Source organism: Vanellus vanellus (assembly GCF_965231255.1).
Source record: "Vanellus vanellus genome assembly, chromosome: 1".
Taxonomy (NCBI): domain Eukaryota; kingdom Metazoa; phylum Chordata; class Aves; order Charadriiformes; family Charadriidae; genus Vanellus; species Vanellus vanellus.
Window position 1 is genome coordinate 173,143,438 of NC_138905.1, and position 72,089 is coordinate 173,215,526.

The 72,089-nt window shown below is 42.0% G+C and overlaps 1 protein-coding gene across 2 annotated transcripts; it reads left to right on the forward strand.

Annotated features, from left to right (window-relative positions):
• Positions 1 to 32,732: 32,732 nt before the first annotated feature.
• On the forward strand, positions 32,733 to 39,187 carry SPRY2 (sprouty RTK signaling antagonist 2). Of its 2 annotated transcripts, XM_082498256.1 has the most exons (3): positions 32,733 to 33,039; positions 33,208 to 33,283; positions 37,374 to 39,187. In XM_082498256.1, the coding sequence occupies exon 3, from the start codon at positions 37,425 to 37,427 to the stop codon at positions 38,364 to 38,366; it is 942 nt and encodes a 313-aa protein (XP_082354382.1). In that variant the 5' UTR covers positions 32,733 to 33,039; positions 33,208 to 33,283; positions 37,374 to 37,424; the 3' UTR covers positions 38,367 to 39,187. The 2 variants fall into 2 exon arrangements, with proteins under 2 accessions (XP_082354382.1, XP_082354383.1); XM_082498257.1 differs by lacking the exons at positions 32,733 to 33,039; positions 33,208 to 33,283 and adding an exon at positions 37,030 to 37,135.
• Positions 39,188 to 72,089: the final 32,902 nt, after the last annotated feature.

Here is a 72,089-nt window from a genome sequence, read left to right on the forward strand (position 1 = left end):
TCAAAAATGAACAATTACAGACTATGTACAGATCAGAATCATATTCCGTTTTCTCAGAACAAGGTTTCTAATTGCTGTCTAAGCTACAGAAAGGAATATACCACTGACAATTTTGGTAGTTAGGTAAGTTCCAGACAAACTTATGAACTCTGGGATACACAATTAAAAATCAATAAATTTAACTTGATCTTTTCCAAGTTTTCAGAGAGTTTTTGCCTCTGCTTCAGTTTTAAAATTAAAGAAAAAGACTTATAAGGTTAACATATCTTTTACTTAATTGCATTCATTCATCTCTGTTATTAAGATATCTAAAATTTTTGTTGAAGCTTATAACAAGAGGAAAATATTAACATCACTTAAAAACATCCAAAGAGCTGGAACTTTCCTGTCTCAGAGTCTAAAGCCCTAATTTCCACTCTCTGCATCTGAGGCTTAATGTGGCTTGGGCACATCAACTAATCTTTGGTGTCTCTATTTTCCACGTGTTTAATATTATGCACTTCTAAACTCCTTTGAGACTTACAAACAAGAGAAGATGTGGTATGTATGTATGTTAAATAATATTAATCTCATTTAAATTCAATTACCAAATGAGAAATTTGTCTGCTATTTTTTCTTGTCAGTGCTTGCATTCCTACCCCCCAAAAAATATCCAGGGGCACATTCATCCAAGATGCGACCTCACATTTTGCAAATGGAAATGACTCCATGCTGATAGGACAGCAGATATTTTTCATTCCCCAAATGTGAAGAACTACATATATCTAACTTTCTCTGCCCTTGGTTTCAAGCGTGGGCATAACAAAGACTATATAAACTTAGCACATAGTTCAGGAATTAATTGTTTGGAAACAATTCATTGTAAATACTTTCGTATTTATAGCCACTACGAAACAATGAAGATAACATCTGAGAAGGCTCCAAGTGAAGCAGGAAGACGCTGCAAAGGATGTGCCATTGTCATTATTAATAAAGCTTCTGTCTGAGTGCAGCACAAGGTACAGAGATTAATATCAGCTGCGTCCCTGGAGGGAAGAGACAATGCAGAGCTGTAGCGAGAAGAGTGGCACACCCTTCTGTGATAGTGTACGTGGAAGATGAAGCATCCTTCATGGTTTGCTCAGTTCCATTTCCTCAAATGTCATGGCAAAAAAATACTTTTCCTATTCATTTACAAAAACTTTGCACAGCATGTCTGTAATTCTGTATGGACTCCAGGCACAGACCTTTTGGCCAAAACGTATTTACCCAGTTCAGAATAAACGCTTTCGTTCCTTGGGGGCTAACACCACAGGCTCGCATTGTGACTTTGTTAATGAAGGTAAAAACGCTCTTCCACAGAGACACAGAGTACAATAAATTTTGAGTAACTTGCAAACCCTTCAGAAAACATCTACAACTGTATTAAAGAATGCTGTTATAGAACAAAACAACTACAATAAATAAACCAAAAATAGCAAGCCTAATGAGTATCTCTTCCTAATTTTCCAAAAAGGGAAGATTCAGTGAAACTAAACCAGATGACAAAACTATTACTATTTCTGAGAATAAACTGTAATACAGTCCCAATAGGTAGAAGCGGAAATTGCTGTTACTGTGAGTATACATTTTTTTTACCCTCCATATAAACAACCCTTAGAGAGGAACAGGATGTGAGAACACTCATCCTCTGGTGAATATGTTAAATCAGCATGCTATTTTTTTTTTTTTTCTCTAGATCGATAAATCTCAAATTGTCTAGACAAATAAATGCTATAGGGAGGCTAGGAAAGAGCTCTTAGTGGTGGCATTTTCCTAATCCAACACAGTGCAGCCAGAATAGAACAACTCACTGTTCTTCAAGGTCACCCACGGTCTGCCTATGGTGTCAAAATGAGAGACAAGGACTGGTCTCTGGCCTTAGTGGCACTGACTGGCTCATACCCACATTGCTTGGGCGTCATCCTTTCTATACCGCATATGTCTTGTAAAAAGTTAGTTGGCATAGTCCAGAACAGAGCCAGAGAATGAGTGTAGACAATCATTAGTTAATTTAGGATATTATTGTCAAGGACTAACTGCTCCGAATATGTAATAATAATGATTACAAACAAGTAGGAACTAATCATTCGCAGTGTGTCTTGTTTATGAATATCAATCCAACAAAGCCATGTTTTGAAGACTAAAACTGGACTGATTTATCATTCCGTTTTCTAAACAATCCTATCACAGTAACCTCTAATTCTCTGAAATATAAACATTTATACATAAATACCTACACACATATATTGAGTTGCAACAAAGAGTTCAGTGGTTTAACTTTCTCTTTGGCCATCCTTTGTTTAGCTGCATAGACGTAATGTTTGTTCTTGTGAGAATGCATGCAAAAGATAAGGTATGATACAAAAAATGACAATACCTAAATGGCAAAAAGCTTTGAAAGGAGAATAAAAAAAAAAAAATAAATAAAAGGGCCTATAGAAATACACTCTATATGCCTCATTCCACACATTAAAACATGTATTATACTGTACATCTTATTCCAGTTTTTCCACTGCAAGGTTCCTTCCCTCACCATTTGACATGCTTAACTTCTTATAATTTACAGAAAACATACATATCAACAGCTTACATGACATTCAAGCAAGAATTACGACAGTGAAATACTTGAGTAGCGTGACAGGGACTATATCTCGCAGGACAGGATCTAGGAAAATCCTAGTACCTTGTCTTATTCCGTTCTCCTACCCCAGTATCTCCTTCCCCTTAAATTATCAGTTATTATCATCAATTATCTTGCTTTCTCTATCCTTCCAAAGCACCCATTCCTGTGGTTCCTCCTCCCTACTGCATCCTCCGCTCCTCCTGTGGCCAGATCCTCTCCCCGCTCCTCTCCTGTAATTCTCCAAGTCTCCTTCAGCTCCCTGCTCCCTATACACCACCCCAACCCAGCCAGCTCTTTAATCCTTTCTTTCCCCGCTCTCAGCCTTTAATTGACCTTCCTAAAGAAACCACTGCCAGCCACCACTTCCCCTTCCCTCTCCTCCTCCACCTCTTTTGCCGGTCAATCCGGGTGGGAGAGGAGGAGCGGGAGATGAGAGTGGGAGACAGCCTGTCTCCCTCCCAGGTGGCTGCGCAGAGGCAGAGGGGCGTGCAGCACTCGTGGCAGGGGCTGAAAATCTGCTGAACACATGAGAAGCTGGCAACACCCGAGGAAGGAGCCCATCCAGAAGGGAGACCGAATGCGGACGTCATCAGCGCACACCATTTGGCTAACGCAATATAGGCTAAACACTGAAAAGCAGGGGGAGAAGGCACAGGCCTGAGCTTCTGCTAAGTTGTCTTGCACAAAATATGTGTAAATCCCTACCTGATCTGAACAGTAGCACCTTGTAGCTGCTTTGCATTCGGTCCTCCCGACTCCGGGAGAACCCAGGCTCATTAAATAAGCATATGTATGCTGTAATATGTTGTGGTTAACTTTTTTTTCAAGTTTTTACCTACCTGTCACAGAAAATGACAATATGTCATTTTTCTGTAACTGAAACATAAGGTGCCTAAGAGGATTGAGAGTCTGTACTGAGGTTTATTTATTATTCTTTCTGATGGGAGGTGTTTTGAGACTAAATAACTTCCGACAAGCTCTCTTTTCTTTTGATTTGTTCTTATTTGGCAAAGGGGTGGGCGGTAAAATCTGCATCAGCAGATTTTGTTTTGACAGTAAAAAACTCTCTCCCCAAATGAGAAAGAAGGATGTTGGAAATTAAGATTAGCCCCTCATGTGTGGACAGACCATACAGATATCAAGAATTACTCCGTACACAAAAGTATCATATCAATGACCTAATTTGTTAGCTGGCAGCCAGTCAAACCTCAGAGCCACCCAAGGTAGAAAAAAATATAACCAACTTGCTGATTCTTAGCCAATCTTGCTTTGTTCTTCTTTCATTCAGAGGAAAGGCCTTTCAAAAACACTTCATTTCTCTGCTACATGTATTCATATTCTCTTTTTATATTCATTTGGTTGGATAACAAAGAATGTTATGCTCAGCCATAGCAAAACATTTGTATAGACAAGCTCAGCAGGAGCTTTCATGTTGTGCTGTCAACACTGCACAATGGCAGCCCTTTTTTAAAAAAATGAATCTAAGGCAGAAAAAAAGTTCAGACTTTCAGGGCAATTAATATCTAGTGATATCAACTGAAGTGGAGGCTTTACATTACATTGTAACGTTAACGGTTTGTAAAAACACTGATTCTGGGATTGGAGGTACCTTCTGTGAATGGATACACATGCACACAAATGTGCGGAACACAAGAATTTCTATTAATCCCAGTGCTATGTTTTTGAGATCTTCTTATATACTTTAAAGAAATATTCCTGAGCATGTCGCATCCCTCCACATATTTCTCCCTAGGTAAGTAGTTGTTTGACACAGAAGATGAATTCAGTAAAATAAAGATATGAAAAAATTTCTGAAGTGTGAAATCCTGAAGACTATGACTCGCTGTGTAACACCTTTTTCAAGCAAAGACTTTATTTGTCAGTATGTCCTACATATTTTCTGAAATTAAGACATTCAAAACCAAGAAAGTATATAACGTACACAGAAAGAAAGTTTGACTAACGTGCTACTTTTTCCCATGCAAGAATAGATTGGTCCTTCCACTTATACAGAAAGTTAGAGATTTGCCATTGACTTCAAAGGAGTTTTAATGGATTGTGTGTCTGAATATAACTCTACCTGCTTGTTACTGAACAGCATTTGCGGCACCAAAAAATTCTTTGTATTTACTGTTCGGCACTTAGTGATGTCAGTATGAAACTTTTTTTCTGCCTTCACAGATAGAAATTAATTTCTGATTACATCTACATACAAAAATGAAAATTAACTATGCATGTTAGATAACTTAACATCTGAAAAGCTCAGCAGAAAACAGGAGGAAGGACGAACTGTTCAGAAAAGCAGCTGAGCTTTAGACTAGACATAAATGCAAGAGACAGGTGAAGTCCTACAGGTATAGGGTTCCAAAAATAAACAGATGCAGTTCAAAGAACAGTTTGAATGGACAGAGAAGTATTATCCTTTCTGTAGTAGATGAACATCCCTTCCTCTCTGAAGGAAAACATTCCTAATTTCAAACACAGAAATCCTAAAATTCTAAAGAGAGGTGTTTTCCTAAAACATCACAAGGGTGGTAATACCTGTGAATACTTTCCACTGTATGTGCCAGTGCCATGAATGAGTACACTAATAGGAAGTTGTTGAGGGCAGGTATTGCTACCACGTACATTTTCCCCTTCCCTAATTAACTATGGAAACCATTCTCTTCATTACTGGGCCCCCGCTCATCAAGACATCAATATTTATGTTTCCCACATCAATATATAGTTTTCTTATGCCAAAGCATAGCTTTTATTCCTTCAATTATAAGCTCATTGATTGCAAGAGCTTACTCAGCTGCCTGCCAGGCCTTCACAAAGCACATGTTTTTCAACTTTCTTAAAAAAAAACAAAACAAAACAAAACCCCCGCCTCTTAGCGTTTGAGATATATGTTCTCCCTCTAAATCAAATTTCCTTGATTAAAAACACAATTGGATACTGTCAAATTGCTAAGTCTATATTGAAGACTTAAGTTATTGTATTTTATGTTTCTAATGGAAATTATTAACATGTAATGGATTGATAGATGATCTAATTTTCAAACAAAACAAAAATCAATACCTCGGTAATAATTAAAAAACCCCAAACCACAATGATGTTCATTTGTATAAAACAGTACATCATGGACATTTGGAACTTTGGATGTGTTGGCTGGAGGAAATAAACTGTAGTGCAGATGGGGATTTGGACAGGCTGGGTTTTGAAGCTGACATTTGATGAGGTGAAGTCACTGAGAAACAGAATCACTATGAAAGGTTTTGTAGACTTTACTAGAAAAGCTTAATAAGACTGCAGGCCAACACAAACCCAATGCCTATGTCTGTGCTGGTAAATAAGAGGGCCAGAGAATGAAACAAAATGTGACACTGTTTTTGGAGGTGGTCCCTGGAACAAATTATCCCCAGAACTGTGCCACATATTGACTCAGAAACAGTTGTTTGGAGAGATCCTCCCAGAACCTAAGACTGAGCCAGCAATTAAGCAGTGCCTATAACGAAGGATCCAAAACTCTACGTCTCTCCCTTGTCTTCTTTTATTTAGCACACAATGACAGTTTGTGCCTTCGACCTAAATATTGCCAATGGTGGGAACTGATTATAATATCATATCATCACCAGGATAGATATAGTACAGTCAAATTAAGGATTTCTTGGAGCTTTCAGAGCCTAGAAGTCAAGGCTATGTTGTAGACAGCTTTAGCTGTCATTTATTTTGGCCACTGTGACACAGCAAATGATGTGGTATGGCTCCACACTTAAAGCCAAGCTTTCCTGAAGCTTTCTAGCCAAGCCTGATGAGTGTAAATTGCCCACTTCAACTGGACAAGCAAGCTCCACATTTGCCTATTTTGGTTTTGAAAAAGTTCCCCCACCACATTAGCAAAGTATTTGAGGACATTTATAGCAGCATAATTAGACAGACACTCATTTCCTTCCTCTTCTCCTGCTTCTCTTGTTGCCTACCCCAGCGAAACAAAAAAAGTATTTTTACAATTATTTTGGACTGGCAACAGACAGAACCAAAGACTTTTCCCTAATTCTCTCCATATATAGGCCCTAAAACAAAACTTGCTTATTCCTGTTGATTTCAAGACCTTTTCATCCCGGGATCTTAACCTTGCATCGCTGGCATGACACCCTGGTGTATGGATCCAGAACCCCATATAGGACGTAGGTTTTATGTTAGATAGAACAGCTTTCCTAAAGTGAGGATTTAAGGTGGAGGCTTTGCCATGTCACAGAGAGCTCCATCTTGTGCAACGCAAAGCCACTAGTTTTGAGACGATGCCATACGAATAGCATCCTGTGCCAGATACTACATTTATTCAGGGTTACTTAAGCAGAAGTAATGAGAAGCATTAAAGCAATGTTTACATAATGAAATATAATATCAATCATGCTACATACATTAGTGATAAGAATAAGGATTGAGTTGTTTCGGACAAAACTGAGCTTCCTTCTTGAGAATGGAAAATTACTAGCAGACTGCAAATTTAACCCCCTTTTTTTTAATGTTACTCAGCCACCTCATCTAAGTGACCTGTAAAATTTACATGGCCACTTAATAGGATGAGGGAAAAATATGAGGGAGTAAAAATGCAAGTCATCCACAGAGCAGAGTATCAACAGCAGTCAACCATCCAAAGATAACAAAATTAAATAGTGCTTTTAGAAAACTATTCTGAATAACACCCTATATAGAGAACCAGGCTGAACACCTTTGCCTCCTTAGGGAACCTGCTCTGCAAGAAAAAGGGCTCAGATGTCCCTTGAACAAAGTGATCTTAATCCACATCATGACTTCTGGTGAGGAATTCCTGTCTGAAGGAAGTCACCATCAGCAAATTCACATCAAACCAGCTAGAGGGCAAAAGGAGGAGTTCAGAGCCCCTGTGACCTACATGCAACTTCTATGAACGGCCCCATATCCCACCTACGTAAAAAGCTACATCAGGGGCCTCAAACCTGCTTCCTGTAAAACTTGCACTGAGGCTAATCAGCCTTGAACCAGAGAGAAGTTCCTTATTTCCACCATCCTCTGTTATATCTGACCATAGCTTGACCATATGGAAAATAAAAGCCAGGTAATTTACACATGGGCATAAGAAGGAAGACAGTCAATTCAGAGAAGACTGGACCTTTCCAAGAGGGAGTCAGGCAACAGCTTGTCCCCCTCCCCTGGTCACCTCCAGGGGAACAAAGCAGCTGAGGTTGCTCTCAGGGCACTGATAAGGAGAAGGCATCTGCTGGCCCTGGAATAATGACTGTTTTTTTTCCTGCTTAAGCATCTTACTTTTCCTTTTACTGACCCAAGAAAACCTGATGGTTCCTCACAGGTGCAGAGGGGAACAATGCCAATTGCAGGGGGGTTGGACTAGATGACTTTTAAAGGTCCCTTCCAGGCCAAAGCATTCTATGGGTCTGTGACCCTATGACATTGCATCGGGTGATCTGTCCTAAAACCGGATGTTTATACCTCTTCCACAAGACTGTATACCCTATTCAGTAAAATTATTTGAAAGCAAGGTACTATGATGCGGCACAGAGTCTAGTTGGAGGCCTGTAACCAGTGGTGTCCCCCAGGGGTCAATACTTGGTCCAATTTTGTTTAATATATTCATTAATGACCTCGATGAGGGGACAGAGTGTATCCTCAGCAAGTTTGCTGATGATACCAAACTGGGTGGGGTGGCTGACACCCCAGAGGGCTGTGCCACCATCTAGCATGACCTGGACAGGCTGGAGAGCTGGGCAGAGAAGAACCTAATGAGGTTCAACAAAAGCAAGTGCAAGGTCCTGCACCTGGGGAGGAAGAATGCTAGGCACCAGTATAGGTTAGGGGTGGACCTGCTGGGAAGTAGCTTGGAGGAGAAGGATCTGGGGGTTGTGGTAGACAGTAAATTATCCATGGCCCAGCAATGTGCCCTTGTCGCCAAAAAGGCCAATGGAATCCTGGGCTGCATAGGGAAGAGTGTGGCCAGTAGGTCAAGGGAGGTCATTCTCCCCCTCTACTCGGCACTGGTGAGGCCACAACTGGAATACTGTGTCCAGTTTTGGGCTCCCCAGTTCAAGAGGGACAGGGAACTGCTGGAGCGAGTCCAGCGAAGGGCAACTAAGATGATTAAGGGCTTGGAGCATCTGCCTTATGAGGAAAGGCTGAGAGAGCTGGGACTCTTTAGCCTGGAGAAGAGAAGGCTGAGGGGAGACCTTATTATGGCGTACAAGTATCTAAAGGGTGGGTTGAAGGAGGATGGAGCCAGGCTCTTTTCAATGGTTGCCAGTGACAGGACGAGGGGCAATGGGCACAAGTTAGAACACAGGAAGTTCCGTTCAAATACACAGAAACACTTCTTTACGGTGAGGGTGACAGAGCACTGGAACAGGCTGCCCAGGGAGGTTGTGGAGTCCCCTTCCCTGGAGATTTTCAAGACCCGCCTGGATGTAGTCGTGAGTAATGTGCTCTAGGCAATCCTGCTTTAGCAGGGGAGTTGGACTAGATGATCTCTGGAGGTCCCTTCCAACTCTGATAATTCTGTGATTCTGTGATTCTGTGATGATGACTGTTATATGGATTACACACGCCCAGCTAAGCATGTTTATATTTTCCTTTATTTTGACTGCCCATGGCTATAAGGAATCTCCCAGCATTTGGCAGCAAAATCTGCCCAAGCTAATGGAAAGCTGTGACCAACCTTTCTGCAAGCTGAAGCAGGAACGTGGGTCCCACAGTATACTGTTTCCTCAGCAAAATACGGGACTACTTTTCCTCCAGCTTTCCCACTTTCATATTTTTGGTCATATGTGCTAGCTAGAACCACCTCGGGCACGTGGTAGTGCACGGCAAACCAGGGCAGAAAACGGGGCAGTGATGGGAAGCATTAGCTACAGGAGAGACCCAAACAATGCAGCAGCTCTTAAAACGGGATGCAAAGGGCTGTGACACTGCAAAACGGCCTGAAGAGCAGGAAGAAACAGCTGCTCAAAAATATGTCCGTGACCTTTCCATGATAAACCCAGTGGGGAATAGATGTATTCTACGAATGATAAAGGAACAGCCAAATGAAGTGCAAACTGTAGAGGCAGACCAAAACAGGGACTGGACAAAGACCAAGAGGAGAAATTACCAAAAAGGGACGAGGCAACTGAGACCCCACATATAGAAGAGGAGAAAAATAAAGCTTTGCGCCAAGGCAGAATCCTAAAAAAGCCCACAGGAAAAGCAGATGGGAAATATGTATGGAAACAGTGCTAATACCTTAAACAGGTGTGTTATTCTTTTGATATGAAGCAAACGGTTCCAACCACCTATGACCACAGCGCAAGCACTGAAAGAAACCTGTCAGGAAGGCAGAAAGGATGAGCAGTCCCAGCCAATTACTTTGCATACAAGGAAAGCAGTTCAAAATATTACATAAGGAAAACACGATAGAGAGCCAGGACGAAAAGGACTGTCATAACAAAGGTGTTGCTAGATTTATTGAGTAATGTTCCGGAATTTCTAATCATCATATTCCCTATAGGAACAAATGACACCAATGAAGTACATTTATATGATATATAAGCAACTGCTTCTTCAGACAGTAAGAAAAGAAAAAAAAAAAAAAAAAAAAAAAGAAAAAGAAGATAATTGGAACTGTGGAGATAAGTAACTCGCAGAAGTTTTCCCCGTGCCAAGCATGGGTGAAGAAAGTAAAATGCTGATACTGGAAACCAACCAAGGGAAGATCTGATAGGGTAGGTTGGAGGGTTTTGAATGCACAGATCACTGGAATGCCTCCTGCAGCCGGAGCCAACTGTTTGGATTACACCGTCTCCACTTATGCAGACAGGTTGCCAGCCTCCTGGGCTCAGAACTGGCAGGGCCTGTTAGGCAGGCTGTAAACCTTCAGGAGAAGGAGGGAAAGGGAAAGCTTTAGTTTAATTTGAATAATCCGGCTTGTACTTCCAACATACAAATTAAGCGAGAAACTAAAATTGTTCTGAAGCAAAAGATGAAGGATAACAAGAATATAATGCCTGACGCAAATGTGTGGGGAAACAAGCAACAACTGGAAGGTGCTGTACTAAATAAAGGAGATTACGATCTGGAAAGACTAACTGAAATTTAGTGGGATAATTCCTGTGTGTTGAAAAGACAGGATGCAGTATGCATGGGAAAGGCAGAGTGGAGAAAATCGATAGGTGTAAAAAATGTTATATAACGCTTTCAAAGTATATATGCTATAATTTTGACAGTGACAAGTGGTAAAAAGCTTGGGTAAGTGTACAAGAAATTTTAAAAAAAGAAAAAAAAAAAGGGGGGGGGGGGGGGGAAGAAAAACTATAGTATTAATAGCATGCATTTCCTGCAGGCTATCACCCTGGAACAGAGCCAGGAAAGGCACAAACCTCTGAGTGGATTTTAGTTGATCAAGCCTGTGGATAGTGCACACAGATGCAAAGATATCAGTTTTATACAATGAATTCCAAAGACCAAAGATGATGACTTGGGTCAAAGCTTCATCTCTTGAGAAAAGGGCACTGAAAATATGGAAGCAGAGCACGTGAATCCACTACAGCAAGAAAATAATTTGCAGAGCAAAATGGTGGAAGGGGATGCATTCCACTTTCAGAAAGATTTTAGAGAACATAAACAATTGAATATGGGATGAGAATAAATATTTAAAGTTTACTTTTATGAAAGAAAATTGGAGACTTCTGGAGAAAATGCAACAGGATTAAAACTCCTCTGTGGGGAAAAACAAACAAACAAACAAACAAAAAAAAAAAACCCAAACCAGGAGATAAAAAGGCAAAGCAATGGTCAGAGTGTCTTCACAAGGGCTGTTCAGAGTTCAAAGTACATATACAGGAAGGAGCAGCAGGAAAGAATCCAAAGAGTCTTAAGTCTGAATAAGCCAAAAAGGGAAAAGGAGAATAACAGGACTTTTATAACTACAGAAAGGGAAAAGAAGTAGAGAGGTAAAAAGAGACTATACTAATGAAAGAAAAAGGAAATAAGTTGAAATTTAAGGTGGAACAATAAAAAAAGATACCAACCTGAACTGCGTATGTCACTTAATATATATAAAAAAAAAAAAAAAGAAAAAAAAAAAGAATTATAGGCGATTACAGCTAGTGCCTCCAATATTGCCCTCAACTGTTGGGAACAGGTCCAGAAAAGGACCACTTTGAGACATATAATGTATTTTTGAGGTACTCAGGAATCAAGAGTAATCAAGAGACCTGTCCTTGGCATAGGCTGTAGGAAATTTAGGGTGTGGTTCATGTGATTTATCTTAGGCAATGAAGACTCCAATATCTTTGAGCCAGTCCCTCTAGGTTTTTCATGATCAACAAATGAAAACAGGAAATTAACCTCTACATAATGATGTTGGCTTCTGGTCAGACACATCATCTCCAGAGATACCTACTTTTCTCCTGTAAGTATAAAAAATGGCCTAATTTAGATTTAAACATCTAACTTGTACATGCTTCAAGTCAGATGAGACAAATCCCACCCTTGTTTTTCTAATATTAGGAAATCTAGGAGGCTGAATTAATGTGTGCAGATGATTTACAAAGTTGATTCCAAAATGAAAGAAACTTCAGAACTTCAGACAACCAGTTTTAAGGTCTGCTTTTTGTGAATGGTAGAAATAGCATATCTTCTTTATGATAAGAATATTTGCATTAGGCCTGGATAGTGTAGCTTTTTCATTTGTTATTCTAACTTGTGCTGAGTTCCGCTCTAATCCTACTCTCCCAAAACTCTATGGTAAGCATTGAATATATGGCTTCCTCACCCAGAAAAATACAAGTACACCTTGATAAACACAAGTGTGAAATCCTACTCTCTTTGAAGTTGATGCCAAAATTCCCATGAACTTCAGTGTGACTAAAATTTCACCAGAAAACTGCACAGAATTATGTAGCACTGTTTAAGAGAGCAAACTGAAGAAAGAGGACAATATTAACAAAGATGAATGTTAGGGTCAACATTAGGAAAACATTCAGTAGTGAATTTTAATAACCTCTGAAATGTCTTACAAGACATGCCTGATGTTGACTGGTTAAGCCAACAGAAAAAATAAAAACACGGGTAGAAAAAGTTGACATTGGCAAGGAAAGGGAAAAAAAGACCTAGGAGGTATTGTCAATGCCTAATCTCTTCAATCAAAGGGGATGAAATGGAAAAATGTAATCCTAATTGCTTTCAGAAGTTTTAGATTGTACATGTTACGGAGATGTGAGCTATCAAACGAGTGCATTTGGAGGAGTATTTTATAGTAGGAAGAAAGGAAATAATTTAGAGAGCCTTAACACCTTTAACCGTGCTGAGGACACGAGGAAGCCATCAACGTGAATGAAAATGCAGTGTATATTCATTGGAAAACGTAACTTCTACCAACAAACTATCACCCTGGTGGGCCCTGCCATCTCCAAAATGGAGCACAAGTAAAGCCTATGGGCCGGAAGCTGCATGCAGAAATGTGCAGTAGACCTGTGCCTCGGGTTGACTGAGACTGTGTTGTATGTGTGCGTGTCATACTCTTTCCTGATGCCAAACAAAATTGCTTTATCTTCCTGATAATCTTTCTTTTCTAATGAAAAGGACAGCATAACCCGTCTGTCAGCAGATCTGACAGGAAAACTGGAATAACTGAATTGTTTGGAAACCCAGTCTAAAACTACCAATTTTAATTTAATGCATTTTGCTCAATTGAAATTATCTTATTAAAGTACTCTGCATTATTCAGTACAATAACTGTTTAAAAAAAAAATCTGAGGTTTGTAAATTCTGGTTTTTAAGTAAAAGACTGTCTTGTTACATAAACAATATAGTATTCACCTTGCAACTAAGGTAGCACGGGTATGATGAACGCTGTTCACTAGTAACCAGTAATCTAGAATTAACCATTCCACTATGGATGTAGAAAAATGATGAGAGTTCATGTCTATTTACCATTGTTGATTAAAATACAACTGTGACAATTGTATATTTCATCAGCAATTCAAACCCATGGGAAACAGAAAAATAAAAATGAACTACCATTATGAGAATACATATACTTTTATATCTGTGATTCCAAATATGAGTAGAACATTCACATCTTTCCTAATACACAGGAAATTATTTTCTTATTACTTATTCCTTTGCTTCTTTATTTTTGCAGACAGTAACCACAAAAGACTACTTAAGGCAATCACTTTCTCAGTGCTACAGCCATATCAGCGAGAGGAAAGACCACTTAAAATACTGGAAAGAAAAAAAAAAAGAGATATTTTCCCACTCACACATATCTACTGAACTTCTTTATAGTCATGGAAGACCTTAACCTCTACAGCTATGGCACCTACAACTGCCACTGATGTCAGCAAGAGACACAAACATCAAGACAAAGATGTCTGAACTATAATACATTTGTAAACAACTCATAATCAGCAGTATAAAAATAACGCCTATGAAACACCAAGTAAGAAGAAAATCAATGAACACAATCTGTGCTGTACACTAAATGAGGTAGAAGCCCAAAGCAAAAAAAAAAAAAGTATGTAATCATATGATTAAAAGTTGTAACATAAAGGGAGCGTTACAGTTGTCAAGAAAGGTGCTTAAGGTGCTTAACTTCTGCAGGCTTAATTTTTTGCTCCTTGCAAATTTCACCACTTGTTGGGTTTGGTTTGTTGGTTGGTTTTTTTGGGGTTTTTTTTTTGTTGTTGTTGTTATTGTTTTGGGGGGGCTGAGTCTTTTCTTTTTTCTTTTTTTTTTTTTTTTTTCTAACATAGACTTTTGGACTACTGTAACTGTTCCAGTTCTTGGAGGTCCACAGCGTATGACTTCACTGGCAGTGACCCTGCAGTACAATGTACTCTGCAGTGAAGTTGTTCTTGGAGACGAAGCGACAGGATGTTCTCATGTAGGCAGTATGCAATTATACATTGTTATCCAGTGACAGCTGATCCAGCAGCCAGCACGCTGCAACACAAGTCAATATTGTTTCTCATACAGAGAGGATGAACCTCTCTACAGAACAGAGGTTAAATCTAGCAAGGGTAGCCAAGGGAATAATCAGTTTCTCTATTTGCAGGTGTAACGAAGAGGTTGATGACCACAGTTGTATTATTATTCCCTCTAATATTATCCTAGATTACATTAATTGCTCCAGTATGTATCTCTGGTATAGAACTAACTTAGACAAATACCTCATCTTTTCTGTCTTATACATACAGGATATTGCTCTCACAGCAGTCCAATGTATTTATATGAAAAAACAGTTTATCACCAGTGCTCTCCCAATCCAAGACTGGGAAGGAACCTACAGCTAGGAGTTGAATTATAATGGTTTTCATCTGACCTAATAAAGATATCCATGGTGAAACTAACATAGCGCTTAAAGACGTCTAGCTCCAAATTAGTCATCCTGCTTTCCTTTGTAGCTACTGGAGAGCAACGGGCTCTTGCATGATGTCTGTAGCAGACATCTGAAAGAGGGCTGGTGAATTGTACTCTAAAAGTGCCTGTTTCTCTCCATTAACCATACTCCATTAACCATAACCATAAGTTTCTGAAGATAAATTCCACCTTTCCCTTGTAGCTGAAGATAAGGTTCAGTGGCTGGGAGATGATACATGCTATTAAAAGTGGAGAAAAAGGAAAAGGACAAAAAAAAGAACAAAACCACCCCAAAAAATGAGAAGACAGACAAATTCTTTGCAGTATGCAGAATTTTGAATATTCATTTAACCCTTTAGCCTTTCTCTGATTCCTTCGTCATCACTTATATTAATGTTTGCTCCTTACTCTTGAGAACAAGAATGGGCTTGGTCAGCTGGCACAGCCCACCCGCTTTAGCACAGCCCTTATTTCTTTCGTACCAGTGCAAGCATTTAAGTTTCATTTTTGGACATAACACTGCGTGAATCCAGCACTTGGGTAAACGTTTGTATAAGGGCTCTCACAGCTGTAGGTAGGGGGCAATTTTGAGTAGGATTTGATTCATCCTTCATCCATTCTCCCCATGATAACCCAGTTATTTTCCCCACTGTGCATGTGTTGCATATTACATGAGCTGTTCAGACTCCCAATGCTGATTTAACTTCGGGCTGCACAACTTCTTGACTACTGCAGACTGGGTTATACTACAGATGTTTTCTCAGGGCAAATAAGTTTTATCTGATGTTGTAGTTGTCCCGAGGACTAGAACTGTCCTATGGGCCACAACATCCCGTAGGCTACCAGTTGGATGGCTTTGTTCTAAATTAACCAAGGAGTGAGTGGTACTAATGAGCATACAAGAATAATGCTAAATTAAGTATCAACAAAATAATGTATTGTCCGTAAAATCCTTTTTCATGACCCTCTGGGCTAGATGAATGCAAAACATTTTTTGTGAGGTTATGCCTGAGCAGCTACTGCAAACTGTAACACCACTCCAAAATTCAGCTACCAGTAGAGCAAGATTTGCCTCCTGAGCGTGCATGTATAAAGAGAAAGACCTTTTTTTTTTTGTTTTACTTTTGTGAGATGTAATACTATCTGACTTCGCAACCTGTGCCTGATCATGTTTCCTTCCAAAAGCTGGCACAAACCTTTGAGCCAGACTGACATTTGATCCAACAAAATGGTACCTGTGGCAGTTGTACAACTGCACAGCCTGCTAAACAAAAATAGAGGGATTAATAATTTTAGGAACTGTGTTTGTGATTTTGTCAATGAGATGAAGCTACTGTACCACCATCATCAATTATGAGAATTTTCTGAATTACTTTAGGAAAGGTAGTAAAACCTATTAAAAAAACATACCAGAGAAAGCACCTCTACGCACACTGGAAAACCAGGGAGCAAGCAATGTGTGTTAATGATTCTGTCTCTAATGAGCTGCTGTAAGGTTTATTTAAAACCAAGGAGCCTAGGGGGAAAGAAAGAATATGAATTGGAAAGCACTTGCTGGTTGATAACGAAAGTCATATTGTTAAAGCTAGACAGGAATGGGGAGGGGAGCTTTCTCCTATCAGAAAATCTTTTGCGGGATTGTAACATTTCTGATCAAATTATTGTTAAGGAATTCTCTCAGGTCTAAACAAAAACTACTTCCATTTAAATCAGAGAAATAAACATCATCTGCATCATCCCCAGAGAGGCCAACAGCCTCCCAGTTTGAACAGTACATGGGAAAGTAAATTACAAATACCCATTCACCTCACTTAACTTGAACCATTATCGGGAACAGTTATCTATCACATCCCAACTCATTATACCAGAAGCCAAACTACAGTCTGCTCTGAGACTGCGTGACAGGGTTTATCAACAGAGCACTCTCACATAGTTTTTCCTTTTGCTTTTTGGATTCAGAACATGGCGCTCTTAGCAGACTCCTTTAAAACTGCGTTTATTAGAGGAAATCATGCATTTTGGTCCTTTATCTGGGTTAATTTCAGAGAAATTTTATTCCGCCCTACTTCAGGATTCCTCATTAGCCTGCCTCCTCCAAATTAAACAGAAGCTCATACCATGAGGTTTTGCTTTAGGTTATACAATCTACCAGCCTCAAGCTGAGTGGAGACTGCACTTTTCTTCATTTTACTATTCTTTGTCTGACTGCTTAACTTCAAAACAGGTCTTCCACCCACGTCCTCTTCCCTCGGCTTCCTCTTCTTAACTGACGCACTTCTTCCCTTCAGTCTTTCTAGGTCCTAACTCATCTCCTGAGCAGATGGCAATGGGGAAGCTGCCAGGGCAATGCTCAGGCTCACTCAATACTGGCTACTGGAGCAGCATTTTAAAGAATCCCAGCAGTGTATGGTTGCCTATTGAAAATATTTTACTTGGTATAAATGACTACATATTCTATTAAGTGTGAAATCACATTTGTAGTAGATGCCTGATCATTTGGTTTTATTTATTCAGCAATAGTCTTTGGGGAGGGGGGGGGGTATTTTTGTGTGTTTTGTGTATATAAGTTTAAAAGCCTTGTCCCACCGTGGAACAGGAAAAACATTTCCCATCCTGCTGCAGTTACTTGTCAGAAGCTGTCTAAGGAAATATGCTAACAGAAACACAGAGAGGGAGAGAAAAGTGCATGGAGAGTGCTGAAGTTTGTTAGGCCCTCCCAGATTTAGAGAGAGATAAGCCTCAGGGGAAAGCTAGATATGCATACATTTCTTTAATTGGTTTCAAATCTGTTTTCTTTGAAGTGTCTCTGTACTAAATAAAGATTCTGTTTTAAGAAGTTTGTTTGGTCATGGCATCAACCACTGTCATTGATTTTGGAGAGAAGGGAATGCATGGCCTAGGAAGAAGTCAAACCTTCAAAATTAATCATAGCATTCTGGGACTGTAGCCAAGGATGTTGCATGAAGGTGAGAGTGTCACCTGATTTGTCCAAGAATTATGTGATTTGTACTGTATGTGCACGTTGATATTTCAACCTCGGCCAACCTTGAGGCTGGCTTCAGCTAGTCTACATAAGATGTACCTTCCCCACCTGCATTACACGGAAATCTTTATGTTATACCAAAGTAGTCCCAACCACAACTTTTCTTCCTGCAGCGAAGCTTTTAAAAAATCTGACCTCTGACAATCTGGGTCTCCTTCCAGGTATGTCCTTCTCTGAAGGAAGCAAAGAGGGGAAGTGGATAAAGAAGGGGCAGAAGACAGGAACAATGAACTGCTCGTTGTAGCAAGCGCAAAGGGTACCGAGTCAGTATGGAGCCAAGGTCTGCACTCAGCTACATGACCGTCTCTGCCACTTCTGCTCCATTCCTCAGAGGAAGCTTTGCACTTCTTCCTGAAGAGATACCCAACCCACAATGGTTCAGTGATTCAACCAAAGGTTTTGCACTGTTTCTTAGCTAAAGCTAGAAAAAAAAACATAGTGGAAGGAAGGAAGGAAAGAACCTCACTCTACAAGTCTTTCTTGTTCATTTTCACCAACTCTTCCACTGCAAACAAAAGCATATCCAGATAAGAGAAATACTAAATAAAATAATAGCATGTTGCCATTATTTTTAATTCAGCATCACCAAGAAGTATTGCATAACAAAATTAATTGTAAAATACTTCTTCTCTTCTGTTTGACAGTTAAAAGTAGATAAATATAATTTCAGAAATGAGAGACTTTAAAAGTCAGGATAGTTAAAAGACATAAATTATATGGGATAAATCACGGCTCATGAAACCAGTGAAAATGGTCATTTGCTAAAGGAAAATATTACCATTTATTAGCATTTGTTAAAGGAGAAGCAAAGAAAAAGGCCTTACTTAATAGTCATGAAAAGATATAAATAAATAGGTTAGCTATATTAATAACCTAAGAGCCTCCAAAACACCTAGAATGAAGAGCGGAAGTCACAGAATAGCAACGCTCAGCCTAGATGTGGTTCTCATGCAAAAAAAAAAAAAAAAAAGGAAATAAGAATAATAACATGCTGTTGTTTTGTTCACTATGAATGACGCCCTAAATCTGTCTTTTCCCCTTTTGGCCATAGATCATGTTACAAGAACCAGTAAATTCAGGCTAGACATAAGTATAAATGTAGAATCACGCAGCCTGCTTCTTTCTCAACACCTTGTCTCTGGAAAACAGAATGAGGCAAAGAAAATGATTTTAAGAAGCTTATTTTGCTGACACCACACCTATATATATATATATATATATAAAAAAAAACAGTGCCATTAAATGTATGATTTTTTCATTTAATGCTGAAATAGTATGCGTGCCTTGGTGTGCTCGTCCACCTCCGAGAGGAAGTCCCGGCGCTTCGCTGCTGCCTCGGAACCAGCAGAGGGAGCATAGAGCATTGGTTTTTGTGGGCTTCAAACCTGAAAGTGGAGGTTTGTCCCTTTCTGCTCCAATTTTACCCCCAATAAAAGGCTTTTAAAACTTTACGAATGCACCTTCACTGCTAAAAGCACCTTTCCGTGCGTCGTGAAGACAGACGTAAGATAGCCTAGGTGTCAGCTTGCTGGACTGTAAGTAACTTTCAGCGCCTGCCGCACCAAGGCTGACACAGGTAGGGAATTTCACTGAGATGAGACGCAAGATATCCCAGGGCACAGTGTGGCTAGGCTGCATCCCGAAAACGTACCTTCAAATCAGCCTCGCTTAATGGCACGACACGTGGTTCTGCACGGCAGCCACTGCAGAAAAAGGAGAGGCTGTTTCCCAAAGGGCATGTTTGTACACGTACGCGTGCCCGACACACCTGTGCCCAACCGACTACCAAAGGGGTGTGACCCGGGTGTTGTGCGAATTAATTAGCTAATGAGCCTGATCTTCCTGTCATTACTCAGGTAACACTTCCATGTGTCTGAGGCCCAATAGCTGCAAAATTCTTGAGGGTGAAACGGGTGATATTTGCGCTGCGTGCGCAGCTGACAACAGCAGGGACTGTTTGCCGCCCGACTCCGGCTCTTCCACGCACTAGAAAATCCATACAAAGGACTCCAGAAAACTTAAAGACAGAGTCAATTAAGACCTTTTCTTTTCCTCGCGATTCTCATTATCGGATTGTCACAGAATTGGATCCTACTCTACCATGCCTTCAAAGGGACTCTTGTTTAAGGAAACAGCAGCGTTCGACATCTTACAGGTTTTACTCCCAAGTAAAAAGCTCATTGCAAAATCTAGCAGACAGACACATCCCTCGGCTCCCTGACTCTCCCTAAAAGAGTCTGGAACCGTAAAGCTTCCGGGATCAGATTTTCATAAGCTGAGGCCTAAGGTTGTAGAGGATCTTCTCATGCACAGTTACTGCAATTGCATATGTATATCTGGCTTTTGTAGACACAAATGGAGCCTGTCTGCTACTGCACGGCTCAAAGGAATCTGAACAGCTATACAAAACTACGCACAGGCCTCAGTTTTTATTTTATGATGCGAATAAAGTAAAGGGGGAAGAAGGAGGTGATAGGAAAAAGATGAAATTCAGATCTCATCAAAGTCAGGGGCAGTTTTCCTATAGACTTCAAAAGTTTCAGAACTTTGTCTGTTACGTTTATGTGCTACTGAACCCAGAGATATGTTCAGAAACAGGTTTCACCCTCAATTCATTTGGCAGCCCAGCTTCTTCCTGGTTGAATGGTGGAAGCACTGACAAGAATCTCTAAAGAAAATTCTACCGTGATCCAAATCAGTAGTCCCCATTATTTTTTATTTTTTTTTTCCAGCTGTCTGGGCAGCACAGCTCCTTCTAAGAGCCAGTATCCCAGCCCCTACCACACTCACGTAGCCCTAGGTAGAGTGTTTGTGGAGGTCCATTGGGCTGGCATGCAAAGCAGCGCAACGTTTCCCAGAAACCATGAATATATTATGCAGTTCATTCCCAAGCCGCCCCTGCAGAAGAGGACTGCTGAGAGTAGGCTACAGGCCGGATCACTTGAGCTTGCAGGCTGTTTGGCCCATACCTTGCCGAATAGGTGTTTCTCCTCCAAGTTCTCACCGCTTACACAGAGCTGACTAATGACCATTAACCGTCCTTCAACAGCCTTTTACATCTTTCTTTTGGGAAGGAGGGAGTGGGGGGAAATGTGGGAAATGTTCCCTTCCTGTGGCCAAATTTAGCCTCGGTCTATGTAAGTGCAACACTGCTGACGCTGCCGGAGTTATGTATTGAGTAAAATCCTGGCCATACTAAACATGATGGCAAAATTCCCGGGGACTTTAATAGAGTCTAGATTTCACAACAAATGTTAAGGGAGCGTGACTGCAAGACTGAGGCAAAGGCAAAGTAAAAGCAAGAACGCTTTCCTCACTGCAATCCAAGGACAGGGCACGGCTCTCCAGGGCTTTGAGGCAAGAAATAAAAAGATAAATAAATAAATAAATAAATAGACAAATAAACAAATAAATAAATAAAATGGATCCTCCTGTTCAGGCAGTTACCAGTTCTTGGCCTTTTTTTCTCCCATCTTCTCACCTACACCCACCCGAACAGCTGCCTTTTCTTCACACTTGACTGTCCAGCTAAGCTTCTCTGTCAGCCTTGCTGTCACCCCTCTTTCAGCACATGATGTCAACCCTCCTGCCATCTTGCTGTCACTCTTTTCAGATGGCAGGATTCACAGCCTTAGCTCACCAACCTGTTTGTATATCGGAAGACAAATATTTGTCATACTTGCTTCTTGTCACCCATTAAAAATGAGCTTAGCTAAGAAGGAAAAGCCTGTCAGGAAAATGCTGACACTGGATTTATCTGCCAATGGTGTTCCAAAACACTGTTTTCTTCTTCTGCCTCTCCAAAAAGCTGAGAAGAATCGAGAAGTGAAGGATTCAGCTCTGCTGGGGAATAAGCATATATATGCTATAATGGCTTTTCAAGTGCTTTGCTACATGTAGGTCAATGAACAGCAGAGGGTTTTGTCATTATTATTGTTATTGTGGAGTTTTGTGGTCTTTTTCCCCACTGATCTAATGGTGTCCAGGCAGACACTTTGCACCGCTGGGCAAAGGCAAGAGCAAACTTGCTAACTGTGCATTTTTATACCATTCCCCAGCACAAAAGACACACCTGAAAGCACTCAAGTTGGCAGGTTCTAAAATGCTACTCGATTTAACAGCAAAATATTGCCATACGCACCGTGTGAACAGACCTCAGAATAGTATGAGTTGGTATAAAGTGACAGATAAGCACGTGTAATTCTTGATCACAGCAAAGAAGAGTAAGCGAAACAGATCCACACAGTGAACTCTTCCCATCGTGGATTCCCGATGTATGAAACCTTTGCAGGATATGGATAACCCCTGGCTTCCACGTGGAGCTGGAACCTCAGAGGACGGAAGTTAGCAATGGTAAAGCACCCCAGCTGAGTATCTCCTCCTCAATATAATAAGCTGTTTATTTATCCTGCTGCAAAAATGTTCTAGGAAGTTGCCAAACAGGAAGGAGATCCTTGCCTGAAGTAATTTGCAATCTAAAGACTGGATCCTACCAGAGCATCTGGTCTGAGGTTTTGAACAGCTTTTACTCCCATAAGATTTCCAAAGGTATTCAGGAAGGCCATGTCTTACAGCGTGCTGTAAGGTTTGGTTAAAATTGCCCGTAAACTTGTCTCAGGCACTTTCCAAGCCCGTGTTACCCTCGTCTTTAAAATACGGCAGAAATGTGCTATGGATAGGTGAACTGGAACTAGACGCACAGGAAGATGAAATTTTATTAACAGCTGTATAAATGTATTGCAAATGAGAGAAATAACAATATTTCAAAAATGAAAAAAAAAAAAAAATATGCAAATCTTCCTTCTCGTGGCCTGACCCATGAGGGCAGAGCTGCCAGAATGGATGGGTTAGTGCAACAGAGTAAACTGCGCTGCGTCTATAGATGACAGACTTAAACCTGCTGCCACACACACCCTTTCTCATGACAATTTATTTCACCCTGGCCACCCCTAAGCTATCAGTGATGTTCTTTATGTCTTGTTAATAGGTTGCGTGGTAAAGAAATAAGAACATATACCCTGTGTTATGTAAGGAGAATTAAATGCTGCTGGAGATTAGCTAGCTCTTTTCTTTTTTTAGCTTGATCTTCACAGAGCCCAAACCTCCAGAAAATTTTTGTTTTCTCCTTAATTCAGTATCAGGTTTTACTGTCAGGTTTTTTTTAAGAGTTACATTTCTGGCTGGAATACAATGTTTCAGTCACAGCGCACAGACATTGCAGAATATTGCAAAGACTACTTGACCCCTGCCTTTTATTTCCTAAGCGTATCATCAGTGCCAAGCGCTGAATAAATTAGCCAAATTGGGCCTCGCTAAATGACAACGCTAAGTCTAACAGATCCGGATTTTAGTTAGTTAGCATACACTAACTACCTCATGTGATGGCAGGAAACGACAGCTCCGAGGCTGAAATCAGATCCAGGCAGGTGGGCTCCTAAAGGGGCTCGGTGCAAGCACAAATGTTGGCCCGTGTGGATCCAGCTGCGGCAACAGAGCCTAAGGTTGCAGAGGCCTTTGGAGAAAAGCCTGTAATTGTATTTAAAATGTAGTGCAACCTTCGTATCATTAGGCACGCACATCGTATATGATGTGTCATGTGTGATGATACATCAACACTGCCTCCGTCAGATAGATAAGGGCAATGAGTGCTGCATGTATAAAACACTACGTATGGCATAGACGTCCAGGCTTGCCGATGCCAAGACATTTCAGTAATTCTCAGGTGCGAGGGTTTTGTTCCTAAATAAACAGATCGACTAAGCCCAAGACATCTTTTTGAACTCCGGGATACGGAGTTCCTGGGAGAGAGGAGAACTGGGGCGAACGGCTTCTCTTTGCAAAGGACGCAGATTGCTCTCCTCGCTGTGTGGAAGACAAGGGACAAGTTATCCCAGCCATCAGAGCAGACGCAGAAACCAGTGGAAACAAGAAGATAAAACGTCAAAAGCCCAAAGACTGTCTAATAGAGAAAGAAGTGTTGTAACTGCTAAATCACCCCGACTGCTTTGCCAAACTTTGACATGCTTGATTTCCTGTGCTTAAATAATTTTTAGGCTTAAAAAAAAAAAAAAAAAAAAAAAAAAAGATGGGGCAGGGGCGGGAAGTGAGGAAAAATAACCAGCTGTTCCTTGTATAGTCCAGGAAACATGTTTGATTTATTGCTTTAAGGTTATTTTTGAAGGGGCTGCCTGCGGCAGCCAGAGTGCCGGAGAAGTCACTGAGGCCTGTCCACTTGAAGGGCTCAAACTGTTTCCTGAACAGCCCTTCTTCACTCGTCACCTCCGACAGCTCTTATTGACAACGTGTGACTGGGGCCCCGGAGTGTTTTAAAGCCCGCGGGGGGGCCGGGGGCGGACAATGGGGCTGTCAATTACCTTTTCCCCCGTGGTGAAAAGGGGGCCGCGGACAATGCCGCCCCGCCGGCGGGGGGTTGTGCCGCTCGGGGCCCGCCACCCCCGCCGGCATTCAACGCCGGGACGCGGCGGTGCCGGCCCCGTCCCCATCCCCATCCCCATCCCCATCCCCATCCCCATCCCCATCCCCATCCCCATCCCCATCCCCATCCCCGTCCGCGTCCCCGTCCCCGTCCCCATCCCCGTCCCCGTCCCCGTCCCCGTCCCCGTCCCCGGCGTCTCGACCGGGCGAAGGTGTAGGTGTCGCCATGGCGAGCTCCGAGGGGTGGCGGGGTGGAGGGGGGGATCCGCTCCCACTCCGCGCTCCGACGGGGCGGACGAGGGGCTGCCCCCCCCCCCCTCCATCCACCGGGAAAGGGGTTTGGGGGAGGTGGGGTGGGGGAACGCCCAGGCTGCTCTCTACCTATATTGTGCCTTTAAAAAACTTCCTGTATGCCTTGATCACTTGCTGGGAGGACTGTCCATCATACAGGCGCTTTGTCTGGCAGTCACTTCCATTTGAATTTGACTGACTGAGGAAGCCCGAGTTATTTGTAAAGAACAACAAGGCTTTTCATTCATAATTTCAGTAGGGGGACAGGGTGCTAATGACTGAGCTTGAATAACCAGGGAATGTGGTATTCAAGGCAGGAAGAAGCCCAACTGGCTGCCAAATGAGAGGAAGGGAGGGAAAGGGGGGGTGAGGGGTGGTGGTGGTGGGGGTGGTATAGGTGAAAGTGCCTGTGTGAAAAGGCAAACAATGAAATCGGGATCACACACATGTATACAAATACAAATCAGGTTCTCAAAAGGTGAGATAGGCGAAGACAGAGGCAGGAAGGAGAGCCGAGGAAATTCCTGTTTGTATTTCATTAACTTGCCGTCGGAATCGGCTTCTGCAATGCTAAAAACCGAGAAGGTCTCCGCAAAAGGAAGCGTTCTTCCCTCCTGCCACCCCCTCGCCCCAGAGAAAACGCTTTAGGTCTCCTATTCCTTTTTTACTACAGAAAAAAAAAAAAAAAAAAAAAAAAAAAAACACCACCAAAACCAAAACCCACCTACTTGGGTTTAAATGAAGATTTTGCCTTGGCTGCTTAAGCTTTAGCTTTGACGAAAGATGAAAGGACTGAAGTTAGCCCGAGCTGTGGCCCAGCGTGTACCATCCGTACATGTAATTTTACACACATTGCCTAAGTACCTAAGTACACATATCCTCTAACTCTGCGAAGACCATGTCTTCTCAAAAGTCAAACTTTACCTGACGCAAAATCTATTCAACCAAATAAAGGTTGTTACTTTTACCTTCTGTTGTCTGCAGTGGGATTTTGAGTAAGGCATTAACAGAAATTGCCCTAGCTACAACGGATTTTATAGAACCATGAATTGCGTCCCTGTGGAGAAAACCAACCTACAGAGCTCAGAAAGAAAATAAAAATTGAACAGTATGTAGTTTGGAAAACGTAATTGCTTTGACACAACTTAAGCCATCAGGAGTTGATATAATTTATGTCAATTTGAATTGTGTTGCAAGAAAGCAACAATAAGAAAACTTAAAATACGTTAAAGGGCTTAAATATTTAACCGCAAGAATGAAGGAAGTTTTCCAGTGGGCTTATTTTGCAAGCTCGTTCTGTCAGATGTGGTGGATTTATTGCGTATGTTTGTAATGCCATTTCCAGCACTTCCTTTAGCTTTCGTTAATTAGGACACCACCCTGGGAGCTGCTCTGGGCAGCTGGATCCCCTTCCCAACCTGGAGCACCCCAGACTTTCGCTTGGGCTCCAGAAGGCGTCAGGGCCCTGCTCAGGAGTAACAGCTCAGAGATACAGCTTCTCACTTAATTTCTGCCTTTGTCTCTGCGGGGCTTTTGAAAGCAATAGACCTGCTTAAAATACAGGAAAAGATGATTACAAAACCACAAATAAGATAGGAGTAACTGCACCAGATGCAGAGACGGAAGTTTAGAGGAACTCTTTAATCAAGTGGTGGGAGTGGATGCTCCTGCAGAGATAACCTTGTTTAGATAATCAAACATTTTGTCCTCTTCCCTCTCTAAGTAAGATAAGTATAATTATCTAACAGTTCCTACTCTCTTTTAAGGTGTTCCGATTCTATTAGACACAGATCCTGACATTTCAGTTATGCAGAAAGGCCCTGGAGCCCACAAGGGCTCCCTGGGAAGCAGCACGTACACGGCAGAGAGATTGGTCTGGGACCTGGGACCCCTAGTTCTTGCTTTTCAGATAAGTTACTTCTTCTCTCACCCCTGGGTTTTCTCACCTATACAATGGACAAAGTGACATGTCTTGAAAACTATTTTGAGATCTGTGGAGAAACCTGTGATAGAATATCCAGCATTTTAATTATTGTCACTGATGTTGCCATTATAATCAGGAGAACGAAGAGAGCGCTATGCAGATCTGACAGCAGGATCAGGGTGTTTCACAATTTTTTTTGATTGATGCAACAATACAAATAGTAATTTTTGTTGTGTTCTGATTGTCAGATAAATGATGGGGAAACACCAGGGTTTTTTTAATTTTACTTTTTGTGCAAAATTCATTCATCTCTAGGAAGCAATTCTGTTCTGCACACGTTAGGATGTTCTCGTGTGCCACTCAGATGGATACAAGCATTTCACAACTGAGGAAAATCTCAGCACATGGGAAGAAAGATGATACGATTTTTAACAATTGCTCAATCTGCTTGCTTTGGTTTGCAGCAAAACCCGTAAGTCTTACCTGTACGATATATCCCTTGGCTGTCTTGCAAGCTATATCCTACCAACTGCCAATCTCTTGGAGGTATCTGTTTGAACTCCAGCCCCCATTGAAGAAAGGTACCTTACGTTCTGGGACCAGAGTAGCCATCACAGCTCAGAGGTCCATGCAAGCTACCTCGCACTTCCGAGAAGAGCAGGCATCTGCTTACATCGCGTACGGTACCCAAGATATTCATTCACCTTTCCACTACATTGCAGTTTAGAGCTAGTTTGGGTATCTCTACATCAGTGGTTTTCTAACTGTGATCTGTGGATTCCTATGGACTACTTCTAAATGGGAGGTCTTACAATTTATAATTTTCTAAAAAAGTCTGCACTTCTGTTATGACTTTTTGTCTCCTAAAGCATAGAGAAACTCTACACACTGAAGAAGTTTGAAAGCTACAGCTGCAAACCACAGTAGAGATGTGTGTGATAAGTCTTTTTGTAAAACCTTCTTGTTCCCAAATTTCCCATAACTGCTAACATTGACCTCTTCCATTTCTTCTGAGTCACTTTAATCCCAGGTCAACACACAAGTGTCTGCATCCTGCTGCAAAATATTCTGGGAATTTCCAAACTAGCACTTACTTACTAACAGGCAATCCGTTAATTTTGCATAAAAATCTAGTATAGTCAAGCCCAGTGTTATCTAGCCTCTAATTGAAACGAGACAAGAGACTGCAGTGTTTCAAATACTGACAGACGTTGCTTGTCTGTGCTGTCATTCTCATGATTACTTCTACCAAAGTAGTCGAAGATGTTAGGAGGAAAATCCTAGGACAAACAAATACACCATAAAAAGCCTGCTATAATACCAGTTTAGCAAATAAACTGCACTTAGCCCTGTCCACGCCAAATTGTCCCACTTTTGAACATATGGTCTCAAGGTATTTAAGAAGAGAGAGCTAATTATAAAATGCATCGTATAAGCTGGAAAGGTTTATAAAGTTGAATTCCAAAAAACCAATGCTGATTTTATCAAGGACACAAATATAACCAAATAACATTGAATGGCACATCAAAGAGCATACTAGCTTTATTAGAACAATTTATATGCAAAAGCTCCGCATTATATCATAAGTACTAAACATATATATTCTTCAGTATAATTTCAGAAGGATCAGGAAAGGGATTTGTTTATTTTTTAAATTTACGCAAGTATATATGGTATTCAACAATAAAATATTCTCCCAGCAACTGTCCCTCCATATACTGGGGCAATCATCAGATGGGATAAAGTTACACAGGATCTGGCCGATATCACCTTTAAGAAAGGCGGTGATCATTAGCTAGATCTAAATAACAGTTGTTTAATCCCAGAAGATCTGGGCATCGCTAGAAGCAGGAGAGCAAACCCCAGCAGCTGCAGAGCATGTGTATTCCCAACCAGAGCGGCAGGTATTTATTCTACCGTTCGCATTTAACAGTGCTGCTCCTTGTCCCACCGGAGTGAGTTCCCAGTAGCCTTTGCTCATTTTCCCCTCTTAAGGAATTCTGGGATTTCCTTCGGGCAGCCTACAATGAAAAGCACAAAAGCAAAACTAATGGTACTGAGTCAGGGACCTAATTTTCTTCATAAAAACTGTCTAACTGCTTGCAGTACAATGAGTTTGACTTCTTTGTTTCTCTCTATGATTGAGCTGTGTCCTTGTCTGCCCTGAGAATCTCAATGAAATATCAGTAGGCAAAAAGCTTTGCAGCTAATCACTTTAAAAAAATCCTATAATTCTTTTATGTACATTACACCTTTCAGAGTTACAAACATGAAAGACAATTGATTAAAGGTTTCGGTTTCTAAGGAAATACCGGGCATTAGAAGCTGTGTGCAGCCAAACTTAGTCCTTTCAAGATGTGCAGAATCAATATCCTCGTATCACTGCATTAACTCATGAGATAATGCACAAAATGTTCTGAAAGTCAGCAAATTTACTGCACTTTCATTTCTTTGTGAGCAGTTCCTTATGAATGAACTTCCTTTTCTTTCACAAAAGGGGAAAATACTACTTGTTTTCAGGTCCTGGGTCTGAAAATCAAATCAAGTGAAATTTTGTGGGACGATTTCAGGATGACGCAGAAAACTTTCAACGATTTCTGATGGGTGTCTGCCATGTCACAGACCTCACTCTGCTCAACTTTTCACCTGAAGTCACTGGAATTGCTACTATTCTAATATACCGTGAACATACACACATCTATATGTATCTATAAATATATAAATGTGTGTGTGTACACACATATATACAACAGCTACATTCCTCTGCTGAGAATAAACTAAAGACCTTCATCTCCAAAACAAGGTCTGCCTGGGTTGAAAGAAAAAAAAAAAAAAAAGTGCAGTGGTGAGACCAAACCACTAGGGGAAACATAGTCACACGCATTAAGCCACTATCCATGACAAGAAATGTAAAATGTGAATGATAATATGTGATCCTGAGAAAGCTGGTTCCTAGGAATCATCAAATTAAAGGCCTGAGAATTCAGTTTTAAGGTTCCAACCCGAAAAAAAATAAAAAGTGCGCGTAGTTTTGCATATCTGTGCAGCAGTTATTGATTACCTGTGTGTGAGTTGAGTTTGTGCACAAATCTTTGCAGTTTTGGTGCTTCTCTTTCAGACTCAGCAGTACCAGGATGTTTTATGCTTGGGGGGGGGGGGTGGTGGTGGTGTTGGGGTTTTTTTTAAATTATTTTTGGTATAAGACATTGACACTTCACCACTTTGCACGCATGACTGGCTCTGTGAATAAAAATAGCTTCACTGTTTTCCTATCTGTCTTTGGGGCTACTTAAGTAGCGTATACACCTGTACTGGCATATAAATTGCCGATTGCACCACTGACCAACAGTTTTTAAAATGGTATTATGAACTTTGCAGTTGAAACACTATTTATATACTCAGTATAAACGCTGAGAAATAATGGAACAGACCGTTCCCATGTGTAAAGACTTGCACAAAGAGTTCTTCACCTATTTGTGACTTTGCTACGGGGGAAGGAAGTGATTTTTCTCTTTCCACGGTGAAGTGAAATTAAGATCGTGCTTCCTCTTTCCCAGGTATTTTAACCTATGCTCGTCCCTCACAGCTGCACCCCGTGGATTTCTTTTGCTGACACGGAGTCCGCAGCCTGCGCACTAGGGGACACCTCCGAGGATGCCCAGGTGGGTCCTCAGCACACCCACGGGCGCTTCCACGCCGCGGGCTCTCCCCTCCCGTGGGGGTAAGCCCGTGGGGGGATGGCCCGTGGGCTTCCTTCCCCCCTTTCCCCTGCCCGCCAAAGGCTCTGCCCGCCCCCGGGGCTGCCGCCTCGGTAGGGGCGCCGTACCCCCCGCCGCCTCCGCCGCCCCTCCCGCCCCGGCGCCGCGCTCCCTCTGGCGGGGAGAGCGGCCGCGCCGCCGCCTTCGTGCACCGGCCCCGAATGAAACCCGGCCCGGCGGGACTGCGGCTCCGACAGCGGGGCTGCCCCCGCCCCGACGGGCATTTTCCCCCCTCTGCGGGTCCTGGGGTGGTGGTAAAGGGGGTGGGGGGGGGCGACGAGCGATGGGGGGGGGGGACACCGGGGGCCCCGAGCACCATTCCAGCCACGGCGGCGGCAATTTTGTGCAGGGTAGGGGCTGGTGAAGCCCCCATGAAAGGAAAGAAGTTAGTTCCGCGTAACTCAGGCTAACCCGAGTTCGCAGGCTCAGAATATTATTGTGGAAGAATGGATATTTTGCGGATAAAATATGAAAACCCGAAGGCCGTCCGTGTCAGACACTGCCGTTTTTATTTCCATGAGATTTTTTGGCTTTTTTTTTTTTATTTATTATTATTGAGAATGACCACCCCCTTCAAAAAGCGGCGAGCAGCAGGTGTAGAAGAGGAAGCGCCTGCAAAACTGCCTCACGTAGTAAAAAGGGCTGGTGGGTTGTTTTGGGGTTGTTTTTTTTTTAATTTATTTTATTTTTTTTTTTTTGCGCTGGGGATTGTTCATGTAAATAAGGCACCGCACTGCTGCCTTACACACCGTGTATATTTTAAGCAGTGCCACACGTGATACGGGTATATTCGTGCTCGGTGCATGCCTACGTGGATACGCCGCTTCTGCGCGCTTAAAGGCACATGTAGGTGCGAGATGCTGGGGCGCAGCCCCAGTGGCCCCGGGGGTGATTTCAGCTCCCTACAAAAGGGACCGAGCTGTGGCCGTGTCAGGAAACGCCCAGAAGACAAACAGGCGCGTTTGTGGAGCTGCTTGCAGACCGTGTCCCCCACACGAATGGGAATTAATTAAAACAAAGGTTGTTGTTTTTTTTTCTATATATATATATTTTTTTTTCCCTTTCTTAAAACCCCCACCCCTCCCCACAGACCTCGCTGCTGCCCGGGACTCCGCAAACCCCACAGCGGCCCGTCCCCGCCGCTCCCGCTCCCCCCCCCGCCGCGCTCGGCCCGACCCGGCCCCGCCGCTCCGCGGGCCCCGCTCCGCGCTCCCGCCCGGCCACCGGCGCCCCCCCCCCCCATCCCGTGCCGCTTAATCGCGTTAATCCGCGGGACAATGCCCCAAGTAATCACCCTTCCTTCTCCCTGCGTGGCCGGGGACCGGCTGCTGAAAAGGAGGGGGGGGGGGGGGGGGGGGCAGAAAGTGTAACCTTTTATTCCACTCGGTTAAAAAAACACGGGGGGGGGGGGGGGGGAAGGGGGAAGCACCTGGAAATGGGTCTCCCGAATGCCCGCAGAGGCGGGGGAGAGCGTGGGGAGAAGCGGGGTCCCCTCGCAAACCTATCGCTGTCTGCCCCTGAATCAATACCCGAGCACAAAAGCAGCCCCCAGCGCCGTGTGACCGCGCACGGAGGAGCCCTCCCGGGAAAACGGGGCTGCGGCGGCGGGGGGGAACCGGGAGCCGGGCTCCCCACCGCCGCCCCGCGCAGGGGAGGGAAGGGACGGGAAGGGGAGGGGAGGGGAAGAGAGGAGAGGGAGGGCAGCGCCGGGGCCGGGGCCGGCGCGGCGGCGGCGGCGCTGCCCTTTTGAATGCCTCCCGCAGCTCGGAGTGCTGGCAGGGCGCTGGGAGCGCCAGTGAATGTAGCCCCGCAGAGCCAATGAGCTGGGACCGGATGCGATATATCCTCTGGGACAACAACTGCTCTGTTCCTCCTCAGATCCACATGACGCCATTTACTGCTGCTTTTGCAGAGAGATCACCCTACCTCCTCCGGAAAGAAAAAGAGAGAGAGAGGGAGCGAGCGAGCGAGCAGAAAAACGCCGAGCCCCTACAGCTCAGATCTCAAATCTTCCTCCTCCTCCTCCTCCACCTCCTCCAAACACACAACAACAACCACCACCACAAATCCGCTGCGCTCCCAAAACACCCCCCCACCACCACCCCGCACCCCCACCTCTCCCCCCACCCCCCGGCCCCCCCCTCCTCGATTGCAAACCACAGAGCTGCCTGCAACACACACACGCTCGCAGAGGGAGCGAGAAAGCCAGAGGGAGAGAGGGGAGAGAGCTTGCAGCGAGCAGAACGGCTACATTGCACAAGCTGCTTGCTTTTTTTTTTTTCCTTTTTTTTTTTTTTTTGAGGAGCTCAGTGGAAGAAAGCTTTGGGATTTTCTTTTAGATCCGCTTTTTATTTTGTTTTCTTTGGCTTTTCCCCTTCCTTTCGGTCATTTGCAACAACAGCAACCAGAACAACAACAACAGCAAAAAAAAAAAAAAAAAAGTGACTTGGTATTGGCGATTCGGCCTCCTGTTCATTGAGGGAAAAAAAAAAAAGGAAAGTGTGTGTGAGAGAGACTTGAGTGGTTTCTTTTTAGGAGCAAAGAAAACCCACCCCGATCCGGAGAGGTGTTTTTATTATTATTATTATAGTATATACGCGCATACACGTATTTATAATCGATCTGGGGAGAGGGACCTAACTTTGCTCTGGACTTTTTACACGGTGATCATTCTGACTCTAATTTGCAAGTTGGACTAAAGCAGAGTTTGGAAAAGAATTTTTTTTTGCTTTAGGGCTGGATTTATTTGCAAACCGCAGGAAGAAGAAAATACAAGAGTGAGAGGGATTTGGTGCAGCGCCGCGATCACGGTGAGAGCCTTTTCCTTCTTTGCAAAACAAGCTTTTCAGTAAACCTCTTCCCCCCCCTTCCCCATTCCCCCCCCCCCCCTCCTTTTGGTTGCTCCAAGAAAACTCGTGGAAATGTTTGAGGCCGATCCCTTTTCCATTCGTACAGGTTCTCCCTCTCCCCCCTTCCCCTCTCCTTCCTTTCCCAGAGAGGAGCCGGAGGTGGGATTTCGGAGCGATTTCTCTCCGGGGAGGCGGGGGGGTAGGGAGCGGGGGGGGAACCTCCGCTGGGGTTTGCGGGCTGCGCCGCCTTTGCGCCCCGCCGGGCTGCCCCGGGGGCGCGGAGCTGGGGGGGGGGAGGCGGAAGGCTGCGCGGGGGGGCGGAGGGGTGCGCGGGCGCGGAGACATGCCTGCGGGGGCTGCGAGCGGAGCTGGGGGGGGTGAGGGGGGAAAACGGGACAGAGGACGAAACTTCGGCGTGTTCTCCCTGCTGCGGGGAGCCGGGCACGGGCGGTCCCGCGCGTTCCTGCCTCGCCGGGCACGCGTGGGTTTCCGACAAGCCCCGGGGGGTGGTGGTGGGAGGGGGGGCTGTGAAGGGAGGGCGCTGCGGGGTTGGCGGTCGCCGGGGCTGTTTGTGCCCCCGTCTTGGGGGAGAGCGAGCAAACCCGCCTTTCAGTGCGTGATTTACGCCCGTCTGTAGTGGCGTCGGGAGATCCGTGCAATTCGGAAGTGAGTGCACGTCTGGTTATAAATATGAGTGCGTGAGTGTGTTCACATGTATATTTCTCGTGTGATGAAATTAATTCGATTCATAAGGCAAGGAAAGTTCTTCCCCAGGTTCTTCTATGCAGAGGGCATGTGTGGAGGGGAAGGAAACCCTTAATTTCTGCATTTACTGATTTTTTTTTTTTAATCCTTTGGTGGGTTTACTTTGTAACACCTCCCCCCCCCCAAAAAAAAAAAAAAAAGCTGGTGTTTTCAGCAAGCTATTTGTGTGTCAGTTTGCCCCACCCCGATGGTAAAGTCCCTTTTGCCCTAATCCATAGTCTGATCACACACTCGGCCCTTAATGGGGGTTTCAAAGCACTTTGAAAGCAGAGGAGGTGGTTGGTGTGTGTGTGTGTGTGTGTGTGTGTGCGGTGGGGATGGGGGTGGGGGTGCCTTGCACAGGCTCCGGACACAAAACAGAAATTCACGGGCAGAGAAGGACTTCTCCCCCTTGGGCTCGCCTTCTCCCAGCCAGCGAGGCACGGGTTGGGTGGGTTTTGGGTTGTTTTTTTTTTTTTTTTCTTCTCCACAGCACGCAAGAAACCCCTTTGCGTTTTAAACTTCCCCAAATGTGCCGAACGCGAAACCCGGCCCCCCTGCTCGCCCTTTTGCCAATCCCAGCGAGGAAAAGTTAGCAATCATGGCACTTGAGCTCCGCGAGAGTGGACTTTGGCTTTTGGAAGTGGGGAATCGCGTTATCACACACATGCACACAAAAAGGCGAATGCTGCTGCTCTGCTCTCGGTGGATGGGAAGGGGGAGAAGTGGCAGGTCCGAGGAGGGGGAGAAGTGCTTTCCCGTAAGAGGTTTTTAAGCCAATGTCTGTTTGCAAATAAACGTGCTGGCGGTTTGCATCTTGTCCCGTTTGCGGATCTATCGAGGGGAGAGAAAAAGGAGGGTCGTCCGGGCTGCTCGGACCGATGTCCCGCTGCAAAACGCCTTCTGGGTCCCTTCGGGCTGGGGCGGAGGAGGGGTGGGGTGGGGGCTGACTGAAGTTCAGGCAATTTGCAGAATATGCGTAAAATAAGAGGAGCTTTTCCAGCGGCCGGCTTTGTGGAGCTGAATGGGTGCTTTAGGGCAAGGCGAGTAGGGGGGTAATCTGCCTTTTGCCCAACTGTCCCGGAGGTGTTGTCTCAAACCGTCTGCAGGGCGCCTGGCGTTACCCGGGGAGGGGAGGGCTTCTTTAGCATCTCTCGGGGGAGGGCGCGGGGGGGGGGGGGGGGGACGACGACACACACGAGTTAAAAGGAAACATGGGTTTGACTTTCCCGATAAGGCGGCTGCAGCAGCCCCCTCCCACCTCCCAGCCCGGAGGATGTCTCCCGGTTATCTCCGGGTTGTCTGCACTTGCGGGGCTACCGGCGGCTCCGGCGGGGCGAGGGGCTGCCGCCTCCCACCTGCTGCGCGCCCCCGCCGCCCCGGGGGGATGGAGCCCGCGGAGGGGAAGGGGGCCGAGGGCGGAGGCTTCTCCTCCAGCTCCCACCTTGGCGTCTGAGGAAGGGGCTCCGCCACCGAGACCGGTGTCGTCTTCAGCGCCGTGCAGGTCAGGGTCAGGCTTTTTGCTTTTGGCGCTGGGTTGTCATTGCTGGAGAGGGAGGGCTGCGTGGTTCGGCGGATCTTCTCGGCTGAAGTCTGGACGTGGAGGGCAGATAGGGCTGCTAGTTCCTCTCAAGGATGGGGAAAGTATTTTATTTTCTGTTCTTTTTTATCTCCGGGTAGTTTCAGATGAGGAAACGTCCACTTAGGCTGTTGTTTGAAACTTTTTATATGGCAAAGGTTTTAATTTGAAGAAAACATAAGCAATCCTTCAAGATAAGTTTGCAAGACTTTTTTTTGGGGGGGGGGGAGGGACGAGACACCATGACATACACTCTTGTGTCCAAAACCAGGATTTGGCAATATTTGAAATAGGTGGTCGCTCTTAAAACTTAGATTTTTATTTTTTTAAAAAAGAAAAAAAAAAAAACACTTGAGGGAGGGAGCCAGGAGTTAAAAGGTTAAATGTGTTCCACTGCTGTTAGAATAAAGACAGTGTCTTGAGATATTCATTGTTAAGCTGTTTGGCAATATTTTATTATACTGCGGTATAGTATTATTGTTGGTAACTGATGTGTACAGAGTAACACTATGGTGCTCTTTCTAGGTATAATTGAAGACATTGTGTGGTCCTTGTAAGGAGCTTGGTTCCTGCTTGGGTTTTAATTGTAAAATATTGTTCTGGATTTTTGTATAGGTAATTGGATTTTGGAACCGCTTTAAGATATGATAAAGGCAAAACAAATATTAACTAATTCAGAGGGCAGTACTTGAAACTTGTGCATATCTGTACGTGGAAGTTAGTTATTTACAAGTTCTCATCTTCTGGGTCTTTTACTGAGTTTCCATTTAAATTCTTAAGTCTGCATTTCTACTTTGTAGTTAATGATCCTTTAAAGTAATATTCGCAATCAAGTGGACTTCTTGGATGGTGGCATTGTTTGATTCTATTATGCATGCCTCTGTCCCGCAAGCCACTCTTGGTAATACTTACATTTTGAAATGCAGTCTGTGGAATTTTTTACACATTTTAAAAAAATAAAACTGTGGTAGCATTGCTTTTGTAGTATTGAGCCTTAAAATAACAATCACAGTGGTGTACACAAGTATGACACACACTAAAATACTGGAGAGAGATATTTTTACTTGTGCTGTTGAAGTTTTTGGTAGCACTAACTCATTTAATGTCTAACCTCAAACATTTTATTGCTATTTAGTGTTTTTCTTGGGACCATTGGTATTAAACTAAAATTTCCTATTTACATCATGTAAAGTTTAATGTGTAAAGAGACTAGCCTACCAAAATATTATCCAGTTTTAAACAAAATTGGAGAATTATATGTCTGTCATCAGCAGGTCACATTACACTTGCTAAATACTTGCAGGCTTTTTTTTTTTTTTTTTTTTTTTTTTTTTTTAATATAGGTTTTTCAGTAGCCTGATGTGAAGAGAAGAGTCACTTCAAGTGGCTGAAATGTAATCACCTTAAAGGCCACGGTCTAACCAGAAGATGGCCTGGGAAGCCTTAGCTAGCAGGCGCAACACCTAGACTTTCTAGACCCACAGGTTAAGGTGCGTGGACCTAGAACGGAATCCCTTTAAGCTCTCCACAGGAGTGGGCAGGACAGGCCAAGGGAAGTGCATTCAGCTGACGGGCGCCCGCGCTCCGCCCCAGATGTGACTCCTCTTTTTTAATGGCTGATGCATTACTTGCTTGTGTGCGGTGCCGCGGGATCCTGCGGGCTTGAAAAGGCTGCTGGAGAGAGCATGAGATGTGTTGCAATAGTGAATCCTCTCTTTGTGTCTCCAGGATTTCAGATGTGTTCTAAGCCCACCGGGGTGAGCACGCTTCCGGGCACTGATGGAGACGAGAGCTCAGCACGGCAGCGGGTCGCAGGCCTTGCTACAGGCTCGGCGTGACAGTGGGAGACCGCACGGGGAGCCCGACCTGCGGGATGTCCTGACGCAGCAGGTTCACGTCTTGTCGCTGGACCAGATCAGAGCCATCCGAAACACGAATGAGTACACGGAGGGACCGACGGTGGCTCCGCGGCCAGGGGTCAAGTCCGCTCCTCGGCTAGCAACCCAACCCAAAAATGAGAGGCCCCATGGCTTGCCCGAGCATCGTCATTTTAGCCGGATTCAGCACACGCAAACGCACGCCTCTCCTCGGGCACCTCTGTCCCGATCCATCAGCACGGTCAGCACAGGTTCGCGGAGCAGTACAAGGACAAGTACGAGCAGTAATTCATCTGAACAAAGACTTCTAGGATCATCTTCGGGTCCAGTTGCCGACGGGATAGTCCGAATGCAGCCCAAGTCTGAGCTCAAGTCGGGTGAGCTGAAGCCGCTGAGCAAAGAAGACTTGGGAGCGCACAGCTACAGGTGCGAGGACTGTGGGAAGTGTAAGTGTAAGGAGTGCACGTATCCGAGGACCCTCCCATCCTGTTGGATCTGTGACAAGCAGTGTCTTTGTTCCGCCCAGAACGTGGTCGATTACGGGACTTGCGTGTGCTGCGTGAAGGGCCTCTTCTACCACTGCTCTAACGATGACGAGGACAACTGTGCTGACAACCCCTGCTCCTGCAGTCAGTCGCATTGCTGCACGAGGTGGTCCGCCATGGGCGTGGTGTCCCTCTTTCTGCCTTGCTTGTGGTGTTACCTACCAGCCAAGGGTTGCCTTAAGTTGTGCCAGGGCTGTTACGACCGGGTAAATCGGCCCGGGTGCCGCTGTAAACACTCCAACACCGTTTGCTGCAAAGTTCCCAGCGTCCCCCCCAGGAACTTTGAAAAGCCAACATAGCATCACTAGTCAGAAATACTAAAGTAACCAGGAGTATTTTAACGTGCATATGCAACCAACTTAAGCAGCTATGGTCTTGGCACTGTAGTAGAAGGGTTGGGGATACACGTTGCTGTTTGCAGTGAAATGCTTTTTTTTCTCCGTGTGTGCCATCTTAACTGATACGCTTGTTAGAATCCAGCTGGCGGGATACAGGAAAAAAAAAAAAAAAAAAACCAACAAAAAAAAAAAACGGGATGCAGTACATTGTGACCCACATATTGCATAAGCTAAAGCAACACAGACACTCCTAGGCAACTCTATTGTTTGTGAATAGTACTTGCAAAATTTGTAAATTAGCAAATGACTCCTTTTTTTTTTTTCATTGTTTTCTGCCAGAGATAATGTGCTATATTTTTGTATATACAATAATATTTTCAACTGTGAAAAATATGTGGTGTCATAAGACATGGCACAGTCACAAAATATTATACTAATATGTTGTACATTCGGAAGAATGTGAATCAATCAGTATGTTTTTAGATTGTATTTTGTCTTACGGAAACCTTCTATTACAAGACTCTGATTTCCCTTTGGACTTCATGTATATTGTACAGTTACAGTAAAATTCAGCCTTTATTTTCTAATTTTTTCAACATATTGTTTAGTGTAAAGAATATTTATTTGAAGTTTTATTATTTTATAAAAAGAAATATTTATTTTAAGAGGCATCTTACAAATGTCACCCCTTTTTATGAGGACGTCATAGTTGCTGCAAATAAGGGGTGAACGATGCATATGTTCACTATAAAATAGAAAATATATTAACGTTTGAAATTAAACTGGGCTACTTGTCATTTTTTCCCCCCATCTATTGTTCTGAGTTGGGAAAACCGGTACTTCTAATTGCAAACTTCACAGTGATATAGTCACAGTGAGTCTAATATGAAAAGGAAAATAGAATTTGTCAGTGGTTTTTTTTGTTGTTGTTGTTGTTTACAACACCTGAAAATAATGCAGGATTTTTGCTTCCTTCCTTTGTGCAAATGTCCCATATACTATTCCTACAACAGAAAAGGAAAATGAACGTAGGAAAATGCATTAATTCATTCCAGACTGGGACTAATAGGCACTGAAAGCTTGACCTATTCTATAAGTGATGAGCTTTTGTGCTTCAAATAGGAAATAAGTAATCATTCACAAAAAATGTTAGGCTTGCACGGCTTTACTCGGAGAGGGAGAGAGGGGAAAAAAAAAAAAGAAAATTAATACGATCAGTGCAAAAAGCTTGCAGGATTATTTGTTAAAAGTAGAAGACTATGCCACAGGGAATGATAGATCTGACTGCAGTCCAGCCTTATGTCAAACATTTGCCTCACTTGTAAGAAGAAAGTTGCTTGATTTGTCACTTGTGGCAGTTACCTTCCACTGAGGTCAAAATCCTTTCACTGCCAAGTTTCCCACCGGAAGCCTAGAGAATGATTTACCTTTCTTTATTAACAAACTATCATTTCCTGTTCTGAGCATGTCTCTCCAAGTTTAGAGGTCTTAATGTTGGATTTTATTTATACGTTTCTTAAGCTGGCATTTAAGAAATAGTTGTAAGCATTTTTAAGCCAACACTTAGAAAAATCTCACAGCCCTTTCTGAACCTTTTCCAACAAAAACAAGTTATAACTAATAAATTAAGAACTCAGTAAAAGTTGAAAAACAGAGCATTGAGTAAACGTTGCATCTTTTTGCCCCTTAATTTTCATCTGTGATCTGGTGTCTGGGCTATTTTACATAGGTCTGTAGTACGCAGAAGTCTTACACCGTGTGTTTGTATGCATTGGTTATCAATCATCAAGTGAAATTAAAAAGTGCGAGTCCTGACTAGTTTGCAAAACAAAAATAGCTGATACACAGGCCTTGTTCTGATTTTTGCTTTGAGGTTTTTTGTTTTCTTTACATCTCTGGTGAAAAACATAGGCTGGTTTTCTTTCTTCTGCACCAGCTGGCTGGATACTTTGGTATACAAAGACGAGCAGTATATATTTAGCCTTCTGAGTGGAATTTGCCAGGAAGAAGGTGACTTATGTTACAATGAGTAATTTGTCCATATTTAAAGCGCATCAGTATATTGTGACCGAGTGTTGGGACGTATATGTGAGATTGTACCTGGCTGCTGACAAACAGAGTTTTTTACAATTTATTTTTTTTTTTTAAGAAATGTTCTTGAAGGGATTGGTAACCATCATGGGTTTCCATTCACTGAATCTAATTCTTGAATTAGATTAGGTGTCTATGCTTAAACTGTCCCGCGTTAGTCATGCTGATTGAAAACTAACATGGGAATAATCAAATAGTCATTTATTGGGGGAATCTTTAACCTTTAGGCTGTATTTTGGAAACCCCCAGCCCCACTGATTTCAGTAGACGGTAAACACAGTCTTTTCACGGTGTTCATGAACTTGACAATACTGAAGGTGAGGCCTGTCTTTTACAGTGATTTGTGTTTCAGTCAAGGGAAGGTATCTCTTAAGGGAAGCTGAAGGTGAAACTGGAAAAATGCAGTATGGCTGAGCAGTGTGGCAGTCAAGGCGGGGACAACTCTTTAAGTCCTACTAGATAAAGTTCAATACTAAAATTGTGGCTTTGGTTTGTTTTGCACTATAGCAGATGCTTTGACTGCTTAGATAGGTTCTAAGGGACAAGGAAACCCATCTTCTTGTTGATGGTGAAATTTGAAGCTGGTCTCAACGTTGAACGCTGGTAGTCACCTTCCACTTGGTTCTTAACGAGGTTAAATAGAGGATCCCCACCTCAGCCTCCCCCCTCCCCCCCAGGTAAGCCCCACTACCAGTGATTTGGGTTGCATGTATGACACTTGGGAACGAGGACGTAGGGGAGGATGGCATTAGTCACTGCCTGTTGGGCTAACTACGATGCTGGGGTCTAGGCTTTGGTTGGTATGAATTAGCGCGTGTGTGCAGTGGACTCTTAAAAGTTGGCTTGTGTATGTTAGTTAACATCCTAGTGTTACACTTAATTAGATAAGGTTTGCTATTCTAAATAAAACCAAAATCTTGCCTCAAACAGATTAGATTGTTTTAGTAAGAATTAAGAGGGCTTTTCAAGTGGATTGAGATAATGTTATTAAAGCATTCCTGCTTTGTCCTTTGAGATAGGGAAGTGGAGGTCCAAGAAAGGAAAATTTTCCATACACAGGTTTTAAGGATAACTGTGAAAGTCATGCCAGATATACACCATAAAGGACTTTGATTTTAGATAGCTATTAAGCCATGAGAGAGGGGGAAACCCTTATTATCGCTCCATTTGTTGTGTTGTTGCTTTAGTGTTTTGATCTGTTAATCTCCTATAAATTCTGGTGTCACTGTAAGGTTTGCTTAAAGTTAGAGACCCGCAGGATTGGATTGACAGTCGACTATAGTAACAATGGAAACAAATCACTTTTTTTTTTCCAATTATTTTTCTATATGATGTGAGCTACAAATAAATACATCAAATTTGCTTGTACAGTAACTTAGAACTGTCTCTATTAATATCCTCAAGCAAATTTTTTATTTTGCTCTTTAATGGTTTGAGGCTTGATTATAATTTCTTTTTTGAGATAGTGATCATAGCAGTAAAAAAAAAAGAAAGAAAAAGGAACTTGGATTCAAATGGAGAATAAAAAGTTATAGTACTTCAGATGGAAATAAAATGTTTTCTTAAAGGATTTGGATCATATTCAGGTGAGTATTTACATATTCAAGCGAGTTACCAAATCAGTCTTCAAAACCCAAAATTCTTCAAATGAGGAAGTGTAGTAGTTAAGCAGTCGTGATGATTAACACAATAGCTTTTTTACACTTTCCTACAAAACTTGTGTGAGCTGGAAGTGACTTGACAGTAGCAAAGTACCGATCACTTCACTTATGCACCATGCAGAACTTGCCTTTTTTTTTTTTTTTTTTTTTTTTTTTAATGCACAGCATTACCTGTATGAGCTTTTTCACTTTTGGCAAAGTATTAAATAATTCATTTTTGTGATGAGTGAAATCTTAAGTCTTATTCTTAAATGGCAGGGAGAGAATAGAGTGCATTTCTGTACTGCAGTAGAACATTCAATTATTTTTAGGAATTAACTGTTGGAGAAGACGGATTTGAACAGTCTGTCTCGTCTCAGATGTTCCTAGATGGGTGCAGGTACAGAGAGTAATAATGATTTCATTTGCTGAGACTAATTTCTCAATCAGTCACTGGAGCAGAGACTCAGAAAGAAATTGGCTGAATATGAGAGCATGTTTGATTGAGTAATGTCTGTATGAATAGTATTGGATAGATTTCTCACTGAAAATGTCAGCAATGTATTGGCTCATCTTAAATAAAACCAGTTGCAGGTTGGGGTTGCAGGTAGACTGCAGTGTGGCAAAGCACACCAAATCTTTACCAATGAAATGACTCAGTTTTGTTCCTGATTTTAAACTGGAAATTTAGAAATAAAAATTGATGTCTCGTTGAAATCGGGACAGTTTGACATGGAAACTGTGCATATATATGGTACTTTTTCATTCAAAAACACAGTTTATTTTTCAATCTGAGGAGACCTCCCCTATGTGTTAGTCTTACTTATTTCTCTTCATATTTCTTCTTTCTGGTCCCTATCCCTCCCCTTGATCTTTCCTAGCCATAATACATAGAGGTTTACTGCCACTTACTAGGACAAAAGGTGAAAGAGGAGGATGAAGCATGCTTTTCTCATTAGTATTCTCTGTCTCCGAAAGTTTAAGACAAGGTGGAAAAAATGATTACCTTGCTGTACTTATCCTGCATTTTGGAGAGATATAAAGTGTTTTTCCATTCATGTGACATTGAAATCCACAGTTCCAGAAAACATCTTCTTTTCATTTCTCTAGTGTGATTTTTTTTTTTTTTTTATTACTCAAGAAGGCTTTATGTGTCTTTAAAGAGGTCTCCTTTGCTTTAACCTATTGGCGCTGTGTTTCAGATGACAGAGACAGAGGTCTTACTACTATAAAAGCAGAATCTGCTGTTTCTCCATCACAGGGATTGTTCAGAAGAGAGCTGACGTAGTTACCTTTGGGCATGAGTAGCAACGATTGCGCTTGAAACAGGGTGGGAGTTCAGTGTTCTCAACCTCGGGAAAAGGCAACAGACGTTGTACTACGCATCTGAAGTTTCTTTTTGCTTGTGTTACAGGACTTTTTTTAATGTTTTTGTTTTGTTTTGTTTTGTTTTGTTTTGTTTTTTTTCTCTGACTCAAATCCTGCACGCTGATTAGAGAAGCTTATGGCTAAAATGTTCAAACTTTTAGACTAAAAGGGATTGGTTCCCATTTCAGTAGAAGTTACCAATGATCAGAAGCTTTGACAATGCAGCCTACTATTATATAGGATTATTTGGGGAGATTGTAAATCTTTGGAGTTTAAGTTACATTTTAAAACAACCTTGCCAAGGGAGATAATCTGTTTTAAAAATGTAACAAAATGCACAATCAGAGTAGCTCTGCCCTCCTGAAAGCCTGCTGTATAATTACAAAACCGCTGGGTGCACCTGAGATATGTTACAAGAGAAGGCACTTGATGCAAATCAGATGTTGCAGGCACAAGTTTAACTTGGGGAGTCTGAGCCAGTACACAAGGGTGTATCAGGATGAATCACCAGCTTACGGACATAGGGAGCACCTTGAACAAAGTGGTTTTTTTTTTTAAATATAGATATATTTTTTCACCCTAGTTTTATTTTGATCAAGAAGCAGTGTATATAAACTAGTCATAATTCATGTGGGTGTCAATATGGTTACTGATAAAAGAATATTTTGGTGCTCTTTCAGTGTGTCTCAAAAAGCACACCGAAATGGAAAATTTCTAAATGACCATTCAAATTTGTCATCTTCAGACATGAAGTCAAGCGTCAGGGCTACAGCAACCCACATTTCAAAATTAGTCGCACTGTAAGTGAAATGCACTAGTTGGTTACACTTAAAACTGTTGCTTTAATTAGAGACAGTTCCACTTTAGGTCTACAAATCAATTCAGACCTTTGTCAGCTTCCACAGTAGTGCAGTTTTTATCAGTTACTGATTTTCTTAAAGCACTGACATTATTTCTTGTTATCATAGAAGACACACGTAAAAGTTGGTGTACCACAAATGCTGTCAAATGCACAAAGTTATTCTCCCCTCTTATTTCTCTTGCATAAACTATTGCAGAGAAGAGAAAAAATCAAAATTGTTTTGTTTGCTTTAGGTCATTTCATTTATTCTTTTTTTATTATTATTATTATTTTTAATTATTGTACACAGTGATGATTTAATGGAGTGTTAGTTTTATGACTTCTTTTTTCCCTGGTGTATTTGGCACTATGAAGTACGTAAGTAGAGCGGTTAAGGGACCAAGAATGCACTTTGGGAACTTATCTAACTGCAGCTGCATTGAGCAGTAAAGAAAAGCATGAGCGTCAATGCCTTCTTGCAGGACTCATTGAATGCAACGCACCTTTTAGCAGTAGATTTACCATCTTCTACCTCTGCTGCTCTGCAGGTGGACATTATGCAGTTGTTTATCAAGTATGTGTTTTTATCCTTCAGTGACTTTTTTTTTTTTTTTTTTTTTTTTTGTGTTGGAGAAACACTGTGTTCATACTTCAAAGCCAATGCGTGAGGATCCCCTAATATTGCAGGTACATGTGAAGGCTGTCTAACTGCCCACTGCCCACTGCTCCCAATACTGTTCTTGGGGAGGATGGCATTCCTCAGACCCCTTCGTCTCAAGCGGAAGACTGTGTAAGTTATTCTGAAATATGTGTGTGTGTGTGGGGGGAGTAATGGTATAAAAAGTGAACTTTACATCAAGACTGTGCCTGAACTGTTCTGTCCTGCACACATACAATCACAGTACAAAGTCTGGAAGCGCACGACAGTGTCCTTGGACACCTCTGTACTAGTAAATCAGACAGTAGGTGGAAATGTTCCTGGACAATGGATAGCAATTGCCCACGCTAGTGAAGCGTTAAGACTTTCCCTGGTGTGAGTTAAGCATGTGCCAAAAAGTACTCTCCCAAGTTATTCCCCAGCACATTTCAGGAGCTAAAATGTTCCAGGGCCATTCCCAAAAGTCAAGCTTGCCAGCAGCTCCCCTCTTTTAGAGGTTAAAGGAGTTGCCCAGCATGGACACTGTCCTTTCAGGGCCAGCTGGAACATGGTGCCTGGGAATGTTCTTGGGCTCGTTTATTTGCAGCCCAGGAGGAAAGAGGGGCCTCCCGCAAATCTCATCTCAAGGGAAATTCGCTCACAAAGTCAGACATCCTCCCGAGTTAGGATGACACAATCTAACCCCCAAGTAGTAACTTAATTGCACAGGAGCAACATATTTCAGTTTTTTGTCAAAGGAGTGAGGCAGTTGGCAATGTAGCTTGTTAGAATTTTGCAAAGCTTAGGTGATAAGGGCTCCTGCTCCAATGTAGAGGAGCTACCTAAAATTATATATCGATATTTTGTATCAAACCTCAATCCATAATTTTTTGGTCGATTTAGGGAATGGCATTTTTTTTTTCTTTTTACAAAATTATTCCTTAAGTATCTACTGACAAGTCATAAAAACAGGCTTTTTCCTATGTTTATCTCTCATTAATGAGCAACCTTTCATATGTCACAGCACTTAATTTTTAAGAATGAATTAAGATGGTATATTTTACTTCTGGAAGCCACATACATCTTGAAGAAAACAGTCACAAAAAATAGTTTCCTCCCATGATAATCACTATAACCTCATCTTTCCACAAGATAGGAAAGTGTTCTCTCCTTTTTTTCCTTTCAGCCCCATGCTCCCGTAGCCCCCAGGTTATAGAGTGGGTGGCTTATGGAACCTTGCGATTGCTGAGTGATTTTGCAGGCTTTCATAGAGAAAAAACCTGGTGTGTAAAGTATTGCACTTGAGTTTGGCATCTGAGAGAACGGATCTCACCAAAGTATTTTAAGTGTATGCAAAATATATTTTTATATACCCGCAGTCTGAGGGATGTGGCTGGAGACAAAAGGACTGTCACAATTCACCCCTTAAAATCTCTGCCTTAGAAAAATGGAACAGTCAACTGTTTTTTCTCCTTTTTTTTAAAGTTGATAAATTAAGCTAAGTGAAATATTGGATAGAGAGACGTCCTGTTCGGTTTATTAAATGTGGCCAGGATTTGCGCTGTTTACATTTCACATAGTTTTTATCCAAAGACCTCACTTCAGCTGCAAGATTGGTGGGTGAAATGCCTGGCCTCACTGGAGGCAATGACAAAATTCTCCTTGACCTCCTTGAAACTTTGTATAGACAAGAGGTGAATTCCTGAATATGTACTGATTGAACATACACTTGAATGGGTATCCTGGGAAAATCCCAGCTGCCTAGGGGAATAAAAAAAGTTTATAATTGCATGAGACACACTTTTGAATCAAGGAATAGCTACCTTACTTTAGGATTTTTAACCTTCATTCTGATCCTACTTAACTTACTCTACAACTAAGATAATTTATTCCACCACTGCCGTAGTATATATGCAGTTGCTTCCTTTCGGCACCAGTCTTTAAGATTTTGATTAGAGATTCTGTTTTGGGGGTTAATTCCATTAATGGTGCTGCAGATTCCTGTTAGGCTTTTTACCGACAGACTCGTGCTAATACAAGCTTGTGTGTTGACTCGTCTTTTATTTCAGCTTACTGTTACCAAAACTTTCTTGTATGCTGGGAAGCTGCAACAGTTTGACTGAATTCAGTTTAGCTCAGCTGTTGCAAAAAAAGTCTAGGGAGAGTATTAATTTGGTTTAGCTGACAGTCTGGTTAATTGGCACAGGCTCATTCATACTAAGAGCATCTGCACAGTGTTTTGTGACGGTATTACTAAATCAGCCATAAGCACTACCTGAAGTTAAATGAGTGAAAGCACGCTTAAAGTAAACTACAGTGAGCTACTCTCAGACAAAAGTGTCTATGCGCGCTAGCATTGCTTTGACCTAAGATGCCTATTAAGATGGGCAAAATATTTTTAGAGTTACATTTGTATATCGCACGTTATATCTCCTGTGTGTATATATATATGCACCTCACAATTACATCTTCTTTAGGGGAAATGAGGAATGGAAGGAAAGAAACTACTTCCCATTACTGTGTTTCACTGTTACTAATATTCTTCTTTCAGGGTATCAGCTTTTGCTGTAAGGTTGTCCCCTAGTTTCCAAATGTGACCATGAAAGGCACTCCTTTCCCCCACCCCTGAGAGGGCACATCTGCAGAGTGGAGTGCATCTACCCTGCACCCTGTACTTTGTATACCGAAGTCTCCCAGGCGTGGTATGTTGGTCCAGTAAACAGAACAGCTTTTTTCCACTTTATACTTTCAGTGAGAAATGAGTGATGAAGATACTAGTTTTCTTATTGCTAATCATGCATAATATGGCAACTTTCAAAGGTTTTCTCAGTCCCCGAACAGCACTGATACAAGCTCTCACGCAAACACACAGAACAGCAGATTCCCAGCCCCTTACAATTTGTAAACTACTTTGGGAGAAGACATCATCAGAGGATGAGGGAGAGTGAGCGCACAGATGTGATGTGGTTATAAAAACCAAATATGTGCGTAACATGACGATGCCAAATCTTTTAAATATTCTTTAAAAGTTTAGGAGCTTTTTAAATGTTGAAAATGTTTAATGTAAGCAGAGAAGCAGAAGAACCCCGTAGATTAACCTTTTTATTTTTGGATAGGCACAATTGATTTACCAATTTCCTTCTACAGCTGCAACTGTGCTACAAATAAAATGGCGGGGTTATAGGTAAGTTGTATCCTGGTTTTCAGGGGGAAGAAGTAAAAAAAAAAAAAAAATCCTGTCTAGATACATGAGGGCTGTAGTTGCAATGGCCATGAGCAGCAATGGCCGTGAAATAATGACTGTTGGGATTACTTTTGGTTTGTCTTTACTGAGAAATTCAGTCCCACAGTAGTATAGACACTAAGCAGACACAAAGAGCATTCATTTCTAAATTGAGTGACTTAAACCTGAATTGTACACATGTGATTTAGACATCTCATGTTGACGGCATGCAAGGTATTGTTTTCCGTCTGTGTTTTCCTGTTGGGGTTTTGAGGTTTTTTTCTGGTGAAGGCAGGCTACGGCTTGCATGGCAATGAAGAAGCTGCCATCCTTGGTGCTCATTTCAGAGATGTGCAATAAGGCTTACTGGGAGAAGAAAACACCAGAGACCAAACAAAAAAGTGTCAAAGTGAAAGGTTTTTGCTGTTTTGGTGTTTGCTTCCTTGGTGGGGTGAGTATTTTTTGTTGTTGGTGGTGATTTTTTTCCACTGTTGGTTTGTTTTGGTCTTTCTTTCTTAACAGTCCTGGTCTCCTTCAGGTCCCTTAAGTTCTGCCAGTCCTGCGGGCATTGATCCCCTTGCTTTAATGAGACATCATTGAATATGAAATATGAAAATATACCTCTGTAGAAAATTATGTAACAGCATTGCAGGACAGTGGTTGCTGTCACTATGAGGTTTTTGTGATTTTGGGGTTTTGGTTTTTAATAATTTAACTGGGGCCCAGATTCTTAAGTTTGGTAAATCGACCTGGTTCCACTAATGGTAGCGATGTTCTGGTAATTTACGCTAACAAAGCGTCTGACCTAGTAACTTACTACCAAAAAAAAATATGCGTTACACAGTAGAATAAGAATCTAAAGATTTTATCAGCTTTTGTTTCTTACTGCATCTTTGTCGAACAATAACTTTCACTATAACTCAAGACAGTTCAGATTCCTTATTTATAATACTTTAAGAGCTATTATTTATTATGTTCAAGATGCCTGCGCAAAAGGAATGCTTTCAATTCAGTCACTTAACTTTAGGATCCCAGGATCACTTGAATGTTCCCAGACTTGTTATGAGAAAAGGAAAAAGCCCGCAAAAGGAAGAAAACTGGTCATTCCAATTTACACACAACAGCGTTTTACATTTTTAAAAAATACTTAAAGCGTGCTTTGTGTGGCAGACGTTTGTGCTGAGCCTATTTATTACAGAGTGAATAATATTTTTCGAGAATGATTCATCTGGCTTATTTTAGAGGCTGCCTTGAATTCTGGTCATTTCTATAGATACTGCAATTCATAGTCATTAGTAAGCTGGTGGTTTGATCTAACCTCAGCTACCTGTTGCTGGCTGTGAATGGAAGAATTTATTTTTAGTGCAAAACCACAATATGAATATTTTCCATTCCGAAAGTATAAAAAACCCTTTAAGTAAAAATTTTGCTCTTTCGCTGTGATGTGCTGTGGCTCTGATGTCAGACATACTGGGTTCTTCTTACAGAAAATCCTTTAAAATGCCTGATTCTCTATTGAAGTTGACAAGAATTTCCTCCACTTAACCCCTTCAGTGCCCCCGGGCGTTCAGCTCACATCAAACAAAAGGGAGCTCCTATACCTCCTAGAGGGAGATGGTGGGATGTTGACAAATCCAAGATGAAAAAAAAGAGATGGAAAAACCTGGGCCCTTGGGCGGTCAGGAAGGAGGTTTGTGGTCAGGCTCACGTAGCTGTGATACGTGAGAGAGACAGCATCTCTGGAAAGCTGCGACTTTACGACCGCGCAACCACTACAACTGCCCTGCCGATGCAGGAGCCTGCCTTTTGACATGACGTGGGTTTTGTTTGTTTGTTGGGCTGCGCTGTTTGGGGAGAATTCTGCCATTTCTGCAAGACACAGAGGTAGAAAAGGTCTGTAATTTAGAGAAGTAAAAGCTCTGCTTAGTAAGAGTCCATGGATTAATCATGGTAGAAAGCCATCTACAGGCCTTGAGCACATGAATCCTGTAGTTAGAGTCACCGTGTGAATCTCACATGTTACAGAACCTCTTGACTAGTCTCCTCAGTTAAAGAAGGTGACATGAATGATTATATCTGTAGTTATGAAATCTATTATTCAGTGTAAGGGTGGGTTGACTAACTCACCCACCATAGACTTTATTGCAAAAGAGTAAGAATCTGAGGCCTTTGTAATGCCATTGACCTATACACAAACTTCTCTTTTTTTTTTTTTTTTTTTTTCCCATAAAACATTTGAATTGCATTAGAGGTAAGATGAATCAACAATGTTCAGAATCCAGGTGGCTTTATACTTAATGTTTGGCTTATAATTTTGCAACCAAACCTCATCTATAACATAGTTAAAGGCAAGGAGATAAAATGGAAAAGGAGAATATAACACAGTTTAAAACCAAGAAGAGTTTCTAGCTCGTACCCAAAGCTCAGTTCATTTCAAGGACAAGGACTGGCTCCTAAGCCTTGACTGAGAGCCTGGTTTCCACAGAATATTAGGGCTTTCAGATAATTGATGGTATTTGGTCGCTGTTCACCACCAAGCTTTTACCGTTCCAGTCAGAGAAGCTACTGACCTTCGACACTTTAGGTTGTCACCACATTTCCACAGCTTTAAAAAGATTTAAAAATAATTTGTGGATTTCTTAGATGGAGAAAATCAGTTCCTCCTTCATATTTGTGATGCCTCAGAAGTTCACATTTTGTCCCCTTTTTTAATGGGCCAAAAGAAAGAAGGAGTAGATGGTTTAGCTCTGTTAGCTCAATTAATTTATCTTAGGAGAAGGCGGCTGTTGTCTTTGTGTCCACACTAGTAGGGAAAAAATGTGTATGTTTTTTACCAACTGCTTGCTCACACATGATCATTAGCATAAGGTAAAATGTTAATGTGGTCAAAGCTGCCGGAATTTCAGCACATGTGGTTTGGTCATTCATGCTACCAAGGAAATGTTTACCATCTCTACCAATACATGTTAAAAGCTACAGCCTCACTCTTAGCACTGTGATTTTACCATCTGATAAGCAGAAAATATTTATTTAAAAAACACAAGCAAATAAGTACCATTCCCCAACCAATTTTCTTAAAGAAGATAAGACCAGAGCTTCTGGTTAACACCATTGAAAATGTTACTAACCATCTTGCATTTCACATTTGTGCCTTAAAAAGCAAGAGACCTTGCTTTTATAAATCCAAATATTTCTTCTCCTCCTGACCAGCTACAAGGAGTTTTTCCAGGTACTCACCACTTCATTCCCCAAGCAGCATCGCTTTGATTTTTGGCCTAGAAGCAGGGAGGCGCAGGGAGAGAATTTCAGGAGAACACCTCTCCTGGCTGCAGAGAGGAAGAAGTAGCAGGAACACACCTCACTGCACATCCTAGGAGGACATGATACGTAAACATCCTTTTGGTAAACAATGTAACCTTCCCACAAGACTGTAAATATTTTTGGTAATTGCATTTTTTGATTCTTACTTTTTTAGTGTGATTGTGAAAGAGCCACCTCTGCTTTCAGATCCTCATTGGCTGGTACAGAGGGGAATTTTGACTGTGGTTAAACCCTGGATTCAATTTCCCCCAATCTATAGGGATTATAACAACGTGTTTTTTAGGGATTATACATTTGTAAGCACTATGGTACACTGATATTTTGTATTTCCCTGCTAGCTAAAGACTAGAAAGGGGAGGAGATCAAGTAAGGGAAGAGCCTGCTGGTATGTTTATTTAAGAACGTCTTAGGAGACTTTCGAGAAGTGGCAGCCAACCTGAGAGGCATCAGGAGTTAGTTGAGAAGATGCATAAGGCAATCTCCAGGGACAAACAGCCTTCACGGCTAGATACAGTCCCATCAACACCCACAGTGACAACCAGCTTCAAGAACCCAACTGCAACCTGCTTCTGGACTGGCTTAACGTCCTTTGTTTTTGTAAATTTGGTGTTAAAAAGTGAGACGTGTATCTGTGAAAAGTTTGCTTTATAGACAATAGATCCTTGAACAGAAATGAAAACAAATGGAGGGGGAGTGTATGGTCTAATATCCCAGTAGAGCAGTGGTGGATGGGGGAAGCATAGGAAGGAAACGGACTGCGTGTTTTCCTTAAATAGCATGTCTGTTGTCACCATCAGAAACTGCACCCTGTGCTATAGGCACCACTTTTCTGAGGCCACAGGAAGTTCGTCTGTTTTAAAGACATTTTGGAGACGCAGAAATTCATACCAAGTCTGAACTGTCATGGACTTCCCTGAAGCAGGTGTAGGGGAATTACAATGACTGCCTGTGTGTCAATCAGCTGCAGGTTACTACAGCCTATCGAGGATCACATAGCTGTCCACCCTGTCCATCATCTCCACCTGGATTCTGCTGGAAAACTTGTGTAGAAGTAATGAAAAACAACTCATGCAGTTGTGCTGGATCTATGATTTTTTCCCGGTGTAAACGGACATAGCTAATGGGGCAAAGCTGAAAATTCTTCTGCTTAAATATGTTGACACAGTAATTTTCTACAGTGGTCTTAGGATAGATTTTTCACTAAAATTCAGCTTTTCAAACAGTTAAGTCAATGAGACAATGCAACCGGTCCCTCAGAAAGCCTGGCAACGTGAACACAGCTATTTAGCTCTTGCTTATGGATGGTTCTGCAAGGTTAGTGAGTTGGCTAGGTGACCGTAAGCATTCATGCCCAGGACATGAGCCCTGGGACATCCAGAAAAGATATAAACTCTCAGATGTCAATATTTAAGAAATATTAAAGTACTTTACAGCTTTGCTGAATGGAGAAAAACACATCCTATTGGCCGCAGTTTTCATATAAAAGCCTGCTTAGTGGAGTGATATTACTGAAGTATGGAACTAAAATCTTGGACAATATTTTAGTACAGTCCTAGTAGTTTAAAGGCTGAACATCTATGCATTAGCTTCCTTGGGCAGAAAAGTAGTAATATGTGATGTGAGACAAAGTTAATGTGCAGACATAGCAGGAGGGAAAATTACGGTTTCTCAAGGTCTAGTTTTGTTCAGGTCAGAATCACGTGTTGTAAAGGGAACACTGAGATCTAGGATGGACTTTGATTTGATCATCCAGTGCCTTCCTGTCTGAAAGACTGGCTGCAAGCCTACTTTTCTACTTTTTCCCTTCAGCAATAGTATTTTAATGAGTAAATGCATAGTCCTCAGAGCTATTAGATCATTGGCTAAGCTGACAAAAATTATTATAGCCCAAATTTTTGCCTCCCACACCTCAATTAGAGAATAATTCAGCATTTTAGACACAGAATTCTTCAAAAGTTAGATGTGCTTGAAAAATTAAATACTTGATAAATTAATTGTAAATGTAAATGTAAATTGTGTCCCCTCCCCTCTCCCTCTGCCTTGTCTGTGATCTTAAAGGCCTTTTCCAACCTAAATAATTCTATGATTCTGTGATTCTAAATTAGTAATCTTAGAGGGTGTCTACATTACCAGCTGTTGCAGAGGAAAGAGTGGAGGACAGGGCTGGATTTCTTGTGATCAGTTGCAATTCTAGGACTGCATATTCACATTGTTTCTTTACTGGCAACGAAGTTGGTGCCAGGTGCTGATTCACAGCACATCCCTATCCTACGTAGAAGAGTGACTGCTGAATGACCCTGCGCCCATTTTGCAAGTGGGGTGGTGCGAATGGCACCCCATGGTTCCATCAGGAGCAAAAGTGCTTCAAGCACACCAGCTGTGTAAATCAGAAGACTCCAAATATATATTCAAGACCAATTTGCATCAAACCCCACTCGTCCAGTACACCGAATAGCTAATGTAGATGCACGTGTAGGGTACAAGCCGTATGGCCTATTTCATTTAATTTTTATTCGCTACATTAGAATAAATGGAATTAAGAAGGGAGTTTACGTGACTAGCCCAGATGTAGACATCTATACTTTTAATTTTGATTGATTAAAATGAATCTGATGCTGTACTTCTTTTTACAATAAGAATTTTTCTTCACATTCAGATATATAAGATGTTATATTGAAACTATTTTACACATTCTTAATCTGTATGATGATAAGTCAGATAACGACTTATGATGAGCCCTGTCTTTTTTTAGTTCTTTTATCTATTTGGTATATCATATAATTCCATAACCAAATCTAAGCAACATTTTAGAACTCTGATTTTTTTAAAGCAAAGCAAAAATGAAAAGATGACTATCAATTTAGAAATTATTAATTTAGGGCAAGCTTCTGTATTAAATGCATATACGTCTGTATATGAAAGAGTTGTCTAAACTTCCATTATAGTCAATGGGAGTTCTACTCAGTTGTTCACACTTGAACACTTTGTGGCATTTGCGTTCTTTGAGTGTATATCTGTGATATTTGCATGAGTCTGGCATGGCCGTCAGGAGTGGCAGGTAGAGTCCAGGTATTGCAGTAGGCACCTGTACACAGGCAACTGAGTAGTCAGAGGATTGACAGTCGGGAGGTTCAGTGTACCTTTTAAATCATCCTAAAGCAAATCTCTAAGTTTGACTAGTTGAATAGCACTCTAGACTCCTGTGACTGGATTGACTAGGTCTCCATTGACTTAGCGTAGACACCTGCATTTATTCTTTCCTAAATTTAGATGTCTGAATCTTGAACAGAATCCTACCCCTAGTTAACTGAATTACTGCATCCTGTTCTTACTTGTTTAACCACTACATAGTCATTTAAAATTACTATATGGCATACCAATTCAGAAATAGAATGTGAATTTCTTATGTTACCCCTTTTAATGGCATTGCCATTTTTTTTAACTGTTGCAAGCATGATCACTTTATGGTTCTGATGATTATTACAGTTTTCCATGGTCTTGTACTCATTATATTTAGCATAATATACTAAATATACATGAAACCTGCGCATCCCACTTCTCCTCACAGTTGTATCTCTGGGCCTGAGCAGTCCTGTAATTGCCAAAAATAATTCCCTGAGCACAGCTTTCATGGAGCATAACACGGAGCTTCAGTAGAAAGTTGTTTCATGGCTTATAAAATACACCGTCCAATAACAGCATTGGTGAAATTTTTCCAGGCGTGTAGAAAAAGGCAGGACTGTACAGAATTACTTAAGATCATTTAGTGTAATCATCTACAGTAAGAAGTACTAAATGTACTGCAACCATTCCTTGCAGATGTTTGCCTAATCTGTTCCTAAACAATCCCAGTGGAGGATTTATTGCTGAGACTGTTCTAATATTTTACACGCTATTTACAGGAAGATTGTTATTGCCTCCTTCGATAGGCTTCTGATTCTGAATCTTAAAAAAAAGGAAAAATTATCTTTATATCTTTATAGCGACACATACATTTTATGGTAATTACATCTAGAACATCCTGTGGAAGTGCTTATGTCTGCACTGACTGTAGTGGAACACCATGACCTTGTCTCACCACAAAAATGTAAGACCAGCCACCTTTGGTCAGACAAAAGATCCATGTGGCTCTTTATGCTCCTCCTTACAGAAGTAGAAGATATATAAAACCACCTAACAGGTACAGATACTACCCCTGGCACACTCTCCCATAATTGAGCAACTTTTAACTCAGAAACTTCGCCCATCCAATCTAGTGTTTTAAAGGTCTTTAGTGACCCTTCTGTTAATTTCTAAAGTCCATGCTCTTAAGGCATTCTAAAATTATTTTCTACAATGTCCTTCAGCAAGGAGTTCCGCCGTTGGACTGTAAATCTAACTTTTAGCTGGCAAAGAAGGTAAGATTAATTTCACCCTAAACACTTGAAAACTGATTGTTATAGATGTATTTCGGTACCTTTATGAGGATTGAAGGTACACTGGCTGATCTATACTTTGATCCATAATTCCTTGATCGTGTTGCAGCACTTAACCTGTACTATGAACCTCTCAGCGGCGGTTATTAGCTCAGGTGCAGCACAAAGGGAATTCCTCTAACTGGGTACACATGTTTCCAGGGTCTCTGCACCAAGCTTCAGTGTTTGCTGTAGACATTTGTTACGTTGCTGCTGCTGCTAATGCTTTTGTCAAGTTGTGGAAAAGAAATATTACCAGAATGGTTTCCGTGTCTTTGCAGTTCAAATTCCTGCGCGAGTTTTCCGGAATGATGCGGGATACGAGAATCGTGGCAGTGCCATCTTTTTGTTGCAAGGCAAATGTAAGAGTAGCAGCGGAGTCATCATGCCTTTAGAGTTTCTTCTCATGGGGAGGGAGACCTACCTCAGTATTGGGGCATAATCAATTTAGATTTTCCCTCGACGTCTGGGGAAATGTTCAAGTCCCTCTGTGTCTTATTCAGTTTTGCATTTTTGCACTTTTGCTTTGCATCCAGCACTGTGTAGTACTGTGTGACGCTTCCTGTGGTCTCTTGCGATGTGTAAAAGTTTTCCCTTTTTGTTCGCCACTTATCGTTATCAGGGCTACAGCAGAAGCCCCCCCCGCCCCCCCAAATCTAGAAAGATTACAGTTGCATCCTGCTCAGGGGGGGACAGATAGAACAGCCATCCAATATAACGTCAAGCAGAAACCCAAGATGTACTTAGTGGCACAAAATGCACTGGTGGAATCTGGCCTGGTAAACCATGTTTATAACTCCTTTGCACAGCAGCAGAAAGCGAGGAGGATAAACCAGTTTATCTGGTCTATTGATTTCTTGTTGCTCTGAATCCTGATACTTTGATTTTTTTGGCTTGAATCTTTATGCTGCAAAAAAGGTGAAACTGGTGCTTAGGGCCATCTCCCTAGGGGTAATATATGGATCAGGTATGCAGGTTGCTGGCAGAGGATTTTCTAAGGTAAGTCTGCAAAACATGCAGCTACAGGTCTCCCTTTAGGAAGGGTTTCAAACCCACCTCTCTCATTTTACATGTTAAATGTGGCCTAGAGGAACATCCACCCACACCAAATGGAAAAGCCAAATTTCCTTCCAGTTCCAAAAACATTATAGACATCTGCCAAATGACATTTCTAATTCTTCCCGTAAAAAATGGAAAGCTAAACAGAAGCATCACCCTTCCAATAAATCCATTCCAAACTCTTCCTGATTTATTCCAGATCCACTGCGTTTTGGTGAGGTTGTTAAATAATACCCGCTTTTGTTCTCCTTACGGGGTTTACCTCAGAATGTATTTTATATGGGTATTCCTTCAGAGACTTTTAAAAATGCTCTAGAAATCATAAAGAGGTAAAGTTTGACTTCTGATACACATGCTCAGTTCCTATTGACTTCAGTGGGGAATTTCAAGCCGGAATACACCACAGTATTGGAAAGATTTATTTAGGTACGCTAAAGAAAATTAGTAGTTCTGAATAAATGTTAAAATTTCCATCAACTACAACAAAATTTAAGCACCTTAGTTTGATTTTTTTTTTTAATACAAGAAACAGACAAATCACTAAAATGTGTTTAAGAAATCAAAGGAATGTGAAATGAAGAAAGCCACAAAACCTTCTTGTCAGGAGGTTTTTTTTTTAAGGACTAATTAATCACAACATCTCACAATAGATGTATCATCTCTAAGATGTAAATAAAGGGTAAAGCTTTAACTCATTTTTTACTCCAGTGAGATTGTTGAAAAACATCCCAGTTTATATTACCGTAGAGAAAATAGGTCTTAGGACTTTATCCTTTACATTATAAAGACATTGAAAGGGCTGTTTTCAGTTGTCACTGTTGTGCCTCTATTTGTTCTGGAAGGTTTTTGTAGTCTGACTACTTGGACGAGCACAAGAAGACCCAGGATCCTCTGGCTATACCCTGACCTGGTCAGACAGAGCCAGCTCCTGTCCAAAGTCAAGTATGGGCTCGGGTTGCTCAACCCTGCTCGTTACCTCAAAACACAACTGTCATGTGAATGTGTCTATATATGACTTTGGATCAGAGCTGGCTCATGTCTGGCCATTTTGAAGAACAGACAGACAAGCTTGCATCTGTCTGTACCTGTCCCTGTAGACATACCCTAAAGCTGCTAAATAGCTGATTTTTTTTTTTTTTTTAATGTCACAGTAAACAATGAATATGGAATGTCAAACAATCATCATGGAACTAAAAAATCCTCAACAAAGAGAACAGGTAAAACAATGCAAATAAAATGCGATTTTTTTTTTCTCCCACGCCCATAAACTGTCATGTAAGTGCAATAACTGGAATTGATGTAAACTCTTTTTGAAAAGCTAATTTCGTAGTGTGGAGTCACCTTTTATTTTGTTCAATTGTTCTCCTATTTTAATATGTTTTTTCTTATTTTAAGAAGAACTTGAATTTTGATGTTTCCAAAATGTGAGCAAGAAATACTGGCTATTGGTACAGGAAGTACAAGACAGCCTGTGAATTTTTCATTTTTCAATTTTCTTTCCTAAAATTAAAGGTAAACTTTGGATAAGATTCCATACTTTGAAGTCATAAGTGTTGCATGAATGTGTCTGTTGGCAATTTTTTCCCCAAATATATTTGTTATTCAATTCAGCAATGTAGCAAAGTAAAAATGGCCATTACAGGGTATGAAAAAGCATTGATTTCTTCAGTAATAAAAAAGAACACCCCAGGTAAAAACAGAAGATGGATGTATAATCCTCACTAGTCATTTAGAGCAGTGCTGTCTAATATTATTCACTTATCTTTTTATGATAAATATTTGAGGGTTCATTATTTATTTTTCTTTTTGCAGTTTAGTTCTTCCTTTTCCATGTTTAAAAGCTGTCTTCTCCAGATTCTACTGGTAGCATTGCTAAAGTACTGATGCAGCCCTATGCCAAACATCGCAGTCCCTAGTCTGTGGATTCATCATACGTGGCCGGCTACAAGCTGTCATCGTGCCGGCTTGCCTTTCATTTTGTGCTTTCTGTGAGTGAATACGGAGGACTAATGACCACATTTTGTTTGGAAATACCATTGCAGTAATAAATGGGAGAAAGGTTTATGGAACTCTTCCAAAGGTCTTTCCTGGGTTTTGCGAGGAGCTTGAATAACTTGAGAGGTAAGAGAAAATACGGACCGAAGGTTTTGCACCGAACTTGGGTCCCTATCGAAACTCCACTTTCAGAGGACTGGTTTAAAGAACTGCGTGTCCTCAGTGTGATCAAACAACTATTCCATTTTACACTGACAGCAGGATATCATATCCACAAATAATACATTTTAAAGAAGGCTTTTAAAGCCTAAGCTCTCACCATAATTTAAGCATAGGTCTACGCTACAAAATGGAACTTTGTTCTAGCAGCGGACAAACAGGTGGTGGCCAAGTCCAGAGGTGCATCTGAATCTGAGAAGGCGGGAGTTAATTTCCCAAAGGCTTTGCATAAATGAAGGACAAATAACTTTAAATATAGCAGCACTTTACACCTAAAATATCCCCTATTTCAGTAAGAAACAGTAATATGTCCCCAAAAGTAGAACAGAACATGAAGTAGCTACGGGGCTTCATGAGTGGATATAAATTTAGAAGATCTGATGAGCCATCTCAAACTTTTCTCCAGCTGCTTTGATGACATCATTGGTTTCACTATCTACAGTGGCACCATTGTCACATTAAACAATGACAGTTCTAAAACTATCCTCTCTGCTTTCCTGACAGATATTCATATGCTGCAGAAGGAAAAAAAAAAAGAATCTTCTTCGTGTCATCATAATTTTTCTTTTTTTCTTTTCCTTTTCTTTTTTTTCCTCCCACATAATTCCCTTTTGTCCTTCGGGTCTTAATTGCAATTCATTATTATTTTTGTGAAGAGCAGCCTCATGAAGGCAAAGAGTTAAAGACGTCACTTTAAATGACAAAAGCTGAACACTTTACCCCACTTTCAGTCTCTCATCTATTCATCCTTTTCATTGTGAACTTCGCTATTTCAGCTTTCTAAGCTCTTCAACTACCTGCTCCTAATTTGTATTCCTGGGAAGAGGCCTAGGCTGGTTATTTTGCATTTGTGTGCTAATGGTGATGAGTTTGCTTCTAAGAGGAGAACAGGGAGGGGAGGGCAGGAACCTCCAAAAGGCTTTAAGTGGGAGTGGGGGTGAAGGTGCAGGAAGGGTTGTTTGGGGGAGAGTCATGCTGAATTTTAACCCTGAATGCTTTCTTATACAATTTAGCACAAAGCCCTCCTGATTATATGGAAAATGACACCCTGTGAAAACTTGCCTGTTCATATACACCTTTTAAGCAAATAGGTTAGTCAAGTGTCTGGAAAGCCTGGGAGACAGTTGGGTCATCATTTTATTAACATATTAAAACATGACATATATTTTGGAAAGCTCCTCCCCCCCCCCATTGCCCTGAAAATATGTAGCTTATTCAAAGTATGAATAGTATTCTGAAATATGTTTATTAAGGGAAACAGTCTGTACATGTAAATGACAGCAGTGCAACCCAGCTCTGCTTTGTTTGATAAAACCATTTACTGTCACAGGGTTAATTTTGCCTGTGTGCTTAGATACCATGTGAGATAAAATACCTTTCATTAGATTAAATAGGCAAACAGAGGCTTTTTGACTTATTGACTAGTATTTCAAAGCTGAGCATTTCTTATGCTAATCATTTTTTATAACTAATTTAACAGACGTAAAAGAATGTCATTATGAATAATTAGAGATGTTAGTAATTTAGTTTCTAATTAACCAGGGATGTGGCAGACCATTACAGATGGGAATACTCATTAGCCGTGAGAGGCATGGGTGTTTTACTGCTTATTATAGATTCTGCCTATATTTAAAAACAGTTTGGTTGTTTGCACTTTCTAATACGGAGCACTTTCATTTCACGCTGCCGGGTATATCGTCTTGTACTTTGTCGCATGGTAAACCAGACAACTGCGCAAAGCACCTGATGCAACAAAGCGTGTAGGCAGTCATTTTCCATTTCACGAACTGTTGCATGACAATGGTTCTTACCCCGACTCCACACCCAAGAAGTGAATTTGCAAAAGGGGCATTTTTCTTTTGCAGGTGTAAGTTGCTTGTAATACAACTAAGCACGTAAGTATTAAATCTTCAAATCTGTGCCCAGGATTCATTATGTGAGCAAAAATGAAAGGGAGCCTACCCACTAATGGCTCCCTGCTCGTTGAGCTTATGACATACTTTACAGAATGGTACTGCAGTCTATATGTCATCCATTCACTGTGCATAGGCTTCCACTAGTGACTGCCCAGCAGCCTCTTGGGTATGGAAAAGGCTGCTCCTTTAGACTCTTACATGCCCTGAGTGAACTTCCACACGCTACTGTTGTTTCTGCTCTTATTACCGTTTGCTTTCTTTAGCTACAGTTTCCAAAAAATTATTATTTATTCTAAATGTTCAAATTCTGTTTCAACAAGACCCAATCAAAATGCAACCAGCTAAAGACAGACTTTCTTCCCTTCCATTTGAAAAAAAAAATATCTCTCTCTATATATTTGTGATTTCTCAGATACTGGAAATCTTTTGAATCAGTAAGGTCAGCTTGTTTTGGAAAAGACACTGGATATTGATTACAGTAATCATAAGTCATTTTGCAATATTAGCATATTAGCAATATGGACAGGCCATTAAGCTCTCTGAGAAGGGCAGTCTGCTCCATGATTTATTAGTCTACGGAAAGCAAGAGAGTGACAATTTCATGAGCTACAGCAGCAAATAAACCTGAAGGAGAAGAGCTTCCTCCCAGGTCTGACATTTGGGGTTATACAGAAAAGTGCACCCTAATAATGGCTGTCTTTGTCTACAGAACAAAGTCACGCACAGTTTTTCAGGAGTGACCCAGTTAAACTGCTGTAAGCTCTGTTTAGTCTGAATATGCGTAACAGACCTCCACCCGCCACTTAATGTAGTTTAACTAGATTAGTTTAAACCTTTAGTTAACCAGTGCAACTTTCTCCTGTAGAAACAAAAGTGGTTTCAAGTCAGATCATTCATTGTTTCTGTGCAAACCTGTTTGCGATTCTTCTCACTTGAGGACAAGTGTGTCCCATTTCAATTCCTGTATTAGAGTCTGCATCAAAAATATCAGAAGCTGTAAATTAAAATGGACTGCTATTTCAATTCAAGCGTTCGCATAGGGAAGAAGTAAAGATGGAGATTCCTGATATGCTTATTAGCCTACTTATGTATATTGTATTGCCAGTTAAACTTTGCCTAAGATACAATTCAACATACTTAGTCAGATTAGAAAATATTTTTTCTTTTCATAGCAGAGATTAGAGCACTAACCACAGCTATGGAAAATCAGTGTTCAGTGCCTGCTCTACTATAGATATCATAATACAAATGACCTTGGGCAAGTCACTTAGCATATATTTGCACTGCAATCAGACAACCTAACCTTAAAGTTCAGCATTCCTGAACTTTTTAGCAGCACCAGCAGACCACTGTCAACCCCCACTGTTTTCAAAGGCTGCTGTGGCCCCCTATAAAAATTTTAATCAAAAGCACCATTGTGTCAACATTGTTTTATATGGTTCAGCAAACCACTTACTATAAATTGGGAACTGCAGACGGGAGTCACTCCAATGGCATGGCTTCAATGTAGGTTAAATGCCGAGGGTCCCGGGCAGATTTGTGCATCCTGAGCTGCTTTGTCTACGCTTCTGCGAGTGCCCGAGCTAGTGTGGCTACCACCAGCTCTCCCATGCCTGTCCTTGCTGCTGCCACATTTCCCAACCACAGTGTAGACTGTGCCTGAGCACAGTCTACACTGTGGTTGGGAAGTGTGGCAGCAGCTGCCTCACCTGTAAAAGCATTTGTCTACCTCATAGGTGCAATCTGAAGATAGACGTATCAAAGCACTGTGAGGAATGCAGACGTCATAGGGTTAATGGAAGTATTTAATACATACTGCAAAATACACCGAACAGTTATCTTCTCAACTTTCCCTAGGACCTTGTGGGAAGTCCTACTGGGTATGGCTAGAGGAATGAGCAAACTAGTAAAGCAAAGGTGGGAGGTTATATAACTGTCAAAAATTATCTCAGTTCTGTTGGTTTAACCAATGTCTGACTCATCTGACCTCTCTCTAGCCTGACTACAGTGGAGATTGAAAAAAAAAAAAAAAGCACCAGACCATTTTAAAAGAACAGAAGGTGCTAAAAGGAAGGGGGTTGCGTTATAATGAGAGGCTGATGGCCAACAACCACCTTCTCAGATGCCAGAATCTGATAGCTTGCTTGGTTTTGCCCTCAGAGTTAACATGACATACCTGAATGTGTAGAATCTTCAAACTTGAGGCTGAAATCTCCTTACGGTGATGCATGCTTCTGGCTGAAGTGAGTGGGGAAGGTACCTGCATGTCACTTCCAGAGGATATTGAGTAAGGAACAGCATAAACAGAATTCTTACAAATACCAGAGTTTAGGCAGAGTTGACTGGCGGTAGTGTTCTTTGATCAGAAAATCAGTTTCTTCACCCTTAGTTTCGAATTCTTTTCCACAGTATAAGCAATAATTTAATGCTTCCTTAGGGAAACTTTGCCTGAATTTGGATAAGAACTAATCGGGCTGCATACCCCATCCTTTTAGGTTACTACTTTTGCTAGCAGTAAACCAACTGCATGATGTGATGAGCTTCTTCCAGTGGTTAAAACAACCAAGGCAAACCAAAGCAAACTGAACCAGGAGTGGGCCTCATGTTAAGCTAGCAGCTACTATCTTTACGTAGGGAAGCAGACCATAAATGTTAATGGGTACGATTAGATCAGTTGTATCTATAAATTCTATGAATTTTCATTGATGCCAAATTCTAAAAAATGAAAGCCTATACAGCTGTCCTACTTTGTTAATTTTTCTCTACATGTTTCTTCCGAATGGTCTTGGAGAAAGAGAAAAATCTTTCAACTACAGTAATCTAGCCCTCACTGCGCAATGACTGAAATAGATATTGTTTTGTCATTTGCAGGTTATTGCTTAATAGAAAGTTGTCTGAGCTGGTTTCCTAAGATTAGGTGATGACATATTTGAACGTCACTTATCGTAATCATGTAAGCAGTATGTGTATCTTAATAAAGATCCTCTGTGCTGGGACTTTTTTTCCTCTGGGTTATAAACTATGTTCTGATGCATAAAAATGAATAATTTAGTTGTAACCGTACCACCACAAGTTTATTGTAAACTGAAGCCACAATTGCAATCTTGGATGCCGCAAAAAACTCTCTATAAAAATATCTAAATGGTTCTTTCTTCAGCTGCAATAACATACCATTTTACATTACCAGATGTTAAAACACTATAGATTATCTGACAGCAAATACTATATCAAAGGCAGTTCAAAAGAAAAGTAAAAATGATTTTCATATTTTTAATCATGCCTGCAGATGGGTTAGGATAATCTGTCATAGTTCAGAAGTAGAAAAGAAAAGAAACAGGCTTGATGTAACTTGGCTCAGTGGTCTGTTTCAAATATGGTTCAGACACAATGGGAAAAACAAACAGGTTTTTGCTTGAGAAAACAGATGCAGCAGGCAAGTGCAAAATCTTACTTTGCTCGTTTCAAAGACAAAAAGCAAAAATCTAGGTTTTTTTAGGAGAAAGAAAGAAAGAGTGAGAGAGATCACTCCGAAGATCCCATGTAAGCTTTTCTTTTTTGAGATACTTTCTGTGCTTCCCCTTTCCTCTTCCTACACACACTGAATCAACAAACCCAGATGTTCACAAGAATACGTCCCTCGGTACAGCCGCATCCTATGCCATGCTTGTACAACAAGAGGAGATGCCTCGCTGCAGATGCACGGGAATCCCGCGGGACCGATTGTTATGCTGCAAAGCGATGTACAAACCGCTGCAGAGACAGCAGGGAAACCGAGCGCGTTCTTTATTTCTGCACGGGGAAAGCTTCATGGGCTGAACCCTCTTTGGGGGCCCTGAAGATCTAGAAACTCAGTGCTTACAAAAAATGTGACTTCTAACTGGCAGCTCTGGGCATGCACATCCCAGGTCCTTGTCTTATGAGCAACATGATGTTCCTTCTTAATCTGGCACAGCGCTGAACTAAAGAGTGGGTTCTGGAAGACAGAAAAGAGCCTGATACCAATAAAAAACGCAATCCATAATTGTTAACTTACATTCTTATTTATGGAATTTATAGGGAACAGTGTTTCAGTCTACACCCACCTGAGCACAGTTTTGGTCATCTGCTTACTTGCTTTTCTCGAATATTTTCCGTTACTGACACCTATTTGATTTTCACTGTTGGCCTGTGATTTAAATACATGACCACTTTAATCTGAAGAAAGCAGCAGCTCTATATGTTTTGCACACTTCAACTCTTGTGTCACCTTCTCCTAGTTTAGTTACGCGTGAGTACCTCGTAGCACCCTTCAACCAGCCTGCCGTATGGAGGGGTTTAAAACAGTGAATTCAGCAAGAGCACTTCAAAAAAAACCATACAAAATAAGTGGCAGGGTCGAGGGTGGGATGGGGAACCAATGGGAAACTAAACTGCCTGGTGCTTGACATACAAAAAAAAATTTAATAAAATAATAAGGCAGTCCTTCGCCATAAACAATAACCTGGATGTTTACTGTGCCTGGGCGCACACCCTAGAGCGACGTCTGCGCCGCCCCCCTCCCCGGGCCGGATGGCTCCACAGCTCAGTGCCTTGGCTTAGGTGCAGTTGGAAATGCCCGAGAATGGCTCTTTGTTGATTTTCGCCTGTGCGAGAGAGCCTGGTGTTGCTGCGAAGCGAAGTGCTATTGAATTTGCTCGCTCAGGCAGAACACTCGACAGGAAGGAAGGAAGCAGCCATTCTTTCTGGTCCTATTGTCTGGCCACCAGGCTTAGGCAATCAAACAGCCCTGTGGCCCGGCTGCCGGCTCCCGCTCCGGCCTCTTCTGGTGGGCCCGGGGCGGGGGGAAAGCGGGGGGCTGCCTTCGTCTCATGGCATTCACTTTGTTTTCCCTGCGCTCCAACCGCATCTTTTCACGGCTCAGGGCCTCAGGTAGCCGTTTTCCAGCCCTCGGCTTTTCTCCAAGGGAAGAGGGTCGGGGAGGGGAGAGGCGAGAGCAGCCCTGGGTGGGACGGAGCTGCTCGAAACTGCTTCTGGATTGTCACCAGAGAAAAAGAAAGTGCAGGAGAAAACCGCAGGAGACACTGAAGAGTTCTTCCAGTGCTAGGAAAAATTTCTGTCGTGGTCTGGTCAGAAGGAACTTTTCAAAGCTGTGGGCTATTTAATGACACATTTGCCTTTTGGGGGTAATGAAGGGTGAGGTGGAAATGGGTGTGGGGCAGGCAGAGCAAACCTGTCTTTCGAAACAGGTTCATTTAAAAAGGATGCAAATGTAATGTGCATTTCTGATTTTCCAGTCCCTAGCTCAGTTATCTCCCTTTTCTCCCCAGGGAAAAGGAGAGGGTGAAAAACAGTGCTGAAGGGGCTGGTTTTGTGAGGCAGAGTGCTGCAAGCCTGGCTGCTACTTGTAGGAACACCATGGGGTCAGGATGAGTTCTCCTCCTGAGGATGCGCGACAGAGGGAGTGTAAAAGGGATAACCGGTCTAAGAGCATCCAGAGACAAAATCTGTCTGCCATCACATTTTACCTGCCATATTACATCCCCGCAATGTCTCAGCACTTCCAGTCTGAAATCAGGTCGCAACCATAAAGTTGCTATGTGGATCTTGTGTTGCTGTCTGTCTTGTTCTTACTAAGGTCTGTCCATGGGATAGTCCCCTACTATAGCTTGGTGGCTGGATTTTCTGTCTGTGATAGCTGCAGGCTTTTTTTGTTCGATCATGGTGGGCTTTCCTCAGACAATACGGTCTAGTGGCAGATCAGGTAATAGGTGTGTCAGTGATGTCATTCTTAATGTTGCATGATAGATTATGCACCAGCAAATTTGCGATGTATGGTGAGATAGCAGACTCTGGCGAAAGCGGAGGCTTTAGTGTTCACGCAATCCTGTTTCTGCAAGCCCGGGGGTGGTTTTGTGGTGGTTTAAGCCACTCTAAATCCAGGCTCCAGTGCTCCCCACCCACACTGGTATCCCCAGCAGTGAGTTCCTGATCCATCTGCTTAGTCAACATTATTGCTTCGAGTCTCGTTTGGCCACAAGCTTGGATGCAGCTGAAAATAAATGGCAGTCCCCAACCCTGATCATCAGTGGGGTCACTGCGCAGAGGTAGGCGTTGGCAGAAAAGGCAGGAGGGAGCAGGGCAGTGTGGTGGGGGCAGGCGGCATAGTGGGTCTGCCGCAGCCTGGACTCAGGGGGGCAGACATTGCCCCTTGTCACGGCACCATGCTGAGGCCCTTCGAGTGGCACGTTCAAAGCCAGAAGGATTTGCTTACACCTGGGAAAGCCTGCGGGCTGCAGTTGCGTTTTGTTATCTTCAACAGAAAGACACACGTTGCATTTTGGACTTTTGGCCTTGGAGTATACCCAGCTTCCCACCTTTATCTTAATAAAACCTCTGCTCAACCTGCTCACACCTATCCTGGTGCAAATCTGAAACAACCTTGATTGGTTAATGGAGTTATTCCAGGTTTACCAGTGCAACAGGCAGAAATCAGCACGAATTATACCATTTGTTTTCTTTTTAATGGAAACAAGTGGAAATTACTAGAACAGAGAGACATTTGAAGCCAAGCAGAACTCTTGGGTTTGGATTTTATTACAAACTTGAAACTCGGGCCAGTTTTGATGGGATTTGTAAATGCTTTCAACAAACGTGGGCCGAGTTTCAAGTGGGCTCCGTTGCGAGGGAATCTGGGCCAAGGTATGGTTTTGAGTGGAAAGCATATGAAACTGAGTGCATTTTCCTGATTTAGAGTTTTGCTTTGAAGTACTTGGTCCATTCAAACCTAAAACTCAAAGCAAAAACCCACATGGTGTGAGTGCACTGGAGCCAAAACTATAATAAAAAATTCCCTTGAAACTCCATGATTCAAAGCTAGCACAGCTCCAGATACTCCTTATAAGCTGTTACCGAGGTTGTTACTTTGCATATATATTTTACTTCAGAAATTTTAAATAATCTGAAATCTTTACTAATTTCCAGATTCTTGAAAGATCTTACTGTAAGGGCTGTAGTGGGGTGGAAAGGATTCAAAATGATTACTTTTGTTAATACTGTCTTTATGAATCTATAAATAATTTTTTTTTTAATCTTGTCCTAAATAAGATACATTAGTAATGACCCTACTCTATGTGGACTCTCTCATCATGCTCAGAACTGTAGTGTCTGAGAGCCTTCCAACAGTGCATGAAGCAACATGAATAACATCTGTTATGTGCTGTTTATTCTCTCATCCTTTCCCTTGAGATGCAGCATGTGCAATGGCGTGTCTTGTTCTGGTGGGGTTTTTTTTGTCATGATTTATTTTATGACCAAGAAACCATTTCTTTGAAAATGTCTTAAAGGGCAAATGAGTGGAGGATATTACTGGTTAAAAACTGGAGGGAAAATTCCCCATGTGGTAGTACTGACATTTCTTTTCTTTTTTTTTTCTTTTCTTCTTGCCATTGACGGACATTTTCACTTTACTGCAACAGTCACATGCACAAGCTCTGTGCACATATTCACACGGCTATACAGAACTGCTTTCAAGCATTTTTGTTTGAACACAGCGTAATGCAATTAGCTTTACTGCCCAGCATGCCTTTGATAGCAGAAAGTATGCTACGAGCCGACTTCTCTCCCCTTTACAGATGCACCAAAATTCCATATGAGCAGCCACCCAGTGATTCGACTGGCTTTTGCATTTCCAGTTAACTACCCGGAATCATAAAAGTCTGGGAAAGGATCTGAGAAGCGTGTTCCTCCAACTACTGCAATACTTCAGCAGTAAGGCTGAATTTGCGTTACATGTGGAGAATCGCCTGTTGGTATGCATCATTCATAGTCCTATGCAGATCTGTTAGACACTTCTGAGAGGGGCTGGTAGTCCCCAGCCGCCTGCCTGTGGAACACCCATAGAGCTAACGGGAGGTCTACATGTGGCTTGCTGACAGGATCAGGCCCTGTGGCTAAAAGCAGTCAAAATGTTTTGTGATATAAGTAATAATTCCAGTACGAAGGGTCTCCTTTCTTGCACAGCTCTGTAATTAGTCCTTGGCTGCTTCAGCTGTGATCCTGATGGTCCTGGCCAAGAGGAAGCAGGGGCAGGGCAGTCAGAACGCAGGTCTGCTTCTCTCACTTCCGTAGCCCATCAGAATTGAAGTGATGACCTCAAACGTCACCTGGAAAAAGGAACTGAATTGTTTCTGAGACAAAAAAGAGAAAGAAAAAGGACAGCTGTGAGGATGTCATGATAAAAAGTAAAGAAAGAGCAGCAGTGAGTGAGCAGTAGTGTAAGCAGATGCACATTTGCAGAATAGTCACTCTTGCTCTTCCAGCACATTGCCGTCACCAATGACCTCTCCCAGGGACAAATGCACAGGCACATACTCTGTTCTTCCTTCTTCTTGGAAGTTCAGAGTGAAAAATCAAACTTGCAGAAGCTCTCCAAACTTCTGTCTCCATCCATTCCTCCTCCTGGCAAATCCTGCTAGTCCCTTCTGCACATAAAGGAACATGAATTAGAGCAAGGGTTGGTTTTAAGACCATTACAGCAATACTGGAGAATGCTGTACCGGTCAGCTGTCCTAACATAGTGTCCCAAAGAAAAGCAACTTGCCATTAGCTCACTTGTCCACAAGACAAGTATGGTATGAGAGGTGACCCTCACTTCAAAAAAATCATGTTTCTGGAGCATGCGTGCTAGGCGAAGCACCTCTACACCAAAGCTCTGAGTAGCACTGGAGGAATGAAGAAAGCATCATGTTCTTGATTCCTCTGGCCAGGCCCAGACCAACTTACACTGAAGCTCAGCTGCCCTAACTGGCATAGCCTATATGCGGTTAGAGCACTGATGAAGCAAGTACATGCTTGCTCCTCTCCCTTTCCTTCACCTTGCAATTTGCATAGTGCAAACCCCGGTCATAACAGAGGAGATGATCTGGTCAGTAAAATTTACTTGGACAGAGAAGTTTGTACTAATTCAGCATGTTTCAATTTGCTGAGCTTCACCAGGCTCCACAAGACTTTCAACAGAAGCTCCACATACCAGATCCTGCGTTGTGTTGTGGATTTTCCTCAGCACAGCAATCTACGCCTAGTTTGATAAAAAGCTGGTTCCATTACTGGCTCCAAACCTTTTTTTCTGATTGTGGTTTTGATGTGAAGACTTAGTGGACATCTGAGCTACTTGGTCTCCTTGTTGTATCCCACTTGTTCCCTCCCCTGTATGGATTGTAATGATTTTGTTAGCTGTCATATCTTGGAGATTAAGCTTTTGTGCAAGTTTTTTTCAGGACAGACGTGTAAAGGGGCCCTTTCAGCCACAGAACAAGTGTTCCTTAATGGCCATACACATTTTTTTGGCATGCATCCATACATTGGCAGTATGATCAAACATAACCCAGCAGACAGTAGAACACAGATAGTTGTAGGTAGAGATCTTGGGAGCACAGGGGAAAATATGTCATCTCTGTTTTCCTTTAGGACCTCCCTCAAGACTGAAGGCCCATAGTAAATGGTGATCCTGATTTCTGTGGTGTCAGCCTAGAGGACTGTCTGGAAAATTCCATACAAAACAAAAGGGCTGCCGAGCCCCCTTACTGACAAATTAACTTATCAGCTGGAGAAGTTTTGATTTACAATGAAATTCTCTGTTGGTTACTGAGAGTCTCCCATTTAAAATTAATGACCTCATAGCTGATGAATGATGAGGCAGGAAAGGAAGTGCGCTGAAGACTGAACAAAAATCATCAGGTGAAAGGGGCGCTCTGTGATTATGGAATAAAAACTAGTCATTAGGGCTTTAAAAAAAAAAAAAACACCCAGAGCTTGGCTTCTTACTGGTGCTAGTGGTGGATGTTTTCTTGGAATAGAAAATGACTTCCCCCCCTCAGGATCTGTGGTACTATAAAAACAGTCCCCTTCAGAACTAACTTCCAAATCTGCTAACATAATACTCCTCTGAAGAAGAATAAGAATGTTGGTTTTACAGTTAATTAAGGGTTTTGGGTCAGGAACTTGAAATATATCCATTAGGGTATGGTTTTCTGGTTAAGGAGTCATAAATACACAGTACACTTTATTAAATAGCTTGAAAAAGACTATGTTTAAAATATGATAGCTGCTTTGGTGTGTTTAGCAACAGATAAATAAATGTTGAAAGAAGAGGGGCAGTTCACCTTGGCAATAACCAGGTGTATAATTTCTTCAGAAAAGTGTATTTTATTGTTACCTGTGCATTTCTTTTCTTTCTCTTAAGTAATTTGAGGATGAAGGGAGGGAAGATAAAGATGGAAGTGGAAAGATACAGCAAAATAACACAGCGATTTGGGGTTTTTAAAACAAAAATAAAAAAGGACTGTTACAAGACGGAACTGAGGAGTACCTACTTCTTGAAGCCTTTTGAGGTGTGAGAGAAGCGCCATCTGAGGTGTTCACGTCCTGTCAGCTGGGACAGTCATTTCAAGAAGAGATGATTAGCAGGGCAAAGCATAGTCAGAAATAACTAGAAAGAGGGAAAGGAATTTGTGGGGAAAACATATAATGAGGCACATTCAGGTACCAAATCCCAAATCTCCTGTTGTGGCTGTGCCTCCAAAGACATCTCTCCAGTGTTGCAAGGGGTGGAGGTCGGGGGAAGGAGGGAGAAGCAGGGTCCACACAGGTACCTTTGAACAGTGGGCCGTTTGTTTGTGAGCAGAATAATCTTTTAGACAGTGCATCATTTCCAGGACCATTCTTATGCTAATTCCCCAGACTTAGGGAAACCTTAAACTCCTTCCCTTGTTGAATGGAACCATTCCTCCATCAAGAGTTAATTTTAAAAAGAGAGCAAACAGAAGGACTTGATGTTTGGCAAGCTTGGGGTTAGAATGTTCCCATATACACATACACGTTTAGAAGAGAAGTATCTTAGTATTCATGATACTTGCTGATAGAGTAGCAAAAAGCTTTCAATTA

Bases quoted from the DNA above. Each gene is read 5' to 3' on its own strand.
- SPRY2 (XM_082498256.1), top strand. From the start codon at position 37,425: ATGGAGACGAGAGCTCAGCACGGCAGCGGGTCGCAGGCCTTGCTACAG.